We start from the raw sequence: 71105 nt of genomic DNA on the forward strand, positions 1-71105 counted from the left end.
GACATCACAAGGGGGACACTCTGACCCTCCTTTCTGTCTCCCTGAAAACAGGAAATAAATCTCTCATGTGAAAGTTGCCCTCCTTGCATCTGGAGGTAGAAGGACACCCTTATCACCAGAGTTAGGGAATTCAGACTGAGGAGCCTGCATAAATCTTGTTACTTATTTAATTTACCACCCTAAGTCCAAATTCTGTTTAGATATTAATTGAGCACCCAAAACCTAAGTTTCTTTGTCCTGCCAATGCTTCCCAACTTTATTGTTTCTTTGTCTAAAAGGTATAAAAGCTGCCTGCTTTGGCCACTTCTTAGATCCCATTTCTATGAGACCTCCGTGTGCATGACTTAAAATGGTTTTTTGGGCTTCCCTGGTGGCGCAGGGGTTGAGAGTCCGCCTGCTGATGCAGGGGACACGGGTTCGTGCCCCAGTCTGGGAAGATCCCACATGCCACAGAGTGGCTAGGCCCATGAGCCATGGCTGCTGAGCCTGCGCATCAGGAGCCTGTGCTCCGCAACCGGAGAGGCCACAACAGTCGAGAGGCCCACATATCGCAAGGAAAAAAAAAAAAAAAAAAAAAAGTTTTTTTCTCCTGTTAATCTGTCTTGTATCAATTTTATTATTATACCAGCCACAAGAACTCAAGAGGAGCAGAGGGGGAAATTTTCCCCTCCCTGACAGGGGATAACAAGGGTAAACCAGAGGTAGTGTCTGAAGAAAACTGCAACCCAGCCTTAATTAAGTCAGCCCAGGCCCTGACTGGATTAAGGTGATCAATCCTCACTCTGCCTAGTAGGAGAGTGGTGTAGGAGGTTATCACCATCCAGAGCCTCTATAATTTGTCATACACAGTGTCCAACATTCAATCAAAAATTATCAGGTATACCAACAGAATGGACCAAATAACCAGAAACCACAGGGAAAAAAAGACAATAGAAAGAGATACAGAGAAAATCTAAATCATGGAGTTACCAGACAAGAACTTTAAAATAACTGATTCATTAGTTAAAGAAAATCATGGAGAAAACAAAAGGTAAATTCCCCAGAGAATTAGAATCTATTAAAAAAATTGAATAGAACTGAAAAATAGATGAATGAATTAAAAGATTAATAGAAAATATCTAGTCTGAAGCACAAAGGGGAAAAAGAATGGAAGATACAGAAAAGGAGACATAATGAAACACAATGAAAATCCAGATTACTGGGACCCCAGAAAGAGAGAAGAGACAGAAAATGAGACAGAAACAATATTTGAATAATGTCTGAGAAACTTTCAAAACTGATCAAAGCCATCAACCCACAAATTCCAGAAGCTCTGTAAATGCCAGGCCAGAAAATGAGAAACTCACACTAGGTACATAATAGTAAAACTAGTGAAAACCAAAACAAAGAAAAATTTTTTAAATCAGATAGTAGGGGGGGGAGGAAATTACTTTCAAAATAGCAACAAAATGACAACATTGCTGAATTTTCAACAGAAATGGTATAAAGACAGAAAAGAATGGAATTACATCATTAAAGTGGTTTAAAAAGAGAAGAAAACTCCTAGATACATTTAATAGAAATGAATTAGTATATAAAAAGACAGTTGTAAAAATTACCCAAAAACATAGCATAGATATTAAAAATATGAAAGACAGCTTAAGAGAGAAGAATAGTACAATATACTCTAATTTACATTTAACCAGAATTCCAGAAGGAATGCAGAAAACATTGAAAGAGAAAAGGATTGAATAATTATCCCAAACTGATTAAAGGTACTACTGCACAGATTCAAGAAACCCAAAGAATCTCAAACAGGACCAAAAACAAACACACCCACCTAGCTTGCCAGTAATTTTTGTTGTTTCTCAGCTCTAAACTCATCTTTCTATACTCTGCAGTTATACTGTAGTTGCAACTCTCTATATTTCTCAGATTCCCTTACTAGCTGGCTTCCTGTTAGGTTCTGATGGTGCAAGGCACTAGAGGGAGATTGCATGGCAGAAGATAGGTAACAGTTGCCCTAGAGCCAGTGATTTTTTGCATGAGAGAGAGTTTTATACATTAAGCCACTGATATTTAGGGATTATTTTATTACTCTAGCATTAGTCTAGCCTAGCCTAACAAAATATATAAAAAGAATCTTTTTAAGTAGACCCTTGCACCTCATATACAAAAATAAAACCTAGGTGTATTAAAGATATAAATGTAAAAGACATGACTATAATGATTTTAGAAAAGAATATAAGAAATATCTTCATAATCTTGGGATACAGAAGAATGTCTTAAATAAGACATAAAACCATAAATCAAAAAGGAAAAGCTTGATAAATTTGACAAAGAAATTAAGAACTTTTGTTCATCAAAAGACAGAACTAGGAGTGAAAAGACAAACTAGAAAAAAGATATTTGCAAAACATGTAACCAACAAAGAGCTTGTGTCCCTAATATATTAAAAATTCCTGTGAATTAGTAAGAAAAAGACTTTAATAGACAAAGATGAAACCTAAAGACTAATAAACAAAAAAGCATTCAATGTCATTAATAATCATGTTAAAACAGATAACACTATACACATAACAAGCTAGCTAAAATGCAAAAGTATGATAATAACAGATATTGAAGAAGACTGGGATAACAAGAACTCTTATTTACTCCTGGTGACAATGTGCATAACCACTCTGGAATACATTATATGGTAAAGTTGAAGACACACCTACTTAGACTCAGCATTTCCACTTCTAGAAGTATATTCTACAGAAATGTGTTTATTTGCACCAGAAATCACATATAAAAATGCAACAGCAGCCTTATTCATAATATAAAAGACTGAAACCAACTCAAATGTCTATCAACAGCATATCAGCTATAATATGGTGCTATCCTACCAAATACACTAACACAACTGAACTACACGAGTTAACATAAACTACAGCTACACAGTAACAAGAATGAATCCTAGAAACAACTGTCAAATAAATGAAGCCAAACACCCCCCAAAATATACTCTGATTCCACTATAAAAAGTTCAATATAAGGGAAAACAAAATTTTTATTTATTTTTATTACTATTTATTTAGTAATAAAATTTTTATTTTTAAATAAATTTTATCTAAAATAAAACTTGTATTTATTATTTTATATTACTATTTATTTAGGGATATAGACACATATACTAAAAATACAAAGAAAAGCAAAAGCATGACTACCACAAATCACTAGACAATGGTTACCACGGAGGTACTGGGGGAAGGTCAGAAATGTGATCATGGAGGGACTCACAGCAGGTCCTGAGGTGTAAATTTGAAAATAATCTCTTCTCTAACCCAGGCGATGGTGACATGGGTGCTCGTGCTCACCTTCATATTCTTTAAACTGTACATCCATGTATCACAAACAATTGTGTGTATCTCAAAATTTTTAAGTTAGAAATTTCAAATTATAACAGCATCACAATCATGGACATACATGATCTCTTTGTTCTCTGAGATGCAAGGAGGGACTGTCTCCTTTACTTTGCAGAAAGGACACTGAAGCTTAGAGAAAAAATAAGTGTTGAAACCTGGTCTAGAACCTAACATCAGGGTTTGCCACTCAAGTATTCATTACCTAGATTCTGCCTGTACAGAGAAGATGCATAGGAAATGGTGAACTTGGTAAAAGCTCCCCGTCTTAAAAAAATACTCCAAATAAGGCTCTTTAAGGCTTCTGGCAGGGACATTTTATTTTTTGGTTAAAGCCACATTAATAGAAATTCCATAAAAACAAGCATGTAAACAAGGTATCAGAACTTTGGTTCACTGAAACATCTCACACCGAAAGCATCTGAGGTACAAAAAGCACCTTGCTAGGTGCTAGACCACCTGACTCTGCTCCAACCCTACCTACCCTTGTGGCCAGAGATAGCTGACTGGTAAGGCTGGGACCCAAGTCACCCAGGCCCTTCCCCAGGACCTTCTCTGCTCCAAATATTCACGCCTCCAAACACCCGCCTGACAAAGGCTGGAAAGTAGAGGGGGTCTGTCACGTTGAACTTGAAGACAACATGGGCTGTGGGGCCAGGGAGGTGAAGGGCAGAAAAGGATGTCAGTCAACTTCTGTTGATCCACATGGCCTCAAGAACTCCTGTCCTCGTTCATGGAACCACTTATTGGAGACTGTGAACAGATAGAAAGTATGTTACAATCCTGTTGGTTCAGCAGCCAAAATTAATGATCCTTCTTGATGACTCCTACACTGGGCCTGGGAATCAGACATGAGTAAGACTTGGTTTCGGGCATCAAGTTACTTATGAGCTGGTGAGGAAGAGAGATAACTGTACAAAACTCTGTCAGTGACACACGATACATGTGTGTAGGTTGCCGTGGAAACAGAGTCAAAGGGCATCTAACCATGTGGGGGAAGAGGAAACCCCAAGGCTGGGACATAGAGCTGAATAGGAGTTATCCAGGGAAGAAGATGGACAGAACAGGTGGTTCCTATACCAAGGGGGTCTAGGAAGTGGGAACAGGATGAGAAAGACATCAAGGCATGATCCACACTGGTATGTGTTAAGGACTCCAACAAGCTTGATATTACTGGGATGTGGTGGGTGGGAACTCAGAAGTAAGAGACGAGGAAGCCTGATAGGATTGTGGAGGGCCTGGATGTCAACCTCAGGAGCTCTGGGCCAGCAGATCAATCTTGTGTGCTGTGGGTAGCAGAGAAGCAGAGCTGATGCTAGCACTATCACCTAAAGTTGTGTCTTAAATGCTCACAAACCACAATTTCACTTCTCAATATAGACTTTCATAATGAATGAGAAAACAAATTGCTTTTAATGTACTAATGAAGTCATAGTACTTTTAAAATACAATTTATAATAACTAATTTTTGTAAGTAATACATGTACTTAGTTGAAAAACTCAAATTGTTCTACAAGGCTTTTATAATGATAAATAGCAATCTCCTACCTACTCCTTCCCACCACCAATCCCCACTTCCTCAAACATTCAACTCTTGTTTCTTCTGATATTTATCCTCATTTTTCTAAAACATAATATTATTTCTTGACTTCCAACTTTAGATTTTATATGTTGACAGTCTACCATGGAAGATGGAGATTTGGAATTTTTTACACCACTCTTAAAATACATAGATCCCCCTCCCATCCCCCAATATAGTTAAATCACAAGTTCTAATTAACTTAATATTCAGTATTTACATTATTATGTCATGTAAATATTACTCACACTTGAGCTACCGAATAGATGAAACAGCTCACCCTTGAACAACATGTTTGAACTGAACGAGTCCACTTATATGCAGATTTTTTTCATTAGTAAATACTACATTACTACATGATCCGCAGTTAGCTGAATTTGCAAATGCAGAAACTTGGATATACAGGAACCGTGCATATGGAGGGCCAACTATAAATGAGACACGGATTTTCAGCTGTGCAGAGGGTCAGCACCCCTAACCCTGCCTTGTTTTTGTTTTTTTTTTAACATCTTTATTGGAGTATAACTGCTTTACAATGGTGTGTAAGTTTCTGCTTTATAACAAAGTGAATCAGCTATACATATACATATATCCTCCTATCTCTTCCCTCTTGCGTCTCCCTCCCTCCCACCCTCCCTATCCCACCCCGTAGGTTGTCACAAAGCACCGAGCTGATCTCCCTGTGCAATGTGGCTGCTTCCCACCAGCTATCGGTTTTACATTTGGTAGTGTATATATGTCCATGCCACTCTCACTTTGTCCCAGCTTACCATTCCCCCTTCCTGTGGTCTCAAGTCCATTCTCCAGTAGGTCTGCATCTTTATTCCCAACATGCCCCTAGGTTCCTCATGACCATTTTTTTTCTTTTTTAGATTCCATATATATGTGTTAGCATACAGTACTTGTTTTTCTCTTTCCGATTTACTTCACTCTGTATGACAGACTCTAGATCCATCTACCTCACTACAAATAACTCAATTTCGTTTCTTTTTGTGGCAGAGTAATATTCCATTGTATATATGTGCCACATCTTCTTTATCCATTCATCTGTTGATGGACACTTAGGTTGCTTCCATGTCCTGGCTATCGTAAATAGAGCTGCAATGAACATTGTGGTACATGACTCTTTTTGAATTATGGTTTTCTCAGGGTATATGCCCAGTAGTGGGATTGCTGGGTCATATGGTAGTTCTATTTTTAGTTTTTTAAGGAACCTCTACACTGTTCTCCACAGTGGCTGTATCAATTTACATTCCCACCAACAGTGCAAAAGGGTTCCCTTTTCTCTAGCATTTATTGTTTGTAGATTTTTTGATGATGGCCATTCTGACTGGTATGACGTGGTATCTCATTGTAGTTTTGATTTCCATTTCTCTAATGATTAATGATGTTGAGCATGCTTTCATGTGTTTGTTGGCAATCTGTATATCTTCTTTGGAGAAATGTCTATTTAGGTCTTCTGCCCATTTTTGGATTGAGTTGTCCATTTTTTTTGATATTGAGCTGCATGCGCTGCTTGTAAATTTTGGAGATTAATCCTTTGTCAGTTGCTTCATTTGCAAATATTTTCTCCCATGCTGAGGGTTGTGTTTTCATCTTGTTTATGGTTTCCTTTGCTGTGCAAAGGCTTTTAAATTTCATTAGGTCTCATTTATTTTTGTTATTTCCATTTCTCTAGAAGGTGGGTTGAAAAGGATCTTGCTGTGATTTATGTAAAAGAGTGTTCTTCCTATGTTTTCCTCTAAGAGTTTTATAGTGTCTGGCCTTACATTTAGGTCTTTAATCCATTTTGAGTTTATTTTTGTGTATGTTAGGAAGTGTTCTAATTTCATTCTTTTACATGTAGCTGTCCAGTTTTCCCAGCACCACTTATTGAAGAGGCTGTCTTTTCTCCACTGTATACTCTTGCCTCCTTTATCAAAAATAAGGTGACCATATGTGCATGGGTTTATTTCTGGGCTTTCAATCCTGTTCCATTGATCTATATGTCTGTTTTTGTGCCAGTACCATACTGTCTTAATTACTGTAGCTTTGTAGTATAGTCTGAAGTCTGGGAGCGTGATTCCTCCAGCTCCATTTTTCCTCAAGATTGCTTTGGCTATTTGGGGTCTTTTGTGTTTCCATACAAATTGTGAAATTTTTTGTTCTAGTTCTATGAAAAATGCCAGTGGTAATTTGATAGGGATTGCATTGAATCTGCAGATTGCTTTGGGTAATAGAGTCATTTTCACAATGTTGATTCTTCCTTTCCAAGCACATGGTATATAGCTCCATCTATTTGTATCATCTTTAATTACTTTCATCAGTGTCTTATAGTTTTCTGCATACAGGTCTTTTTTCTCCTTAGGTAGGTTTATTCCTAGGTATTTTATTCTTTTTGTTGCAATGGTAAATGGGAGTGTTTCCTTAATTTCACTTTCAGATTTTTCATCATTAGTGTATAGGAATGCAAGAGATTCTGTGCATTTATTTTGTATCCTGCTACTTTACCAAATTCATTAATTACCTCTAGTAGTTTTCTGGTAGCATCTTTAGGACTCTCTATGTATAGTATCATGTCACCTGCAAACAGTGACAGCTTTACTTCTTCTTTTCCGACTTGGATTCCTTTTTTTTTCTCTGATTGCTGTGGCTAAAACTTCCAAAACAATGTTGAATAATACTGGGGAGTGTGGGCAGCCTTGTCTTGTTCCTGATCTTAGTGGAAATGCTTTCAGTTTTTCACCATTGAGGACGGTGTTGGCTGTGGGTTTGTCATATATGGCCTTTATTATGTTGAGGTGAGTTCCCTCTATGCCTAGTTTCTGGAGGGTTTTTATCATAAACAGTTGTTGAATTTTGTCAAAAGCTTTTTCTGCATCTATTGAGATGATCATATGGTTTTTATTCTTCAACTTGTTAATATGGTGTATCCCATTGATTGATTCATGTATACTGAAGAATCCTTGCATTCTTGGGATAAGAATCCTTGCATTCTTGATCATGGTGTATGATCCTTTTAATGTGCTGTTGGATTCTGTTTGCTAGTATTTTGTTGAGGATTTTTACATCTATGTTCATCAGTGATATTGGCCTGTAGTTTTCTTTGTGACGTCTTTGTCTGGTTTTGGTATCAGGGTGATGGTGGCCTCACAGAATGAGTTTGGGAGTGTTCCTCTGCTATATTTTGGAAAAGTTTGAGAAGGATAGGTGTTTGTTCTTCTCTAAATGTTTGAGAGAATTTGCCTGTGAAGCCATCTGGCCCTGGGCTTTTGTTTGTTGGAAGATTTTAAATCACAGTTTCAATTTCAGTGCTTGTGATCGGTCTGTTTATATTTTCTGTTTCTTCCTGGTTCAGTCTCGGAAGGTTGTGCTTTTCTAAGAATGTGTCCATTTCTTCCAGGTTGTCCATTTTATTGGCATAGAGTTGCTTGTAGTAATCTCTCATGATCCTTTGTATTTCTGCAGTGACAGTTGTTACTTCTCCTTTTTCATTTCTAATTCTATTGATTTGAGTCTTCTCCCTTTTTTTCTTGATGAGTCTGGCTAATGGTTTATCAATTTTATTTATCTTCTCAAAGAACCAGCTTTTAGTTTTATTGATCTTTGCTATTGTTTCTTTCATTCCTTTTTCATTTACTTCTGATCTGATCTTTATGATTTCTTTTCTTCTGCTAATTTTGGGAGTTTTTTTGTTCTTCTTTCTCTAATTGCTTTAGGTGTAAGGTTAGGTTGTTTATTTGAGATGTTTCTTGTTTCTTAAGGTAGGATTGTATTACTATAAACTTCCCTCTTAGAACTGCTTTTGCTGCATCCCACAGGTTTGGGGTCATCGTGTTTTCATTGTCATTTGTTTCTAGGTATTTTTTTTATTTCCCCTTCGATTTCTTCAGTGATCTCTTGGTTATTAAGTAGTGTACTGTTCAGTCTCCATGTGTTTGTAATTCTGACAAATTTTTTCCTGTAAATGATGTCTAGTTTCAGAGCATGGTGGTCAGAAAAGATACTTGATATGATTTCAATTTTCTTAAATTTACCTAGGCTTGATTTGTGACCCAAGATATTATCTGTACTGGAGAATGTTCCATGAGCACTTGAGAAGTGTATTTTGTTGTTTTTGGATGGAATGTCCTATAAATATCAATTAAGTCCATCTTGTTTAATGTATCATTTAAATCTTGTGTTTCCTTATTTAGTTTCATTTTGGATGATCTGTTCATTGGTTAAAGTGGGGTGTTAAAGTCCCCTACTATGATTGTGTTACTGTCAATTTCCCCTTTTATGGCTGTTAGTATTTGCCTTATGTATTGAGGTGCTCCTATGTTGGGTGCATAAATATTTATAATTGTTATATCTTCTTCTTGGATTGATCCCTTGATCATTATGTAGTGTCCTTCTTTGTCTCTTTGTTTTAAAGTCTAGTTTGTCTGATATGAGAATTGCTACTCCAAATTTCTTTTGATTTCCATTTGCTTGGAATATCCTTTTCCATCCCCTCACTTTTGGTCTGTATGTGTCCCTAGGTCTGAAGTGGGTCTCTTGTAGACAGCACATATATGGGTCTTGTTTTTGTATCCATTCAGCCAGTCTGTGTCTTTTGGTTGGGGCATTTAACCCATTTACATTTAAGGTAATTATTGATATGTATGTTCCTATTACCATTTTCTTAATTGTTTTGGGCTTGTTATTGTAGGTCTTTTCCTCCTCTTATGTTTCCTGCCTAGAGAAGTTCCTTTAGCATTTGTTGTAAAGCTGGTTTGGTGGTGCTGAATTCTCTTAACTTTCGCTTATCTGTAAAGGTTTTAATTTCTCCATCAAACCTGATGAGATCCTTGCGGGTAGAGTAATCCTGGTTGTAGGTTTTTCCCTTTCATCACTTTAAATATGTCCTGCCACTCCCTTCTGGCTTGCAGAGTTTCTGCTGAAATATCAGCTGTTAACCTTATGGGGATTCCCTCATATGTTATTTGTTGTTTTTCCCTTGCTTTTAATATTTTTTCTTTGTATTTAATTTTTGATAAGTTTGATTAATATGTATCTTGGCATGTTTCTTCTTGGATTTATCCTATATGGGACTCTGTGCTTCCTGGACTTGATTAACTATTTCCTTTCCCATATTAGGGAAGTTTTCAACTATAATCTCTTCAAATATTTTCTCCGTCCCTTTCTTTTTCTCTTCTTCTTCTGGGACCCCTATAATTTGAATGTTGGTGCATTTAATGTTGTCCCAGAGGTCTCTGAGACTGTCCTCAATTCTTTTCATTCTTTGTTTTCATTCTGCTCTGTGGTAGTTATTTCCAATATTTTATCTTCCAGATTACTTATCCATTCTTCTGCCTCAGTTATTCTGCTATTGATTCCTTCTAGAGAGTTTTTAATTTCATTTATTGTGTTGTTCATCATTTGTTTACTCTTTAGTTCTTCTAGGTCCTTGTTAAACGTTTCTTGTATTTTCTCCATTCTACTTCCAAGATTTGGGGTCATCTTTACTATCATTAGTCTGAATTCTTTTTCAGGTAGACTGCCAATTTCCTCTTCATTTGTTTGGTCTGGTGGGTTTTTACCTTGCTCCTTCATCTGCTGTGTGTTTCACTGTCTTCTCATTTTGCTTAACTTACTGTGTTTAGGGTCTCCTTTTTGCAGGCTGCAGGTTTGTAGTTACCATTGTTTTTGGTGTCTGCCGCCAGTGGCTAAGGTTGGTTCAGTGGGTTGTGTAGGCTTCCTGGTGGAGGGGACTAGTGCCTGTGTTCTGGTGGATGAGGGTGGATCTTGTCTTTCTGGTGGGCAGGTCTGCGTCTGGTGGTGTATTTTGCGGTGTCTGTGACCTTATTGTGATTTTAGGCAGAGTCTCTGCTAATGGGTGGGGTTGTGTTCCTGTCTTGCTGGTTGTTTGGCATAGGGTGTCCAGCACTGTAGCTTGCTGGTCGTTGAGTGGAGCTGGGTCTTGGCGTTGAGATGGAGATTTCTGGGAGATTTTCACCGTTTGTTATTACGTGGAGCTGGGAGGTCTCTGGTGGACCAATGTCCTGAACTCAGCTCTCCCACCTCAGAGCCACAGGTCTGATGCCCAGCCGAAGCACGAAGACCCTGTCATCCACACAGCTCAGAATAAAGGGGATAAAAAAAGAAAGAAAAATAATAATAATAAAATAGAATAAAGTTATTAAAATAAAAAATAATTATTAATTTTTTAAAAATTTAAAAAGTAATAAAAAAGAAAGAAAGAGCAACCAAACCAAAAAACAAATCCACCAATGATAACAAGTGCTAAAAACTATACTAAAAAAAAAAAAAAACAACAGACAGAACCCTAGGACAAATGGTAGAAGCAAAGCTATACAGACAAAATCACACACAGAAGCATACACATACACAATCACAAAAAGAGGAAAAGGAAAAATATATATATATCATTGCTCCCAAAGTCCACCGCCTCAGTTTGGGATGATTCGTTCTGTCCATTCAGGTATTCCAGAGACGCAGGGTACATCAAGTTGATTGTGGAGATTTAATCCACCGCTCCTGAGGCTGCTGGGAGAGATTTCCTTTTCTCTTCATTGTTCGCACAGCTCCTGGGGTTCAGCTTTGGATTGGGTGCTGCCTTTGCGTGTAGGTCGCCTGAGGGCATCTGTTCCCCACTCAGACAGGATGGGATTAAAGTATCAGCTGATTAGGGTGCTCTGGCTCACCCAGGCCGGGGGGAGGGAGAGATACGGAATGCGGGGCAAGCCTGCGGTGGCAGAGGCCAGCAGGACGTTGCACCAGTGTCAGGCACACCGTGTGTTTTCCCAGGGAAGTTGTCCTTGGATCATGGGACCCTGGCAGTGGCGGGTTGCACAGGCTCCTGGGAGGGGAGGTGTGGATAGTGACCTGTGCTTGCACACAGGCTTCTTGGTGGCTACAGCAGCAGGCTTAGCATCTCATGCCCATCTCTGGGGTCTGCACTGATAGCTGCAGCTCGCGCCCATCTCTGGAGCTCCTTTAAGCAGTGCTCTTAATCCCCTCTCCTCATGCACCGCAAAACAAAGAGGCAAGAAAAAGTCTCTTGCCTCTTCGGCAGCTCCAGGCGTTTTCCCGGACTCCCTCCCAGCTACCTGTGGTGCGCTAACCCCCTTCAGGCTGTGTTCACACAGCCAACCCCAGTCCTCTCCCTGGGGTCTGACCCCCAAAGCCCAAGCCTCAGCTCCCAGCCCCCACACCCCCACCCCCTGGCGGGTGAGCAGACATGCCTCTCGAGCTGGTGAGTGTTGGCCGGCATCGATCCTCCGTGCGGAAATCTCTCTGCTTTGCCCTCTGCACCCCTGTTGCTGCGCTCTCCTCCGTGCCTCCGAAGCTTCCCCACTCCACCACCCACGAAGGGGCTTCCTACTGTGTGGAAACCTTTCCTCCTTCACAGCTCGCTCCCACTGGTGCAGGTCCCATCCCTCTTCTTTTGTCTCTGTTTTTTCCGTTTTCTTTTGCCCTACCCAGGTACGTGGGGTTTCTTGCCTTTTGGGAGGTCTGAGTTCTGCCAGCATTCAGTAGGTGTTCTATAGGGGTTGTTCCACATGTAGATGTATTTCTGATGTATTTGCGGGAAGAAAGGTGATTTCCACATCTTACTCTTCCGCCATCTTTTTTTTTTTTTAATTTTATTATTGGCTGCGTTGGGTCTGTTACTGCATGCAGGCTTTTCTCTAGTTGTGGCGAGAAGGGGCTACTCTTCGTTGCAGTGTGAGGGTTTCTCATTGCAGTGCCTTCTCTTGTTGCAGAGTACAGGCTCTAAGCGCATGGGCTTCAGTAGTTGTGGCTCACAGGCTCTAAAGCACAGGCTCAGTAGTCATGGCGCACGGGATTAGGTGCTCCGCAGCATGTGGGATCTTCCCGGACCAGGGCCCAAACCCGTGTTCCCTGCATTGGCAGGAGGATTCTTAACCACTGTGCCACCATGGAAGACCTCTTCTGCCATCTTGAAGCTCCTCCCCTGCTTTGTTCAAGGGTCAATTGTACTTATATTTGCTTTCTTGTACAACTTTTTTCTTTTCTCATTTTCTTTTTCATTTGCTTCATTTTCTTTGAACCTATCACTCTTTATTGCCATAACCCTCCAAGAGGGCTATAAACTTATCTCTTTGTGATCACTTCCTGTCACATCCTGCTTCAAGCCTCTCCATGACTCACCACAGCTGCTTCCAGAACAACGCTCAACTTTAGCCTCCACAGTTTGGTCCCAGCCTTGAGCCTCATCTCTTGGCCCCTGTGCCATGGGCCTCCCCTTGCGCAAGAGACAAAGGCAGCCAGCCCCCACACCTATGATGCTGGTTTTAGCCTGTGCCTTGTTCCACTTGGGTTTTGCTTGCCTGGGACACACTCTCCTCTCTGTCTCCAGTTCTCCCCCACTGCAACCTCAGAACCCTTGCCAGAGTCCACTTTTCTGGGAAGCCATCCTGGACCTACGATGCTTATGTAGCTATTCTTCCTTGGGGATTCCTTAGCTCTCTAGGCATCTCTGAGAGTGTTCCCAACCAGCTGTCTTGGCACATAACTAGCTGAGTGGACAGAAACATGGATGGGTGGGACTACCAGTTAGCAAGAAAAAAAAAAAATCGCAAAAAGGGAGACAATCTTGGCTTTGTGAAAATTTAGCAGCAACTGTCTCCTAGCTCAGTCTCAGGCTGACCACTAGAGCCCAGATGCCAACACCACACCTTAAGCCACTCACCCCACTTGCAGCCCACAAGCACGGGGCAGGCAGCATGTCTCGTTCTGTAGTCACCTTCCCCGCTCCGCAGAAGGTTGTACCAGAATACAGCCGTGCCCTGGAAAGAGAAGGCCTGTCATACAACACCCTTAGATATTGGGCTCAAGGATCTAACCCCGAGTACCAAAGAGCCCTCCCTGAGCAGAAACACCCTCACTTTCCCATGTCCAGGGGCACAGGGCTTTGGGACTCCAGTATAGAGAAGCTCCCCAGAAAGCACCTACCCTTCACAGTAGCGTGGATGTTTGGAATCCCACCTGGCCCTGAAGGGACTTCCCTCTCCATCCCATCTCCCCAGATGGAAGCTGAGACCACAGGTCAGGGTTCAGACAGGAAGGGGCTAAGGCCCCTCAAAGTGACAGTCAAGCCGGCCAGAGAATGGGACTAGGAGACATGGATGAGGTCTGAGTCCTGCACTTCAACTTTTGACCCACAAGAACCAGAACTTGGGCTTCCCTGGTGGCGCAGTGGTTCAGAGTCCGCCTGCCGATGCAGGAGACGTGGGTTCGTGCCCTGGTCCGGGAAGATCCCACATGCCGCGGAGCAACTAAGCCAGTGAGCCATGGCCGCTGGGCCTGCGCGTCCAGAGCCTGTGCTCCACAACGGGAGAGGCCACAACAGTGAGGCGTGCATACCGCAAAAAAAAAAAAAAAGAACCAGAACTTACCTTCTTAGGCCAAAGTGCAGCCCCCAGATCAGGAAAGACAGTGGCACCACCAGCTTCCACATCGCTCATCTGGGAATACAAGGCATGGAGCTTGGCCCTTCTACTCAATGCTCTCAGAGCAACTGAGCCACCAAGGACATGACAAAGTATGCGGGTCACCCTCCTCTGAGCATGAGCAACTCCACCACCAGCCCTTTGGCCAAGAAAGGCTCTTCCCACACCCTGCCCCTCCCTAAACCCTGCTTAATCTGTGTGGTTCATCAGGACAGTCTCCATGCCATGGAGAGATGTAGGCCTGCAGGATACCCATATCCTGGCTGTCCTCAAGTGGGAAAAATCTGAGTCTGTTCTGGGAAAATGCCTGACTGACCCCCACCCCCTTTATCCTCATCCAGGCTGGCCTGCCTAAGTCACTGTGCCCTGTGAGCTGCCCTGACCAGGAGCTCCCTGCAGCTTCTAACACCATCTGTGGTCCCAACTCTGGATTCTGTTTCTCTGGCTTGAGTAACGTGCAGCTCTAGTCAGACCCTCACCTTCCCAGAACAGCTACCTTCCCCAGGGCCAGCTAGGGCACTGTGTCTCCAGAGGGCCTGCTTTCTCCCACAGTAAAACCTCAAACTAAATGGAACACAATATCCACAGTAGCAAGGCTGCACTCACGCCCACAGAGCGTGCCTCAGCTCATGCCCAAAGTGCCACTTCTTTCTCATCTGTCTCTTACTTCAAGTGTTTTGCCTGTAATGTAATTAAACGTGGAGCTAAAATATTTCCACAGGACACATACCAGACAGACTGAAAGCCACCCAATAGATGTATGGTAAATGAATAAGATGAAAACCCCTGATGGCTTCCCACCAGAGTGGGGATCAAATCCAGGCTCTTTTCCAGAACCTGAAGGTCCTGGCAGTTTCACCAGCCTCTCCCTCTAGCCACCCCAGATTAATGCACTATCTCTGAGAGCCACAACCCTTTTTCTCTTTTTCCAACATCCCAATCTCCTTCTCTCTTCCAGGTCTCCACACATTCTCTTCTCTACCAGAAATCATGTTCCACCAACTAATTTCCACTCAATCTTCAAGTCTCAACTGACATGTTACTTCCCAAGGTAGGCCTTCTCTGAACCCCAACTCTGCACTACTTCTTCAAAGCACTTATCACTATGGTTAACTAAACAATTACTTCTCCTATGTTAAAAAGTAAGTCTTTCATATTAGGACCGTAAGCCCAAGAGAGACCACAAATGTCCTGCTCACCAGCATGTTCACAGCAGTCCCCAGAACATAACCACATGATAAAAACTTAAACGAGACACCAAAGGGAAAAGTGGACACAGGCTTCTGTCTCTAAGCTACTTGACAGCTTCTATGCCTCTCTAGACCTGGCTCTCCCAGCAGAGGGGAGAGGAAACTGTTCCTTGTGTGAGAGGTAAACCCAACAGCCTGTGGCTGGAGTACAGGCAGCAGGTGGCAGGCAGGCAGGCCACTGAGCTCTGGGGAAACGAAGGTAGCTTCATCTAAGAGCACTTCCAAGCTACCTCCTCACTCTGCTGCCAAGCAGGGAACCCTCCAGGACACACATCCCAAAAGTCCAGACTAGCTCTGGGCCATCAAATAGGAGCCAGGGATGTAAAGGTCACAGGGGTTGGGGGAAGCACACAAATGGGAACAAAGAGCAACTCTCTACTCCAGCCAAGAAGGGTGCTGAGGGCCAGAAGGGCCCAGCCATCGAGCAACAGCTGGTGGTATCAGCTCTGACAGGAGTGGATATAAGAGAGCACTCTGGACCCAGGCTCCCCTTAAGGCCCATACACTGCACACGTCATACTCACGTAGTTTAAGAAGGTGGCCACACGATTCCCCGTCCCTAAACGCTTGAAAGCATCTTGCTCATCCTTCTATAAAATTAAGTGAGAGTAAACAGGGGGCCTGTACCCAATACTTACATAGTTAAGAAACGTCGCTAACCTATTTCCCTCCGTTTTGAGGCCGCTGTCAAAAGGTCGCTGCAATAGACAACAACTTTCACCCGAGTTTGCAACTGACTTCACCCGCCACCCACAGGACTGGGGCCAAAAAGGTCAAGGAAAGGTACTAAGTATGTGTTCCATATATTGGCCTGGACTAGGGGCCAAGGCTGCAAAGGAAACCCTGGCCAGGCATGTGGGAGAGGGGGCAGGAACAGCTTTCACAGAGACCTAGTGAGGTCCTCTTCTTTAGAGTCAGGGCAAAGAATGGCAGGCTTGGGCCAGGGGGACCACTCCTGACCTCACAGGGGAAACAGCGGGCTGCACTTGGCTCTGGACTTGGGCTTCTCCAGCAACAAAGAGGGGGCCCTGGTGAGGCAGGGGGGCCTGATGTGAAGGCTACAGTGCTCCTAAAAGCTCCAGCCTTCTCAAACCAGCTACAGCAGAGCCCTTGAAAGCACCTGTGATTTGGGCCTTACCCTAGAGAAGTCAAAGTGTGGCTCGTACTGTCCTCCCATTCCATAATTAGCAACCTGGTGGGAAATAACAGCATTGGACTTTGTTAGCAGCATGAACCACCCTGAAGCAGCCTATCTCCTTAGGTAACAACCAGATCCCCAGGAGCAGCCTCTCAAAGGTAGGTAACTATCCCCTGCCAGTATGGGCAGAACAAATGCTGCAAACAGGTCTACAGCTGTGTCCAAGAGGAAGGGTGCAGCACAAATGTAGTTTCCCAAAAAGGAAAAGATGGGCAAGCTGCAGATGGCCACTGTGGAGTAGCTCCAGCCCTGCAGGGACACTTGGACAGCGGCAGAGGGAGCCCTCCTTGAGGCAGGCCCTGGCCTGGGCCCTGATTATTTGGAAGATAATGAGATGGTAATACAGAAGAATGCCAACAACAAACTCAGGATTGGGGTTTTTTTAATGCTAGTCTGGAAGCTACTCAGTGCCTGGCAGTGCTCCTGCCACCTCTGTCACCATGCCCCAGTAGTTCTTCTTGGTCAGGCTGAATAGGACAAACAAATCCCACTCCATCTCACAGTGGTACACTGCACAGAGTAATTCTGAATCCAAGTGAAGCAGCAGGGAATGGGTGGCTGGCTGCAGGAGGACCAAAACTGCTGCTCTACCTCAGTGCCCCCCGTGGAAGCCTGGACCTGGAATAGGGCCTGAGCTACCTCAGGTGTCACTAATTAGATTAGAAATCATAAATGCCTTTATGAACAGTTTATCACCATAATATAAGTCCTAAATCACAACGGTTATTTTAGCTTCAGTAGCTAGATGAGAGATGAAGTTCAAGACAAAATACAGAATCTGATATGAAAGCTGATGTACCAAATGGTACCACCAATGTCCATCTGGGAACACTTGGCTACTGTATCTTAATGAAATCATACACACCTTTGGAGTTCAACTGTTAGTCCTCAGAAAATTGATTTTGTATATCTGTTTTGGCGATTCTAACAGGTGAAAGATGCTGCAAAACTGGCAATAATGACGACCCATGGACATGAGAGAGAGAGAGGAAGGGTGAGCTTTACAGGAGAGAAAATCCTCCACTTGGAGTAGAAAACAGTATTTATTGCATGTGATGAAATGTGGATTTTCAGCAGCATGATTTTTCAGTGTCCAAAACAATAAAAATGTTGATATGAAGAGTCAGAATCAGTGAGAAAATATGCTGTCATATACTGCTTTAGACTTCAAGATTCCCACACCAGGGGCTTCCCTGGTGGCGCAGTGGTTAAGAATCCGCCTGCCAATGCAGGGGCCACGGGTTTGAGCCCTGGTCGGGGAAGATCCCACATGTTGTGGAGCAACTAAGCCCATGCACCACAACTACTGAGCCTGCGCACCTAGAGCCCGTGCTCCACAATAAGAGAAGCCACCACAATGAGAAGCCTGCGCACCGCAATGAAGAGCAGTCCCTGCTCGCAGCAACTAGAGAAAAAGCCCATGCCCAGCAAAGAAGACCCAAAGAGGCCAAAAATAAATAAATAAATTTATTTTTTTTTAATTGAAGAAAATTTTAAACATGACTGTGATCAGTTTGCCAGTGCACTCAGGAAAATTCAGTTGCTGCTTATTGCTGGAGCAGCAGGGTATGACTGCATTTTCCAACACTCCCACTTGTTGGATCGAGTGCTTAAACTTTCACTACCTGGGGATAATGAAAGAAGCTGTATTGTTAACAGCTGGCTCATCTTTTAACAGTTTTGGGAATCACATTTGATCATGGTGCTAAAGCTATTGTACCTATACTATTTTAATACTGTCCCCAAATAGTACAAGTGTCACAGGAACTTCCGGATGTGCAGCCATCAGAATCACCATCTGGGAAAACTCCAGGCCACAGACCCATACCTTTAATAACAAGCAACTATACATCAAAACTGATTCCTGGGAGGAGGTATTCATTTGTTAAAAAAGTAGAAGAATCAGTCCTTTGAAAAATGTGGGTATTTATGATACTGAGGTCAGAATGAAGGGGAAAAAATGGTTAGAAATCACTTATTTGGTGAGGCTGAGACATCTAGTCAGAAGTGTCTTCAATCTTCAAGAATTCTGGCAATGTAGCATCTCTTCCACTCTTAGGCCCTCATCCAATTCAAAAGAAAGCTTCTTTTGCCCTTTCTTCCAAATAATCTATAGCAAACACATCAACTACAGATGAAAGTGTCAACAGATAGCATGAAAACCAGTTCCTTTCCAGAAGCCTGTAGGGACCCTGGTGAGAAGGCTATTGCTGGTGCCTAGGCATGTATCACACTACATGGATTGTGGAATGAGCACAGAGAGACAGGTACTGAAACCCAGGTTCCTATCCTCAGACCATGTAGAATCAAAGCTTTCAACAATGCTGGCTGGCAAAGAAAATGCCAAGACAGTTCCTAGAGAATGAAAGCAAACAAAAATGGTGTCTCAACCTCCTGGCAGCTGTGGTCCAGGTATTCCAGAAGAGCCCTGACCATAAAAGCCCCTCCCCACTGGAGTTGTGGCATTCAGATCCCATTCATCAATTGAGTTACAATATGACAAGATGTCAGTTAAGATGAAGCCAGAGTTGTGGCAGAGAAGCCAGTCCAAGCACGAAGCTGTTGTCTTCTGGGGTTGCATGTGAGATAGGGTTCAGAGGGTGCAGCCAGGAGAGCAACAGGGGCACAGGTCCTGTACACTCTTTTCAGCCTCTTGGTCCAGGGTACAGAATCAGCAACCAAGAAGAACATCATCCTCAGTAAGGGCCACAACAGTCCTAACACTGGCTCCGATATGCAGTGATAGATGTCTTAACAACAACAGCAAAGCTGCTCCAGGAAGATATGAATCACAACTACGCCAACAGGGATGCACCCAGGGCATGGAGAGCCCCTATCACTCTTGAAATGGTGGTGTTCTCACACATAAGAGGAAAGTGGGAAATGTGGCAGAAGTCCTCTCTTGATGTGCTTGTCTGCAGAACTTACCTAAAAATTAGGCTTACAAACTCAACACTAAGTTGAGTTGAAATAAAAAAATTATATTAAAATTTCACAGGACGGTAAGGTAATCAGCATGTTTTTAAAAACTCTGGTGGACTTCACATAAATTCATAAGGATGACCTTCAATATTGGTCTTGATTGCTGACACAGCTATGCGGGGAAAAATGAGTGCTGATTTGCTTGGATGTGTCCAGGCAAAAGTTCAGAGAATCTTTTCCAAGTGATCTCAGTTCAGTATTCTACTGAAGAGCCATGGTTGATCAGGTAAAGTGTGATATCCTTAAATACATGGAAACTCTGGCCAAACAGACAGATCCAGGGGGCTCAAGAAAAATGCCAGTGAAATTTCTCTGGCAGTGTCTCAGGTCATCATTTTATAGCAGAACCCAGAAGTTGGGATGTTCAGAAGGGAGTGTAGCCAGTACTGATTTGAACTCAACAGAACAGACAACACATTAGTAGGAGATTTACCCAAAATTTTCAGCGTGGTGCTACCATGTTTCTTCACAATCACCTCTGAAATAAAAAGCAGGAAGCCAGGGTCCCAAGGGGGTACTTAGAAAGGAGTATTCCACCTTCACTGGCCAACCAGTCCAGGCCTCTCAATGCTACCAACGTATTACAGAACACTTTACCTCCAAGTGCATTTGACTATGACTCAGAACCATGACCTATGAAGATATTTATAGCACTTAGAGGTGTCCCTGAAACAACTCAGGATTTCAGCTTCTGTAGTCAAGAAGACATAAATGGGCCTGCCATGCCCACCAATGATCCCTAGCTCCTAGTATGATACTTGGGCACACAAAAGACATTCAGCTGACATTTGTTGAATGCTAATTGTTGAATGCCAGTGGGCATACTTAATTCTGGCTTCCCAACACGAGGTCACTCCATACTCATAGCATCCTGCAGTCCTACAGTTTATTGTGCAAGCCTCCCTATGTCTGGCCCTGAGCACCCTGGAAGACCATCTAGCTAGAAATACTCCCTTCCCAACTCCAGGGTCCCAGGAACCAGCCATACCTGCAACAATTCTGCAGTCTTTACTGTTAGGCCTGTGATGTGCTGCATCCGAAGATTCACCCGAGCCACAACAGGGTCATCCTCCTCCTCCAGCCAGGAGCTAAGCCAAAACAAGAGGGAGAGAAAGGAAGGTGGGGAAGGCAGGTTTAGATGAGGTTCTGCACTCTCTCTCCAGCATCAGGGCCAGCACTAACAGGTAGCACAGGGTGAGTGCTCCATGTAGGGGAGGTGCCTGCAGGGAGGACAAGCCAAACCACCCTCCCTTCAATAGGAACTGGGCCACCCCGCCACCACCATCACCTTTGCTAACCTTTTGGAAACTCTGTAGCTGGCAACAGTGAGAATACCTGTCTTGGGATCACGAACAGTGGCTCGTGTAAGCTGGAAGGCAGGAAGAAAGGGAAGACTTATCATTCTTTGCCTTGAGTATTTTCTTGGAGAGACTGAGACCTGATCTGCCAATCAGGCCAGTGTGAGAAGGAGCTCTGCAGTCAGTGGCTCTAGCCAAGGCCCCATGATCCTGCAAGGCAGGCCAGGGCAGTGGTCTGGGGCCTCCAAATTCCTGCTCTATCAGACCCTGGCCACTACCCTGTTTGGCTGCTGCCTGCCCCTGCTCCCTCCAAGGTCCATGCAGAATTATGCCTACAGAGTCTGCTTTGTCCATCTGCCCATCTGCCTGGACAGCCCCTTTCTCACCAGGCCCACCCACCACACCTTCCTGCACCTGGCTGCTCCTACCACATTCAGACTGTGCTGCCATTCCTGAGCCTCAATCTTGCATGCACCTCTCAACGTGGTCAACTACACTGTCCTTCTGAACCTCAGCGGCCTTCTCTGCCCAGAAACCTACCCAAACACTCTCCTACTTCACCAGCCCACGCTGGCCTCCCACTGCTGCAAGGAACAAAAACAGAATGCACAGTTTTCACTACCTTGGGAGGCCTGCAAGGTCAGATGATAGAATAGGAAAGGAATCTAGGAATCTACAAGGTGCAATAAGTAAACTGCTGCCTGTAAGCCACCTCCACATACTCTCTCTCACTCACACTCACACACACACACACACACACACACACACACACACACACACACACACACACACCACCTCACCTACCTCATATCCCCCCAGTCTCCACAGACTGGTACAGTGATCCTCCCAGGAAGGACCTGTTGCCTGGAGCCAGCCCCCAGTGCTTTGGCTGTGGACTGTCCTAATGAGTGCTTACTAGGTGCCTGGCACTGCTGGGTGACCAAGACATGGCCCCTGCCCTCATACAACTCAGTCTAGTGGGGAAGGCAGAAAACTAGCTGGATAATCACAGCACAGCATGGTAGGTGCTGGGAGAGGGGAAGCTCAGTGTCTGTGGGGTCAATGTCTACAGGGTCAAGAATGGTTTCCTACAGGCGGGACCACCTAGCTGAGATTTGAAGGGTAAGTAGGAGTTTGCCAGGTGGGAGAACATTACAGGAACGGGGAAATAACAGCGATGCAGAGGCCCAGAGGTGAAAATGGATGTGGCACTATGACTGTGGGTTAGAACTGAGAGCAAAGAGATGAGAATAGGCTGAGGAGACAAGTGGGGGTTGGGCTGGATGCAACCTACAACCAATGAGAAGCAGGGAAGGCTTTATGCAGGGGAGGGACACCACAATCTGAATGTAAGAAGGATCACTGTGGAGACATCATGGAGGGTTGGCTAAGGAGGCATCAAAGCAGGAAGAAGGAGGCCAGTGAGGATGTAAGGGAGAGGTCAGGGCAAGAGGTGGTAGAAGGGATGGAGGGGGTGGATGGACTAGAAGACTGGCCAGGAGGTGAGATCAACCAACCTGGACACGAGCTGCTGCAGCGCATTCTGGTAAGACGGCACTGCACCTAGAGCAGAAAGCTTCCCTGAGATCGTATCTACAGTTCTTTCCTGATGACAACTGCAGCTGCAGCTAGACCCCATCCAAACATGTGGGCCACAGCACTGGCCTGACAACCACAGGGAGGCTCTGGGCAGGTGGGGCTCTGCTCCCAGGGATAGACAGGGCTATTTTGAAAGCAGACCAGAGACCCACAGGCAGCTGCCAGGCGTTCCCCACAGGCCAAGTTAAGCTCATGGGCCCTACTTCAAAGCCAGCAGAGCATCTGTCCCTCACAGGCTCCGGAAAGGAGAGGTCAGCTTGTAATAGCCAACATGTTTGGCTCTTCACATGGCTTCTGTTCAAAGACAAGTTTTCCCAACATGCTCCTCCCTGCCCACACTGCCCAGCCACACCCATGTGCACACATGCACCCAACATGAACACACACACACACACACACACACACACACACACACACACACACACACACACACAGATGTTTTAGTACTTTGGTCGGAGAGACAAGGGAGAACTCTCTCAGGAGGTTATGGCACAACAGTGCCTCTCTCACCTGACAGCCAAGAAAGCAGTTTTCTTTCCTGGAGGAATCTGGAGTTGGTCCAGGGAATGGAAGCAGGGGGGTTGGGGGGCGGTCTCTGGTCCCCATTCTCCACACACACTGGCTAGACCCTCCCTCAGTGACATCAATGACACTAAGAACTGACTCTGAGCCATAGATGTCCTAGTATCTCAAGCCAAGGTTGTTCCAAGATACAGTCCAGGGCCTAGGATAGGAACCTATTTTAGATCTCTCCAGGAGTGCTGGGCCTCCTGGCCTCTACAATTCTATTAGGAGCAGAGCAATAGAGGATCTCCAGCTAAATCCTCCCTTCTAATCACCAGTGATAGGAGAAGGATGGGGATATGGCAGAAAGTAGTTCTCTTTGAAAGATGTCAAGAAGGAGAAAATCTTTTATGAACTAGAAATAGAAGAATAATTTTATAACATGATGAATATATACAAAACCAACAGCCAACTGCATACTCAGTAATGAAATACCAAAAGAATTTCTATGAAATTCAGGAACAAGACAAAGATTCCTACTGTAAAAATGTTCTAGAAGCTCTGGGAAGTTCAATAAGACAACAAAAACAAAAGAACTATAACTATTCAGACGGAGAAAACAAAATTTTTCTTATTTGCAGATGCTAATACTATCTGGACAACCCAAGATAATTAGCTAAAAACCAAATGAATAATAAGTGAGTTCAACAAGTAGCTGTGATCTGCACCACGTCTGTTTCCTTGCAGGTAAAATGAAGATGATGACAGAGCCTGCTCAATAGACATAGCAGTTAACATATGTCAAGGACTTAGAACAGGGCCTGCCGGGACTTCCCTCGTGGTGCAGTGGTTAAGAATCCGCCTGCCAATGCAGGGGACACGGGTTTGAGCCCTGGTCCGGGAAGATCCCACATGCCACGGAGCAACTAAGCCCATGCGCCACAACTACTGAGCCTGCGCTCTAGAGCCCGTGAGCCACAACTACTGAGCCCATGTGCCACAACTACTGAGCCCACGTGCCTAGAGCCCATGCTCCGCAGCAAGAGAAGCCACTGCAATGAGAAGACTGTGCACCGCAACAGAGTAGCCCCCGCTCACCACAACTAGAGAAAGCCCGCACACAGCAACGAAGACCCAATGCAGCCAAAAATAAAATAAAATAAATTTATCAAAAAAAAAAAAAACCAGGGGGCTTCCCTTGTGGCGCAGTGGTTGAGAATCCGCCTGCCGATGCAGGGGATACGGGTTCGTGCCCCGGTCTGGGAAGAGCCCACATGCCGCGGAGCGGCTGGGCCCGTGAGCCATGGCCACTGCGCCTGCGCGTCCGGAGCCTGTGCTCCACAGCGGGAGAGGCCACAACAGTGAGAGGCCTGCGTACCACAAAAAAAAAAAAAAAAAAAAAAAAAAAAAAAACCAGGGCCTGCCACACTTCACAACTCAGTAACATTAGCTATTACTATGAAATATATTTTTACAATCAATAGTTTAGTATACAATAGTAAATGAATTTAATAATGTAACCAGTAAAAACATAATGATGAAAGAAACAGTTTTTTGTGAAGTTACAATAACAAAAAAAAAAAACACTGCCTAGGAATAAATTTAACAAGAAAAGTGCAGGGCTTAGGTGAAGAAAAATTTTAAAAATATGAATAAACAGAGAGACACAGAGTGCTCTTGGATGAGAAGATTCAATACTGTAGAGATGTTCGTGCTCCTCCAAGTCAATCACTTCTTTGCAATCCTAATCAGGAGACCCACAGGACCCAGCTTGGCAGTGCCCCAAGGCATTAACTTCCTAAAAAATAGCCCACACACCAGCCCCCAACACGGTGAGGTGACACTTCTCACTGTGGGCTTGCCCTGCTTCCAGTGTGCCCTTCTATCACAGCCCTTGTCTGTCCACATTGGTTCCCTCAATTTTCTTCCCCCACTGGACTATGAACCCTCAAGGTCAAATTGAGTCTGTAGTACCTTAGTACCCGACAGTGGAGTCATGCAAGACATAAGCAAAGGCCAGCCGGATAAGCAACTAAACTGCCCCATGGTACCAGGAGGGAGGGGCCCAAGAAGGAACTGCAGAGACACCTACTTTGGGTTTTGCAATTTCCTTGATCCTCTCGATTTCCTCATCAGACATGACATCGTAGTACCTGACGATGTGTGGACTATCCCACTCATCCTCCTCTTTGAAAGGGGCGATGAGCAGCTGTGGCGTCCCGTTGCCATGGTGGTACCTACAGAAAAGCCTCTTCTGCCTTCGGGGTGTCTGGGGAGCACAGAGTAACAAGCCCTGAACTGAGTGAGTCCTAACCCTCAGTCCCAAGCTAGTTGGCTGCAGACACTGGCCTCATACCCCAAGGCCAGCAGCCACTCCCTCCCGCCTCACCAGAGAAGAAAGCAAAAGCCCCTCAGTTTGACTGGCATGAAATAATACCCCACAAATCATGCAATGTTTCTTCCCTCCCAAGAATACCTCATATTGACAAGTCCTGTAGCAGGGTGTAATCCCTGGCCCCTCTCACAGAGATGTGAGTAGGTCAGGAGGGCTAGGGCCAGGGAGAAGTCTTTCTAGACAGAGGAGCCAATGGGAGCCAAGCAGATATGGGCATGGAGAAGACTGAGAGATTGTCTCACACCTGAGCCTCCTTGAGGAAGCACTAGGGTCCCAGGGCTCTCAAAGGCCAGTGATACCCCATACCAAGCTCTAGCAACTGCCTTGTCTTTGCTAGAGATCATGACTTCCGTGGGGGCCCAAGGCACATCCACACTCATGGCTTTCTTCAGAATAGTGAGTCAAGTAGAAGCTGCCCTGTTGGGGTGGGGAGGGGAGCTCAGTAATAACTCAGAGGATTGAAACTCTGCCTGGAACCTCAGGGAAGACAAGTCTCCTGTCCTATACCTCAGAGCACACCCACATGTCAGCCTCAGCAGATGCTACCAAGAATTGAGAAAACTACCTACAGACAGAGGAACATCTTCCTCAGATCTGCCTGTCCAGAACCAAAGTCTAGGTCCACAGCCTGGGCCCTGACCCATCCATGTGTCTCACCAGTTTGACACCTTCCCCACGACAGAGGCTCTCGTAGATATCCCTCTCAGGCAGGTAGTCCACAGGCCTCTCATATATGCCCTCCTGGGGTGCTAGCTCAGCTTCTGTGTGATTCAATAATATATTTTCTCTTTCTTCCTCCAACAACCGTTCAAAGTAGTGTAGATTCCCTCCAGCTCGTTCATGGCTCGGGTCTAGAAAAAGCAAAGAACAAGAAGGAAAAGGAAACCACAAACATCTGTTAGGTCATTTAGAGAAATTATTCTGTAAGTGGTTTTCTCTCCCAGCAGCTCACTCGCACGCAGCATTCTGCCTTCCACAGCACCTAAGCAGGGTTCGCTGGTTGTAGAGGAAAGGCCAACAGAGGTTCGCCCTACTCTGGTCAGAGATGAGAAAGGAGGAACAAGAGGGGAGGCGTGGGGGACGCTTAGCCACCAATGCGGCTCTCCTCCGGAACTCCCTGGAAGACCCAAGGACACAGGTCCAGAGAAGCAAGCCAGAGTTCTGCCTCCTCCTCCTCATTTGGCTGTGTGCTAGTTACAGCCGTCCCCTAGAGTACATCCACTACTGGTGACCACATCACATGCTGGCCACAGCTAGAAGGCAGGCTGAAACACCGGTGGCAAGAAGGGCCACATGACACTCCCACAGCTTTTTCTGTGGGCCTCACAACAAGAAGGAGCAAGCTTGGCAGGATTACTGTGCTACCCCTCAGATGAGCAAACTGCGGCCCAAAGATGTTAGAGATTAAGGTTAGGTTATTCAGAAGAGGAATCCAGGTGTCCTGCCTCCCTGTACAAGGCTCTTACTAACACGACAGAGTCCAAAAAGCTCTCTTCCCACATCCGTCTTACAGACATTCACACTAGCTGGTCTCAGACCCAAAGCCCATGAAAAGGAGCAGCTAAAGGAAGTCTTTGCTGGTCTGTGAAATCTCAGACTATGACATTCCATATATTAGTAAGAGGTAGAACAAATGGGTTCTTATGACACAGTGCTGGGCTTCCCTGGTGGCACAGTGGTTGAGAGTCCACCTGCCGATGCGGGGGACACGGGTTCGTGCCCCAGTCCGGGGGGATCCCATGTGCCGTGGAGCGGCTGGGCCTGTGAGCCGTGGCCGCTGAGCCTGCGAGTCCGGAGCCTGTGCTCTGCAACGGGAGAGGGCACGGCGGTGAGAGGCCCGCATACAGAAAAAAAAAAAAAAAAAGACACAGTGCTTTTGATCCCCTTCAGTCTAACACCACAGGACAACTGAAATCACCAAAGCCATGGCAAGTCTACCAGTTAGACCTCAGGCTTCTAACAGGTCAGGTCACTGTCACTGCAGCAACCCTGAAATACAGCTTGCCTCTCGAGCTATTTCTGATGCAGTATAGGCTCCATCCTACATAGCAGCAGATGCACTGCAGCACTGGATTCCTATTTAGAAATGGACTAGGAATCCATGTGTAGGGCCACGGGTGCCATAGGCCTGAGTGTATCCATCAGTGATTGGGCAAGGGCTAAGGCCAGAACTACAGTGGGTAAAGAACTAGCTGGCAGCTGGACTGGACCTGAAAGCAGCAAAACATTAGTCAGTGGCTAGGCGGCAGGTCAGACTGGCTCAGTCCCTGGAGAGCAGTCAGGTAGTGGCCAGCAGGGTGACCAGTTCCCCTGATACCTCCCCCTCTGCATCTGACCTTCCCCTAGAACCTCCTTACCAATGGAGAGCAGTCGGCGGGTGAGCTCCAGGGCACGGTGCAGGTCACCCAACTGGAAGACGGCATAGCTCAGATAGTCCAGCACCTGGGCCTTGGATGTGGTGGCCTCCTCCCCTGCATCGAGCTGCTTCAGCACCTGTTCCATCCACAGCACTGTGTGGTAATAGTCTCCTTCATTGTAGGCCGAGCGGCCCATCCCAAAGCAGTCGTCTGCACTCAGCACTGCCTGGTACTTGGTTCCTGCAGCAGGAGAGGCAAATAGTCAGATTCAAAGAGCCTCTGGGTTAGGGAGAAAGATTCCCCCATCGAGGGAGCCTGGGTCCCTGGGTGGGGGGCATCATCCCAGCAGAGTCCCACCAGGATTTCAGACCACACACCTCCAAGGGCCATTAGTACAGAAAGCACAGCCAGGCTGGCCCTGCCTCGGGGTGGGGTGCACAGCCTATCTCCTAACCTCAGACTACCCAAGTGGGAAGGGTCCTTTGTTACGGAAGAGCCAAGGAAGCCCAAGGAGTAGTATTCAGGAGAGTATAAAGGTCCTGTGAGCCACACGGCAGATGTCTATGAGGCAGCTGGCCATTTGAGACTGGAAGTCAGAAAAATAAGTTAAATATAAAAAAACAGGGCTTCCCTGGTGGCGCAGTGGTTGAGAATCCGCCTGCCAATGCAGGGGACACAGGTTCATGTGCCGGTCCAGGAAGATCCCACGTGCCACGGAGCGGCTGGGCCCATGAGCCATGGCCACTGAGCCTGTGCGTCCGGAGCCTGTGCTCTGCAACGGGAGAGGCCACAGCAGTGAGAGGCCCGCATACCAAAAAAAAAAAAAAAAAAAAAAAAAAAAAACAGAACTTATGTGGCAGGTAAAGCCATGGATGAAGATAATCGCTTCCAGAAACAATGTCAGGAAAGAGTAGAGAAGGTGGCTGAGGCCAGGGCCCCAGAGACCACCTATACAGAAAGGACAGAGTGAATAACACTGAGAAAGAAACAGAAAGAGCAGGAGTGATGTGACAGATGCCAAGGGAGACCAAGAGATAAGACTGCAGTGCCAGCTTTGACCACTAGGTGGTGGGGCCCTTGATGAAGATCAATTCAGCAGGTGCTGTGACCACAGGTTATGGGCTGTTGGCTCAGCGCTGGAAAGTGACCATGAAGAGAGTTTCAAGTCAAAAAGGAGATGTGGTGTGTAAGCTATGGGGAGATGCAGGGTTTAGGCTGTGACTCTCCCTGGAAAGCAAGGGAGTTTCCCTACAACCCCGTTAAGAGCAGCCTACGCATGGCTGACATGGAAGAGTTGCCTCAGAGCAGGCTCTTGCTGCCTGATGTCCAAGATGTCCAGGATGAAACCCCTGCTGCAATGTGTTGGCTGCTTCAGAGACCAATGTTGCTCGCCATGATGGCTCAGGAACAGACAATGTGGGACAGAAAAATGGGGAAAGTAAACACAAGACAGAGTTAGTAGGCAGACCACAGATTGGGGTGGGGAGGTCCTTGAGTCCCTGTTTACTCTCCACATACCTCCACAGATCTCTGGCTCTGTAGGCAGAGGAACTGAACACTGATGGAGGCAGTATAACACAGCTGAGTGAGCTCGACAAAACAGGGTCTGTGTGGGCCTAGCTATGGCACCCCACAACTGTGTGACTATGGACAAGTTACGTAGCCCCTCTGATTCTTAATCCCTTATCTCTAAATAGAGATAATACCATCAGTTTTAGAGGACTTGCGCCAAGAATTCAACAAGACGACATATGAAAATGTCTCCTATGATTCCCCAGAGTGGTAATAATCAGTAGCTATTATCAACATGTCTCAAAGATACCAAGAATGTCAAGAATGGCTCCCAGACACTCAGCATCCTTCCCAGGAGCCAACTTGAAAGTCTGCTCCCTAGAGAGTGCTCCCTGGAGAATGCCAGCAGAGCTGAGGGCTGAAGGGCAATCACACGTGATAAAACCCAGCTGAAGGGCGTAAAGGTATTCCTGCAGAGGTTGTGGGATGAACAAAGAAGCTGAGCAGGGGCAAAGCTTAGTACAACAGACAAGGAAGCCAGGGAGATGGTGCCACACAGGACCACAAAGACCACACATTAAGAGGAATTTGGTTTAGCCCTAAAAGTTAAGCATTGTGATCAGGAACTCATGTAAAAAGATATGTGCTTAAGACTACATGGAGGATGATTTTAAGGAGTGACCTGGAGGTATACATTAAGTTAGAATAATATTTCAATAATCCAGTTAAGAAAGAAGTGACCATGAGCCTGGAGTCAGGGCCTCCAAGTACAAAAGACATTGTGGGGAGGTAGAATCAAGAGCAGCCAGTGGATGGAGTGCTTTTTGCTGACGTAAGGACGAAAGACAGTAGATGGTTCAAAAAGGGATGAGGATTTCAGTTTGGGACATGTGAATTTTAAGGAGCCCATGGAACATCCAAGTAGAGATGTCCCACAGCCATTTGCCTGCACTGGTTGAAAGCTCAGGAGACAAGCCTTGACAGGGAACACAGATCTGGATGTCATCCATGTACAGGTGATACCTCAAGTGATGGAAATAGCTGGGCTCACTTGGAGAAGGTGCTTAGGGAGACACCAGGTAGGGATGGCATCCTGGGGAAACAACTCCTGTCCACCCCTCATTTCCCCTCCAGGATATGCATGGGGCTGTTAACTGAAAGTAAAAGGTCAATGCCTGGCTCTCTCTTCCCACCAACCATTCTCACAGCTACAGGGTGAAAAGATCCTGCAGGTGCCCCAAGCCACCTTCTCTCTCTTGCCTCATGGCCTGGCTTGGTCCAAAACCTGACTGAGTGAGGATTAAGGAGAAGACTACACTCCTTCCTGTTGGCTCACTGGACTCCTCAGTATCAAGACTCCAGGCCCTGACCAGCTGGCAACACAGTGTATCCCTCCCCCTCACCGTGATTCCCTCTGCTGTGCCTCCTACAGGGTCCCCACGGGTGAGGTGGCATCCAAGGTCTAATGGAGTCTAACTGAATCCCTGGGTTTATTGGCCTTTAATAGCCACCAAACCCCAACATGTCTTCTTATAAACATACTGAGGCAGAAAACCAAATTGAAAAGGGGCCTATAAAAAAATGAGAGAGGGCTTCCGTGGTGGCGCAGTGGTTGAGAGTCCGCCTGCCGATGCAGGGGATGCAGGTTCGTGCCCCGGTCCGGGAAGATCCCACATGCCGCGGAGCGGCTGGGCCTGTGAGCCATGGCCGCTGAGCCTGCGCATCCGGAGCCTGTGCTCCACAACGGGAGAGGCCACAGCAGTGAGAGGCCCGTGTACAGGAAAAAAAAAGAGAGAGAGAGAGAGAGAGAGAGAGAGAGAGAGAGAGAGAGAGAGAGAGAGAGAGAGAGAAGCCAAAAGAGAAACAGCCAAGATCAGTGCCCCAGAATTCAAAGGAGGGGAGACTATCAGGAAGAATGGAGCAATCAGTGTGCCAAATGCTGCTGAAAAGCTAAAGAACATTCTGCCTGAAACCTGTCTACTGGCTTTACCAGCCAAGTGGCCACTGGTGACCTTGCAGGGGCAGGATTGGCCAATGGGGGGGAAAGACGCCAGACTTTGTGTGTGTTCAGGAGGACATGGGAACCAAGGAAGTAGAGAAAGAGTGTGGATGACTCTGCAGCTGCCTAGCCAGGAGGGAGAAGAGATCAGTCATTAGCAGAGACTCAAAAGGGCCTTGGATCCTGAGGGAGGAGTTTGTTAGATGAGCAAGAACAGAGCATGTGTGTGAGCTCAGGGGGAAGAGTCCAGAGAGGTGGACACAGAATGAACAGGGGCAGAGACTGTAACTGAGGGCACACAGGACATGCGGCAATGAGTCCAGAGATCAGTCTTAGGCAAGATGAAATCGGAGGGTGGGGAATAGAAGTGGGTGTGGATGCAGAGCTGAGTGGTACCCTGGGGACAGAGACCAAGGAGGTCCTGAGCAGCAACCTCGGCATTCTCTGAGCTGAGAGAGGACAGGCCTGGGCTAATACTGGAGGGTGGTGGTGGGGTAGGGGCTGAGGGAAGACAGCTGTCATGGGAATAGAGGACTGACACCAACTGGAAACCCAAGAAAGAACTATAGCCAGAGGTCGTGGTGAGCCTGATCATAGAGACCATGAGTCAGCAGTGGCTCCATCCTTGTCCATACGCCACAGCAGACACACATGCTGGACAGGCTCTGCCTGGAGTGGTGAGTTACCTGGAAGCTCCCCTTTGGAAATTGTGTCTGGGTCCAGTCTGTATGTGTCCTGAAGTCTCATCAAGGCCTTGGCAGCTCCTGTTTCATCTTCATCAGTGGGAAAGAACTGTCGCTGCACTGACAGGTTGGCAATAAAGCCTTCCAAAGGAGAGAGTGAGAACAAAAGGTTACCCTGATCCAGGGATAGAATTCCACCTGGAACCAGACAGACACCCACTGGAGGGCCACTGGCTAGTGCAATCTCCCTGCCCATTCCCTCAAAGGCTGTTTCCCCTTCCTCCAGGAAGCCCTCCTTGATGGCTCCAGTCCAGGGAGATCTCCCCTTTCTCACTCCTCACTGTACCAACTGCCTGTGCTGCTCATTTGGAACTGAAGAGAAAGGCCCCTTCACACTAATTAACACGTGGGAATTTGAGAGTCTTGGCATAGAGACAGAAGGAAAAGAGAACAGTGAGGGTAACTGACAGGGACACAGGAAAGGACTCAGGGAGGACTTGCTGACCACCCAGTGGAAAACCTTAATCTAGGATTATTAGCCTGGCCGGGTAATTACAGACTCCTAGCCGACATCTCAGGTTGAAGAGCCCAAGGGACAGAAGTGGTCAACTCAGAGAGCCCAGCTGGCCACTCATTACTGACCACTGGCCCTTATCATCCAGAAAGGTGATGATGACAGTCCTGGAGGTGTTTGGTGCTGTCCCCACACCAAGATTAGAGACTGGAGAATCATCTGACCAAGGTCAGTATCGAGGTGGGGCTGCACAAGCCCGGCATGGTTCCCCTGAGAGACCACACTGGGCCTTGCTCTGCTTACTAGGGCACTCCTACCATTCAGACCCACGATGAGCTCAGGGCATGAGTTCCCCAATTGTGGTGCTCAAGACCACAGCCTGGAGCCTGGGAGAGCCCCTGAGCACAGAAGCACCCAAGGAAGCTGTTTGGGGACTCTAAGCCCTAGTTGTAAAGCAAGATATACACCTCCTGCAATCTCAGGACTCCAGGTGGAGGCCAGGACCTCCCACGCTCATTCAGAGGCTTCAGTTGTGCTCATAAGCTGAGAATTAGTAGGGGAAGTCCAAGGCCACTTCTTCTCTGGCCTCTTCCCCAGAGCAGCAGGACCCATAGCCACCTACTCTAACGACCTCAGGCTCAAACACCCACTTCTAGCCCTGCCTGGGGACCCAGGGACCAAGATGCTGCAACCCTGTCTTCCTCATGGCTGCATGGTCAGGGACTCTATGAGTTTACAATCCAGGGGAAAAAAATGCTTCCAGAAAAAGCCACATTGTTAGCATGTCTCCCTGCCTCCCCCTCTCCCCATTTTAGGGGAAAGAACTCTGAAAGAAAGAGGTGAAAACAACGCATGGCTGTCTGGGGCTGTCCTGTCTCCCTCCGGATAATTATAAGGTTTTCCAGAGGAACCAGATGTTGACGGTGGGGGATGGGTATGAAGAACAAGACTTGAGAACAGAAAATCATGTGGGCAGGCTTATTCTCCCACACTGCAGGCAGGACAGCCAGTTCTGAGCTACAGGCTCAGGCTGGGAGGCAGGGTCTGGGAAAGGCAGCCGTGGCTTCTGGAGGCAGTGAGCTCACTGGGCACAGCTCCGCCGGCTGAGGTCACCAATCCCTGCCCGGAGGCCACCCTGCTCCCAGCCAAGCCCAGCCCAGTCTGGCCATAAGGGCTAAAACGCCTCAGCCCCTAGAGACAACGATGAGTCTGAAGTTAATCAGCACTTCCAACTCAGGGAGAAGAGACAGTGAGCCCAGCGGGGCTGGGCTCAAGACTGGAATCAGAAGGGCCCACCTCCAGGCCTGCCCCACCATCTCCTGCTAAGAGGAAAATATTAGAGCATAGAAAGTACTACCATAGCAAAAGATTAAGCACAGTTAAAGCTTTAAATAAGTTCATACTCTAACACGCAAATCCCACTTACAGGAATCTATTGTAAGAAAATAATCAGAGATGGGCATAAAGATATGTGTAAGATTGCTGATGATCTGGAAACAACTCCACATCCACTGACTTGACCAGTTTTACACTACACCAGTATGACATATTACTGTCCAGCCATTAAAATCATGTTGCAGAAGAACATTTAAAGGACATATAGAGAAGCTGAAAAATTCAGGAAAACAGTATATGCTTATGTCACAATCTGCCAACAGATGTTTTCTTTCTAAAAGATCTGAATGGGAATGAATTTAGATGAGGCCCGTGCTCCCCAGCTTGCACTGGTCCCACCACTTAGCCCACTTATCTTACTTTTGTTAATTCATTTGGTCCCTCGAAGCAAATAAGTTTGCATTCCACGATATATACGTATTATTCCATTTTTTAAAATTTATATACATGTGTAAAAAGACTGGAATTTTAACAGTGATTATCACTAGGCAATTGGATTAAGAACTGTAATTTTCTTATATGATTGTTTTTGTGTTTTCCAACATTTCTATAAATATGTATTACTACAGCGTAATTAGAAAAAAGTCACTACCAAAAAAAAAAAGGGACCCCAAAACACTAGGAAAAGGCAAGAACTGATTTTTTTTTTGGACCTCGTAGCACAGCATGCAGGATCTTAGTTTGTTTTTTTTTTTTTGGACCACGTAGCACAGCATGCAGGATCTTAGTTCCCGAACAGGGATCAAACCCGTGCTCCCTGCAGTGGAAGCTCGGAGTCCTAACCACTGGACCACTAGGGAATCCCCAAGAACTGATTATTATAACATATTAAAAGCAAGGACAGACAACTGCCAGGTCCCCACAGAGATGAGAGCCACCTGACTGGCAGGCTACATGTTCAGACACTGCACGTGCACACCAACACCCCGACCCAGGACAGGCTCAGACCCACACTCCGCAGGTGCCAGCACACAGACATACTGGCTCACCCAACCATCTGCTCACTGTCCCTCACCTGCAGCTGAGTTCTGCAGGACAAGGTCCTCCAGCGCAGGCCAGTCTGTGTTTAGTCGCTTCACCAGTTTATAGGCATTCACAGGGTGAGACAGGTAGCCTTCAGGGTCAGCAGCTGACTTGCTGGTCAGGGCTTCCATTTTGTTGGCCCAGCTGTGGAACCAGAGAAAAAGGAAGGTTAACACACAGATCTTGACCTATGGTAATTTTCCTGGTGAGATTCAGGGGGTCTCTATTTAAAAAGGAAAAAGCAGCGAGTCCTTAGCCCACATACTTAGCTACTCTGGGGGACTGGCAGGAAGTAACCTCCAGGCCAGCCCCACATTGCCCCCTCAAGCGCTTCCTCTTATGGGCACCCAGGATGGGTTCCAGGGTGGGGGGGTGGCAGGGGAGGAGGGCTGGCTCAGTGTGGGTGTCGGGATTTAGGACATTAGACACCTCTTAATCTTAGAGAGCTTGGCTTCCTCCACCAAGATGTACTCCTTCAGGGACAGCACCAGGTCCTTCTCTGCATAAATCAGGTCTGTCATGTGCCCTGCAAGGGAGAGAAAAAAGGGCCAGTAAGAAATGGATGAGGGACATCTAGCTCCCGAACTGGAGGCACAAAACATCAGCACAGAGGCAAGCCCCCTGGGCCAAGGGCATATCAACTCTCTTGGGATCATGGGGACCTAGAGTTAAAGGAGGTCTAGACATTCGTATGAACCTGGCCCCCAGCTTCAGGAAGAGAGAGGCAGGGGCTCCAAGGGAATGTTAAGTGCACTGAGGACACCTTAAGGAAGAAACCCCAAATCTCACTCTCCCACTGCCACCCAGTTGGGTCATGTTACTGGGACATAGACATCCTGGGGGCTTCTCTGCTCAGAACTACTCTCTAGAAAAGGAGAAAGTTGGTCAGAAATGCCAGGCAGCCCAGGAGCAGCCTGCACTACCCAGGGAGGCGGCTCAGCTGAGACGGCTGGCTCCCAGGAAGGACATCCAGGTCATCAGGGCTCAGAGGGGGAAACAGCAGCTCTCCCCAGATCAGGTCAAAACCAGTGGATGAGGCCATCCCACCCTGAATGAGAAGAGGCCTCAGGCAGTGACATCCCCTGGCACACGAGCCAAGTATTGCTCAGGTAAACAATAGTACTATTGGCACATACCAATAGAAGTAAAGAATTCAGCCTGCACACAGCCCAGGACACCAAACCAGGCCACCAGCAACATAGATGCCCAGAATTTCATGGTCACAGAGGGCAGTGTCTGAAAGGCATTCAATGATAGTAGTCATTAGATCAACAATGGTAAAAAGCAACTTAGGTAAGGATACACATACACATGTGCACATATATACACACATTCAAACATGCCAAAATCCTGACCTAACACACAGAAGCCAGGGAAGATATTCAGGACCACCAGTGGAAAGATGTCAGGGTATAGAATTCTGTCCCCTGCTCTGGGAGGCCAAGTGCCCTTGGGAGAGACTCTGCCTCTCGACTTCTGGTAAACAACTGACAACACGGGAAGGCTGAATGGAGGCAGGGGCTGTGGAAGACAGTCACCTCTGGGTCTAACAGTCTGTCAGTTCAAGATTCTGGCCCAGACCTCTTCTCTGTTTCTGTCTTTCCTTCCAACACAGGTGCAAGGACAGTGCCAGATGCTGAGGACCCAGATGTAACACACAGTCCCTGCCCACAAGATTGAAAGTACAGGAGAGACAATGACAGAAAGAGAACTTCACACAATATGCCCCAGGGGACCCACACCCAAAATAAGGTGTACAGCAGATGGTGAGCCAGAAGAGAAATCAAACTGCTCCCTGCTGGTCTGCACCTGGCCACAGTTAGAGCGGACTGGGCAGACACTGCTCTTCCTGTAGTGAGCTCCTTGGAAGACACTGTCCTCTTGGAAGACACTGTCCTCATGGAGAATCACCATTCACAAATATTTACTAAAGACCCACATATGCCAGGCACTGAGCTACACACTAGGGATACAAAAATGAATCAGCTACACAGGGCCAAAACCTTAGGCCAGGCTGGGTTGCTGACATGAGTAAGAGGCCAGCTGCTGTCTTCTCATCAGCCTAGAAATAGCCAGACCCAGCTCTGAAGGCAGCAGACACACCATGGGGCAAGCCCCACTGGCAGTGGACCCAAGTACACAATGGAGGCTTTGGACATCATCTCCCAGCTCAGCCATGCAGCCTGGAGCACACTGAAGGAACAGCACCCACGTAAGCCCCAGTTCTGTCAGTCCCTCCTCTTCCTGCTCTACTTCAGCCAAGCCCCACTGGAAATTTACTGAGAGAGAACAGGAATATAAAGGAAATACAAATGCTTTCTCTCCAAAATGTAAGCCTTATCTGACAGAATTCTAAGTCTGAGCTGACTTAACGCCAGCTCAGCAGTTTTTTGCCTGCGATGATTAGATGCATAGTCACGTCCACCATTCCTCACCTCACCCTTTCAGAAGAAATTCCAATCCACTGTGGTTCCAGATTAGGCTCAGAGAAGCCCAACCATGACCCCCACCCTCAAACGGGTTCCTATATGTGGAAGAGGAGAGAATAAGTGAGTGTCCCCATTTGCTCGTCCCTTGCAAATGTCTGCAGAGCTGACACCATGCCCATCAATACCCTAGGTGTCAGGGGCCCAGATATACACAGAACAAGATCCTTTAGCCCACAACCTACTGCAGGGTAGGAAGTATGGGCTAAGGGATCCATTATAAAGTTAGGGGAGCAGATGAAAGCAAGTCACCGAGAAGAGGTGCGATGGCCCAGCCTAGCCCCAAGGTAAAGCCCAGATCCCGCTTTTGCCAGACACAAATCTGCTCCCAGGCCTCAGCATACCACATCTCCACCCTGGGATTACAGAAGGCCTCTCTTCTTGCTTACATAAGACCCATTCACAGGGTTAGGGTCTGCTCCTTGTACTTCAAGAGGCTTCATCAGCTCAGCAGAACACCTTTTGTATGTGTGTAGGGAGGGAACAGTAAAAACCCGGAGCCAGGAGGCTGTATCTGTGGACAATGAGGAATCAGCCAACTACCCATCAGGCTGGGGTGATGGGAGAGCACTGCCCAGGCAGGAGACCAGACCAAACACGGTTGGAAGTTGGGGGGCACCAACGTTTGTCCCCTGTTCCATCACCAGTTGCAGTGGCATGCCCATTCAGAGATCAGGTAACAAATTTAAGGGAGCGAGAAGCCTCTCTGTTCCTTTCAAGTCATCCTGGTGATACTGCCCATGGTTCATGCCTTACAGCACTCAGGAAAAAAGCAGCCAAGTTTCTTCATTACATGAATACCAGCTGTCATTTCTCTGGAATGTGCTATCTGGCTTAGACTGAGCCTATCAACAAATCCCAGCCTGGAGGCAGAGCCCAAAGAATCACAGATGGGATTCTGGGCTGACCAAGAGTCTACGAAGTTCTGCTCTGATGGAGGAGGGGGGTGACAACCCTGCTGGTCCAGAGAGCTAGGCGCCCCCACACAGCCCCCAGACCGCCAATCAACACTGCCACCCCAGGCAAAGGTACACTAGAGCCCCAGCCTATTTCTCCTGATCCTGAGCCCCCGAACACTAATTTGTATTAGGTGTACAAAAGGCCATCTAATCAGGGTCAAGCTGGGAGGAGGCAGTCTCCAAGAAAGACTGTGTGCCACAGTATGGGAAAAGCCAACCACCTACATGCCCCCCATCCCATCTCATACCTATACCCAGAGCTTGCTTATGACAGAATAAGTGGGATCATGTATGCCTGCCCAGTGCCCCCACCAGTGTCCAGTGCTGTCAAAAGCCCTCCAGGAACCCTCAGAAATCCATGCTGAATAGGTCTAGAAATGGGCAACATTGAGGCCCCTTTTATGAAAATAAAGTATCACCAAGTCTGAACAGAAAACCAATACTGAGTTTTATCTGAGCTGCATCCCAAGTTTAGAACAAAGTCTGGCCCAACAACAACAGCAAAAAAAAAAGACCCTCACCACAGACTTGTTCATTCCAGGAAACTGTAACAACAGAAGATGTTACATTTCTTCCAAACAGTGGACTGTTATGGATTGTGTAAGAATGGACACTGTGTGCACACTGACATTGAGAGAAGATCAAAGCATCCTGTTAAATGAGAAAAGCAGGCTCCCAAACAATACATACTCTATGATTTCATTTTTGTAAGAAAAATTTTTATATATGTAAATTTACATACCTGCATATATATGCAAGTGAAGAGTCAGAAATCTAGTTGTACCTTGGTGAAATCACTTTATTTTTATGTTTACTTGTATTTCCTAGTCTTTCCACAAGGAGTCTGTGGGAAATTTAAAATATATTTCATATTTAAAATGAAAAGAAAACAAAGCACACCCTCTCAAATGGACTCCAAAGCGGCCCAGCAGCCTGAGTTTGGACCCCCACAGGGAGGTCCTCCAAAGCCTGCCAACACCCCAGTGACAATAAATCACCCACCAGGCGACCGGCACTATTTCTAAGCACAGGACAATTCCAAGACATACAATCACAGGCCTTAGCAAGCCCGCTCTTTGGAAAGGACATTTACAACCTGGCCAAATGACCATGAAAAGATGTTTCCAACTGCAAACCAGCAGCGTCCTTAGCTTCTCCCCTTACCTCATCAGGCAGGAACCTCTGCCAAGCTCCCAGCTGCAACCCAAATGCAACAGCTTGAGTTTTAACAATGTATTTGTCTGGCTTAGCTCTGAACAAGAGGCTGCCTGCCTTCTGTGAAGGGGCAAAATGAGCTTGAACAGGGCTCCCTGCAGCGGCCTTATCTCCCAGTAGCGTGGCCAACTCTGAATGGCAGAGCCAAGAGGACCTGCGTGCTCAACCTAGGAAGAGTTCAACAGAGGCTCCAGGAGGCCCTACCACCTATGTACATGGATGTCCATTTGGGCCCATAAGCTGCTCTCACTGGCACCCCAGGGAAGGATGGGAGGCACCCTACTCTCCCTTCCTGATGTCATGCCTCAATCATCACCCTGATCTGAGCCACCCCTAAGTCCCTCTTGCAGCTATACTGGCCCCTACCTGCACTGGTCTCTCATCTTACGTGGCCTCCCTCCCACCTCTGCTCTACAAAATAGCCATCACAGCTTACTACAGCCCCTCGTTTGGTCTCTTTCTCCCTAAGAACCCTCTGAAGGCTCTCCACTACTCTCAGAACAAAGTCCAAATTACCTAGCCCTAAGGGCCTTTTTGACTCTGCATGACCTGGCCCTACTGCCCTCTCCAGCCCCATCTCATGACTCCACGTTTCATATCTTCAACTATCACATCACATGAAAAACATTCTCCTTCACTGAGAACCTAACAAAGCCTAGATGTTCATGCATACCTATCCTTATGCAGTTGTCCTTCAGCCTCCACAAGGGATTGGTTCCAGGAGGCCCCGCAGATACCAACATCCACAGATGCTCAAGTCCCTTATATAATAGGTGTAGTACAGTCAGTCTTCCATATCCACAGGTTTTGCATCTGCGGATATGGAGGGCTGACTGTAGTTTCTCTATCCAGTACCTGGACATGTTGACTTGTACTTCCCACGTGGGTACCATCAAAACCCCAAAGTCTCCTGCTTCAGTAACTAGGCAATTAAGTAGCAGAAAAGGCTGTACAAACCAACATGCAAAAGCCAGTTGGGTTTTCAATCAGTCTTGGCAAAGACTTGGCAGTCCAGGTAAGACTACCTTATAAGGAACTACAGGAAAGAATAAAATCCACACACCACTATACTGGATGCACCTGACATACCACCTTGTACTCTCTTGGTCTCACCTGCCTCCTGGGCCCTGGGCCACTTGCTGTGCCTCAGACCCAGTGAAGGAGACTGTGCAGGCCCCAAATCTCTGACTCTTCCTACTACTTCCAGACTCCAGCGAAGTGCCATGCTGACCTCCCCAGGGGCTACTTGAGGACCCTGGGAGTGCAACTGAGGAGTGAGCATGGGGGAATTAACTCCTCCTGGGGCAACTGTGACTAATGAAGGACAGAAACAAGAGGACGCCAGCAGACAAATTCCCTCTCCAGGCCTTCACTGAGAAACTGTTCTGCAGCATGGGGCTTCTGAAGAGCTCACCCAGAGATGCCCTGCATGGCTGAGCAACTAGTGTATCTCTGTGCAGACTGGCCAGCTTGCTAAAGCACCACCTTGTATTTGCTTCACCTCCTTCTCGACCTCACTTTTATTTTCCCTTACCCTTGCTACTCTGCAACTGTACCTTCTAACAAAGCATTAAGTACTTAAGCTCTGCCTTGGGCTCTGTTTTCTAGGCTAAGATAACCACTATTCATGTTTCCAAAAATCTTTCATTTCTACCATCTAATCCTCACCAACACCTTGTAAACTAGATAATCATCTCCATTTCAGATATAGATATATAAGATACATAACTGAGACTGAGAATTTCCTGCGCACCTCACATGCTACAGGAAATTAATGGCAGAGCCCAGACCCAAATCCAAAACATACTTTCTACTATATATTGCTGCCTTCAATCCTACTCAGGAACATCTGTTGTCTTATAGCACAAGGACTTCCCCAAAGGAGGAGCCACACTTCGGCCTAGCAGAACAGGCCTACCCAGATCAAGGACTTTATTGTGGTTCACAAAGTAGCCTCATGACGTCTGTGGCTGGATCCCACCAGAAGGCAGACAGCAACATGGACCCAGAAGACAAAAACATGGTGCCTCAAGTCCAAGTGAGCAGTCACTCCTGTCCAGACATCACAGCACTCACAAATGACCGAATGGCCCAGCTCAGGGCAAAACAGTACAATCTAGTAGGCAGGCACACCCACCCTGGGGTCAGAGAGCCCCAGAATTAAAGCTTAGCTCCACAAATCACTTCCAGGATTTGGGACCTTAGACAAGTTACAGGGTCTCTTTGAGCCTCAGTTTTCCCATCTACTTAACAGTGAAAATATTAGAATCTGCATATCATAGGGCTGTTTTCAAGATTGAATAAGATGACAGATGTCAGTGGGCAGCCTAGCACCAGGCACAACTTATACCAGTCAAGAGCACCAAGGGTACTAGAGGAACGGCAATAGACCTGAAGCAGCCAGCTTCCCAGCTGATCCCTGGAGAGAAAGAAGGTCCAGTCTAGGGGACAGTGAAGATGAAAACAAGACAGAAACTGAATTTCTTAACACTCCATGTCCCAGGAGTGTTAAGAGATTCAGCAGAGGGTGGAGTCAGGCGTAACGCAACATACTGACCATCAGGGAATAACTCTGGAAACTGGTCAATCGCTGGCTCTAACTCTCACCAAGGAAGGAAAGTTCTCTGGCAAAAACAGGTGACTGGACCAATACTCTAGAATCTCACGTATTTCTATGTCTCTGACCTGCTCACTCCGAGTTCCTACAAGTACCAGGCCTCAGGATTGCAGCCACACCCTGGGCCCTCAGGAGTGCCAGGTACAGAGCAGGCTATGTTTTAGCAAGCACTTCATGAAAGGTCTAGAGCAGATGCTGGTCTGTGATCAGGCTCACATCCTATCTGAGCTGGGGAACTCACTACCCAAACATTTAATCCTCTGCCCTGCAATGACACCACTTGAACAAACACTCTCTCCTAGGTCTCCTCGGTCTCTAATCCAGACTTTTCATGCTCCTCTGCTCCTTCTGAGAATAAAAACTATATCCCTCATTCCACATCTCCAGCTCAAACCCCAGAGACCACAGGAGCCACCAGCCCTCTCTGCTCAAGAACAGACCGATGTCCCATCCTGGTGCACTTCAAAAGTTCAAATTGCTAGATTCGAGCAATGTTTTCAAAGCTTAACTCTCACTCTAGCACCCTGTCTGGGCTTGCACGTGCCTGCATCACAGCATCTCCTGCCAACTTCCATCTGCATAGAATTAAACTCTTGAGATATCCCAGGAGCCAGGGACACACCGGCCAGCCCAATGTACACTACAGCCAGCGTGGCCACACGGTGGCCAAGGTCTTCCATCCAGTCTCAGACCCTCCCAAGGATGTGGGAGGGCAGAGTCAAAAAGGGATGTTCTCTCAGGAAATGAGCAGACCCCAGATTCTCTCACCCCACTCATTCCTCAGGGCTGCACCCATGCGGTCTCTCCTTCTCACGAGCACTCACACTCTGAGCTCCTCCCTGGCACACGACCACCTGCCAGCGTGAAGCAGCAATCTCAGAGAGACTGTGAGCCACCCATGGGCAAGGACAGTGCCACCGCCACTGCCTCCTTTCCCTCCTCCCTCATTCCAGCCCCAGGTACACTTTAAGCAGAAGCCCAGCACACAGGAGGTACTCCAGGAATGAACAGAGACTGGCTGTGGCCAAGCTAAACCAGTGACAAAGGAGGCACTCTCCTGGGCACACCCATTTCAGAGCATTGGACAGGGTAGAAGGGCCTATCGCAAGCCGCAGACAATGCTCAGTCGTCACCATGTCTGCCTGCTGACCTCTCAGAGAGCTAGGGTGGCCCAGTATGACAGCATCTCTGGGATGAGGCCCCCAGCCAACACACTCCAACTCTGCTACGTGGCTTCCTTGGCTGTGCCACACAGTGCGTGGGCTTGGCCATCTACAAATGAGACTCAAGGATAAAAGGATTCAAAGCCCAAACATTTTATGAAGGGAGAGCTGAACAGAGAGGCTGGCCCTTGAGGCCCAGAATAAAATGAGAGACTGCACCCTGGAAGCGTCAGGGGCTGTTTAAGCACAAGCCAAAGGAAACCATGGTTCATTTAATGGAGAACTAAATCATGGAACCTGCTATCCCAGATGTGATACGGGCAGCAGCTTGCAAAAACATTCTATAAATTCTTAGGTGGACAGTGGATCTCTGCAAAATCAGGGACATTTGAGAATGCCCTAAGCTACAAAGCAATGTTCCCCAACTCCTGCTCTCAAGGCCAGTATCTCTTGCAAAAGCACTGAGATTGCTAAGCTTCAGATGGTTTACATCAAGCAGCACAAGCCTTAGGTGTCACTCTACAGCAGAAGACACCAGTCTCAGCCTTGGGAGGGGCTCTGATGTTCTTCTACACCATCTTAAAGGTGTCAGATTAGAAAACAGAGGCCAGGGACCTCTGCCCTGAAGAAGGAGGGTTTATGCTGATCCATGTTTATGCTGCAAGGGTTCACTGAGCATCCTCCACATACAGGGCACAATACCAGGCACTGTCCTCTCACCTGAAGCTCTTTGGACAGGGTCCATGGGCAGCTATTCCCAAAAGTGTCCCTTCCCCCATCACCTTGCTTCCACTAGAGTGCCCAGATCTGCTTCCACTCACACACGCTGTTTCTCTGTCCGGCTTACCCTTTCTTCTGCCTTCATCTGACCACTCCAGCTCATGCGTCACCTCCTCCATGAAGCCCTCTGGCTTGAAGCATCCTGTCCTCTACCAAGTACCCACAGTCCGGTGCTCCCTCCCAGCACAGCACTCACCACACTGCCAGGGGCCTGGCCTTTCCTGGTCTTCCAGTCCGCCTGCCCCACTGGGCTAGCAACTCCTTGCAGTTTCTGATACGCAGAAGGGTCCGTTTGTTGAATTAATTAACTAGTTACAAGTCTCGGCGCCTGCTGAGGCAAAACCATGCAGGTTAGAAAAGGATGTCTGGAGGGGGAAAAAAGAAAAACAAAAACAAAACTTTCTCATCCAACAGCCTGTCTCAATGGGCAGCAAGCGGGGCCAAGGCCGCAGACTCCCAGCCCTTTGGAGGCAGGATGGTGGACCTCCCTAACACTAAGCGGCCCCTCAGGGCCTGCCCGGCGCCCCTGCCTCCGCCTCCAACCTCGGGCCAGGCCGCCCCTTCCCGGGAGCCTGACAGGCGGGGCGGCCACGCTGCCCGCCAGGTCCGGCCGCCCCGAGGGGACCGGCAGGAAGGGCGCGGCTGACCTCACCACCCTGAGCTCGGGGAAGGGACGCGGCGGCGGGGCAAGAACCCACACGGGTGTAGAAAGAGAGGAGGTCGCGGGGCTGCGGCCCAGACGGCGCGACCCCCGGTCCCTAGCTCCCAGCCCAGCGCGGGTAGAAGGCTCGAACCGGCGACCCCGGCCCGCGCCCGAGCTCCACGGCGGACCCGGGGGACGGGCGCGCGGGACGCTCACCCGGACACGCGCCGCTCCCGGCTTTTCCAGAACCTCCCGCGGCGGCGCCCAGCCCGCTCGGGCCCTCCTCCCTCGGCGGCTCCACCTCCCGCCGTCGCCGGGCTCCGCCCGCTTGAGCGGCAGCCACGTCCCCACCTCCCGCCCCGCCCCCGCTCCCCCGCCCCCGGCCCCTGGGTCCGCACCCAGGCAGCCTCGGCCAGGGGTCACCACCACAGCCAGCGACCTCCGGGAAAGCCGAGGCCGCCCGGCCGCGCGGGAGCCGGGAGCGGGCCTGGGGCCGGCCGCCCGCGCCCTTCATGCCGCCCGCCGCTCGCCGCACGTACGCGGCGCCCGCCTCTCCTTGGCGCTCGCACCTGTGGAACTCGGCCCGCCCTCCTCCCAGACCCGTGGGCGGCTGGAGAGGGGCCCACGACCCGATCCTGAAGCCGGTGCTGTCCGGGGGAGCATCCCTAGATGCTGGCCAGCTACCCTGGCCCCAACTCATGCCCATTTCCTCGGTGGTCCTGCTGTATACACGGGTCCTACTGCCGCCTCCCCATCATCGCCACCATCAGGTTACAGGGGGTGGGGTCACCCGGCCCAGGAGCTGGATTATCAGGGATGGAGACAGTGGAGAAGGACCTGAAGAAGACTGGAGACATGGCATCCACCCCGAGGGCCAAGCTCCCAAAGGGATTCAGACTGTCCCCAGCTCCTGGATCCGACACTTCTCCTGGCGGGGAGGTGGGCACCGGGGCACCCTGGAGCCAACCTTTGTTTTCCCCAAGCCCTTACATACAACATGGGCCAAAAACAGTGGACACTTCCTTCAGCCAATCCAGGCTGGGAGGGAGTGAAGGCAGGGATGCTGCAAATCTCAGCCTGGGCTAGAGGAGGCCCTGGCGGCCAAGCAGGTTCCCACGCCTGCACTGTGAACCTTCCTAGTCATGAATGAGGGGAAACAGTGTCTGAGAATCTCATCAGAGAGCTAGGCCAGAGTGGGAGGTGCTCAACCTCCTCCCAGTCCAGTGTGGAGATATTCCCTGTGGCACACCATCCAGGCTGGTAGCCAGACCTGGGGAAGGCATGAACACACAGAAAAATACACACAAGACACATAAAACACGGAATGAGCCACTGTTCTGCCCTTCCTCAGCCACCAGCTGACCTCCCCACAGCTCGACTGAAACCAAACAGAAATCTTCCTGCCTCTGCTACATCCTGTTATGCCGCAGAAGTCTCTCTCTGTCTGCCCAGGTCCTCCCATCCTCTCCCCCTTCTCAGGAGCTTGCCATGTGGATCATCCCTTCTCTCACTTGAATGTTCAACCTCCTCTCCTCAAATGGATACATCCCTTGACCTGTAAATATTTTCAGGTCTCTAGTATGGAGACAAAACTCTCATTAGACCCCACCAACTATTGCAGTGTCTCTCTCCTTCTCAACCACAGCAAAACTTCCCGAAAGAGCAGTCTGTCCTCACTTTGCTCCCACCCCTCAGAACCCTGCAGTGGGCCTTCTGGCCTCCCGACAAGACCAAACCAGATCTCAACAAACTCTCTATAACCTCCAAGTCTAAATTCAACAGCCACTCTTCAGTCCTCATCTGCCAAAGCCCCCAGCAGCACCTGACACCCCAGCAGTGTTTGGCCACTGTCTCCCTTGAACACTTATTTCCCTCGGTTGCCACCATCCTCTCTGGCCACCTCTGCCCAGGCATCTTCGCCCCCAGCTCACCCTCCTTTCCCTCTCTCCCCATTAGTCGGTAAAGGTTGGGGGTTCCTCAGGGTTCAGGCCTAGGCACTCTACTTTCCTCTCCTCTTTCTATAATTTCTTCCTGTACACAGATGACACAAATTTCTCTCTCTACCCTTGCCCTGACTCCTGAGCTCCAGGCGAGTATGACTGGCTGCTGAGTCTACATCTCCGCTGAGTGTCCACAGGCACCTCAATCACAACGTGCCCGGCACTGAGTTCAAGCTCTCTCCCCTTCCCCCACCCCCATACCTCTCATATTCCCTGCTTCACTGAGGGAGCCACCTGGCCCCCTGTACCACCACCAGTTACCTAACCAGAAGCCTGGGAATCACCCTCAGCACTTCCCTCTGCCCTGCCCCCAAACCCTGTCCTTCCGTATCCCACGTCCGTTCAATTTTACCACCTAAATCCCTCTCTAATTCATTCATTTCTCTCCATCCTCTTTCACTTGAATGATTGCAACAGTTTCCCGGCTGACTGTCCCCCTCTGTTCTTACTTCCTCTCATCTCTCTTCCACAGTGACCTCCTCAGAATGCAGATCTGAACCCATCACTCTCAGCTTAGTAAATTGCATTGTTCTTAGGAAAAGTCGTGAAAGTGGCCTATAAGCCCCGGCATGGTTTGGTCCCTGCTCACTCCTTTAGCCACACTGACCTTCCCCTCCAGTCCCTCTAACTGGCCATTCTCCCTCCCCATTCCACTCCCAGGCCTTTTCACATGCTGTTCCTTCTGTCTAGGAAAATGTCCCTCCTCCCCAATTAAATCCTTCAGATCCTCCCAGAGGGAATTTCCTCGCTTCCCTGGCCAGGTCAAAATCTCCTATAACAGCCTCTCATGTCCTACATGCTTCCTAACCCTTGCTACAGTTGATACAGTTGAATGTTAGTTTGATTCATGTCTTCCCCCCTCCCCCCCACACACACCACTGGCCTGGGAGTACATAAACAATGTGTGTTTTGTACATCATGACATCCTCAGCAACTACCACAGAACTGGACTCAATAAATATTTCATGATTATATGAAGGGATGGGTGTCTCCTTAATGCCTTGCTCCACATAACCATAGCCAAAGTTCTGACTAAAGCCTCCACAGGGCCTCAGAGTCCTGGACCACACTCATTCCTCAGTGTCTGTTTCTATTCCTCTTCTGTCTCTTATAAGGATACTTATTGGACTGAGGACTCACCTGTGTAATCAGGATGATCTCACCTCATGATCCTTAAATTACATCTGCAAAATTCCTCTTTCTAAATAAGGTCACATCCACAGTGTCCAGGTATTAGGACATGGACATATCTTTTCAGGGCCACAATTCAACCTACTACACTTGACATGCCCTCATGCCCTCATGCCCTCCAGGGGCTCCTGGACCCCTTATAAATCCTTGGTTCTCTGTTCTGAATCTCCAGCCCAGGCCCAGTCCAGACCCACAAAGCATTTTCTTTGAGGCCACTTGATGGGTGAACTCATTATCTCCCCACACTCTACCTCACACCACCCACACTTCCTTCCACCCCAGCATTTCCCATATCTCACGAAGCAGAATCAACATCTCCTGGTCATTTCCATTTTCTTCCCCACCACATTCCCCCATTGTAGATCTTACCTGGTAGATCACTCAATCCATTTACTGCTCTCCATTCCTGTAGCCACAGCTCAAATTCAGGACACCACCATCTCTTACCTGGATGGTCCATCCTGGCCCACAGCTTCCACTCAGCTCCTTCCATCCTTATTTCACGCCACAGGCAGAGTGATATTTTAACAGTGTGATTCTGATCATGTTATTTCCATACATAGAACCTCCCAAAGGTGTCCCTGCCACAAGGATAGACACAGATCTCACCAAGGCTGCCAATCCCCTTTATATAGCCCTGATGGCCTCTTTTATCATGTGTAGCCTCAAACTTGATGCTCCAGCACCTGAGGCATTTTTCAGTTCCCTGACCTTTGACTGTGTCATTCTTCCTGTCTGGAACACTCCAAAGGTTTTCCCTTTGGACCAAGCCTGAGTCAGGTCCCTGCATAGACCCCATAGCTCCTCGTGGATGAATTTCATGCAAGCTATCTGACTCTCATATCTACTTCCTTCACCACTTTGCCTTCCCAGAAATGGGGGCTGCTTCTGTCCTGTTTACCACTATGTCTCCAGCCCTAGCATAGGGCCTGGAATCCAGGACCTAGAGAGGGAGTGGGGAAGAAAAATGCATGAATAAATGAATGAATAAATGAATGAATGAACATCCCCCACTAATGTGGCCTCCAGCAGGCCTCACTAAGCATACCCATTTTGGGTCACTTAATAAATCAACAGCCATCTTGAGCAGTCATGTCACACTCCTTTCCCCCAAATCTACTGTGTAAATAAAGTCACACCTTCCTTCTGGTAATGGCTCTATCCTATTCATTCATGCATTCATTCCACAAACATTTGCTGGGCACCAGTTGAGGCCCTGGCTGGGATTCAGGGACCATGAAGATCAAAGGGGCTCTCTGTCTAGTGGGGAAAACTGGCAGCTGAACAGAGGCCCACAAAGCAAATTTATCCAAGGAGGGAAACGCCCAGCCATTTCCAACTGGTGACAGAAGGTGCTGCCTGCCTAGTCCCAGTCTTAGAGACACTTTCCAGGTTCAAGATCATGTATGCACTGCCACCACTGACCCCAGCCTGGCCAGGGGCATTGCCAAATGAAGCCCTAGCCCCACGCTGTCCCTGACAGCCCTGGCCAATGGCTCCTCAAAGCAGGCTAGACTTGTCTGCCCACCACCCTCATCCCAGGAGAAGAACCTGGTATCTCTCCAGAAAAGGATGGCAAAAATATCTGTGCTGGATGGACAGGTAACTGGATGAATGGGAGAGCAGGTGTGGTGCAGGCTTTCCCTCTAAACAGAGGCATCCTCAGCTTGCCCTGCTCCTGCCTTCCCCCACTCACCTGTGATCCCTGCCCTGGAGAAGAGGAAGGGACAGCTTCCACTGCCTAACACTGAGGCCTCCCTGACTGCTGATGGCACTTTCAGGGCCTGGCAACTACCACAGCATCTAGAAGCCTGGCCAGGGTTTATGAGCACCTGGTGCCTCCATGGGATTCCCCAGAGCTGGGCTCCCAGGATTAACGAATGCCGCAGAGGGTATTACACATACACATCTGTACCTTTCAGCACCGTCAGCATAGAGCTGTCCACTGGACTTTGGGACCAACCCTTCCCTCCAGGTTCCTCCTTTAGGGACCAAGAAAAGACTGGATGTGTCCCAATTGACCAGCACTTTTTTTTTTTTAAAGAAGATGTTGGGGGTAGGAGTTTATTAATTAATTAATTAATTTTTGCTGTGTCGAGTCTTCGTTTCTGGGCTTCATTTCAAGGGCTTTCTCTAGTTGTGGCAAGCGGGGGGCCACTCTTCATTGGGGTGCGTGGGCCTCTCACTATCGTGGCCTCTTGTTGCGGAGCACAGGCTCCAAACGCGCAGGCTCAGTAGTGTGGCTCACGGGCCTCGCGGCATGTGGGATCCTCCCAGCCCAGGCCTCGTACCAGTGTCCCTTGCATTAGCAGGCAGATTCTCAACCACTGTGCCACCAGGGAAGCCCACACCAGCACTTTTGACCAGTGAGAGAGGGTGCAGCTTGAGTGGGGCCACCTAGTGGTGGACTTACTGCTTCAGAAATAGGGCCTTGCCAGGTAGTCTGGTCTTACAGCCTGGTGTAGGACCCTGGGGTAGAGACAGAGAATCTGGCAGAAACCCCAGGAGCCTGCAATGCCAGCCCTGGACAGGGCCGAGTGGGTCCCCACAGAGTGCCCACCTGGTGCATGCAAATGATGAGGCAGGCCTGATAGAATGCCAACAAGTCCCCTCCCAGCTGCCTCCCCCACAGACCCCTGCAGCCCAAGCATAGCCAGCACAAGCTGGGCTGTCATTACAGGGTGGAGAGAGGCATCCATGGCCTCTGGGAGCCATAATTATGCAGCAGGTCCAGGACAGGCCCTCAGGGTCGAGTCAGTCGGCTTTGACTTTGGTTTCCCTCCTCACCACACTCTCCCCACTTCCATCTTGAGCAAGGAGCTTCTGGGCTGGTGCAAATATCCAGAGGGCCAGGAGTTAGCTAGGTATGGTGCTTACAAATCTTGATATTTTAATGCATACAGTGTAAATATGTTTTTTAAAATTATTATTATTACAACACAGAAACTCATCCCACCCCCACTCCCATCCCTGTCCCTCCTCTCCCAGCCTTGGGCTGGGTAGGGATTAGGGATGGGTGAGGATGAAGTGAGAGTGGGGATAGTTATTGTACATCTGACTTAGCTACTGTTTAAAAGGCCGAAGATTCAGTGGTTTTACTATTTTTTTCAGGCCTTGTCAAAATGTCAGGAAGCCAGTATAGCAGAGGGTAGAGGAGAAGCGAGGGGTGAGGCTGCAGAGGTCCCAGGGCAGATCATCCTTCGTGGGCCCCCCAAAACTGGATTTGGATGTCATGCTGAGGGCAGGGAGCAGCCACCCCAGAGTAAAAGCTAGGGAGGAGCAGGATCCCATTTGGGATCTAGGAAGAGCACCTTGTCTGCCTACCATCAGGGAAGGGGGAGAAGGAGGAGCAGAGCCTGGAAGCGACTGGGGATGGGGCTGGTGCAAAGTCTGCATGACAGCTGATGGTGATCTGAAGTAGGGATGGCAATGCATAGAGAATGAAGGGGGCAGATTTAAGAATTAATAAGGAGGTAAAACAGGAAGGCTACTTATTTATTCATTCATTTATTCAACAAATATTTATTGAATGCTCTGCTCCCCATCCTGTGCTCCCTCTTCGGGATGAGGCCCTACTTCACATCCAGAATGACGTCTTTTCACCCTTGGTTCCCTCAGCCCTGCTGTCGCAAAGCAGGCCCTGCTAAAGGAAATCAGTGGCAGCCCTCAGAAAACACAAGAATGGGGAGCAAGTTGGTTACCCCCAGAGAACACACCAGCACCCTTTGGAGTTGTAGACTGACATGGAATCCTAATCACAGCGTCTGGTTTCACAGCCTCAGTCATGAGGCTCCTTCTACAACAAGGTAACCACCCAGTTAATGATGGTCTTGGCACTAACTTACTAACGTCACCCTTCCTCTTCCTGTGCTTCATTTCCCCCTCCTATTTTTAATTAATTATTATTTTCTTTTTTTGTAAATTCATTTATTTATTTTTGGCTGCATTGGGTCTTCGTTGCTGTGCATGGGCTTTTTCTAGTTGCAGCGAGCAGGGGCCACTCTTCACTGCGGTGCGTGGGCTTCTCATTGCAGTCACTTCTCTTGTTGTGGAGCACAGGCTCTAGGCGTGCCGGCTTCAGTAGTTGTGGCACGCAGGCTCAGTAGTTGTGGTGCACGGGCTCAGATGCTCTGCGGCATGTGGGATCTTCCCGGAACAGGGCTCAAACCCGTGTCCCCTGCATTGGCAGGTGGATTTCCAACCACTGCACCCCTAGGGAAGACCCCCCCTCTTATTTGTAAATGAATGTACTTCGCTCTAGTGCTACATGTTTCTAAGGCACCTTATATCCTTTCTGGAATGAGATGGATATCCATCCATGAGTGACCCTAGCCCAGTCAAGTTGTGCAAATTCTGTGCTGCACAAGCCTGGGGCTCCATTCACATCACAGACATTGTAGATTTGATTACTTATTACAACTTACCAGTAGATGGAAATAAAGTGAACTGCAAATGGGGTATTCTTTGCTGATTTGTAAAAAATCGCCATATGATTTGGTACATCTACCTCCACGTAATCGTAGGATCCTGAGTCACCCTTTTGGATAAGGCCTTAAGGACCCCAACTCCTGTAGGCTCTCTCCTGTCCTCAACTATCCTGCCTGTATCAGCTCTGGTTGTGGCTCTGACTCTCCCCCAGCCCTTTGAGTAGACACAGTCATCTGAACTTACTGGTGAGCCCTGTCTTCTGCCCAAGGGACACTGCCCAGGACTCTGACCCACCACAGGGAGGCCAAGGCACTCATTCTTCTGGAGGCCTTGACTACCCCACACCACATCAAACACTCTCCAGTACACCCACATCTCCTATAAGTACAGTTTATACTTCCCCAGTAAGAACATGGCTGAGTCACAGTTAACTAGTTTCCATGACATAATGTTATATTTGCTAACATTTAGTATTTACATTTTCTTTTTTGTAGTTTTCTACATTTTTTCCTGTCTCCATCATTTGCATGAACCTGTGAGAAGTTTGATGATTCCTGTGCCTCTAGTGCTGAAATACAGAATGACTTGGTCACAGCCTTTGGTAGGAGAATCTTTACCCACTGGACACACAGGCGCACACACACGTGCACACATGCACAAAGGGATGTGCAGGCATGCACAAGCCTGTGGAACTTGGCTTCTCACATGAGGAGGAAGAGGTTCTGTGATCTGCTCTCTGGCTCTGCCCTTAACCTTGACTCTGTCTCACAACTTAATATTAACTTTGAAACAAAATCTGACCTTATCCCTGACCTTGAACCAGTCAGCTGAAGCTTGGAAACAGAAAGATGTCCACTTCCATCATCTGCAGAAATCACACCCCCAAGGGGATCAGGGATGACTTGGACAGGGTATCTCCCTGGCTGAAGAGTGAGTGATCCAAATGGTGAAGGTGGAGACATGGCTTTCCCACAGTGTCTAGCCATCAAACACTATCATGCGTCAACAGTCTTGGAAGCAAGCATTATTCTCTCATCCCAACAGTCACCCAACATCTCTAGGCCAGGCTGACCCCCTGCCTTCATCAAAACCTGGGGTTTTATCTTTACTCCATCCCAGGACAATAGCAGTTATCTGTGTCCCTGGGCTAAGATGCTTGGGGCCTCAAAACCCTTTGGGAGAATTTTGCTGCTCTGGTCCTGCCCAGAGAGCTGCATCTGCAAAAATGAGGATGGCCAGCAGAGGGCGCATGGAGCCCTCCATGGGCCACCCAGTTAAAGGAGAAGTCCCAGCCTTGCTCAAAAAGCTACTCAGTTCTCGATCCCATGCTCTACTCCTCCAAGCTGCCAAGGTTTAACTGGGACCTTTGCCTAGAACTGCATAATCATGAGCAACTGGGGCAGATAGAGATATTTACCAAGCCATAAGGAATGCCTCTAATGCTGGGACCTCTAGTGGTGGGAAAGGCAAGGAGGATGTTGGGAGGGTCCCAAACCCCTTATTCAGCCATGGGTGACCAAGGCCCTTCACATCCAGTTAAGTTGACTTGTAGCCTTGGGGGAGACTCAGGCCACAGGAGCCAATAGGCCTAAAGAAAAACCAAGGGCCAGTAGTGCAGTGAAGTTAGGTAAGGAGATGGGGGAGGTCACTGACAGGACTCTGAACGTACCTAGAATATCATGGCTCCCGTTGAGATAATTCCTTTAAAGAGAGGGGCCAGAGGAGAAGGAATGGGCAGTCCTCATCTGGGTTCCCCTGATGCTCCAAATGCTTCTGGAATAGGGCAGCTAATGGAGGGAGCGTTCTCCCTGTACCAAGTGTAACCTAACACTTCGCAGACATCATCTGTGTTAGGTGGCTTCTGCTTGCTCCTTCAGATCCCTCTCTCTCTCCCGTCCCTTGCTCTGTGCTCCTGGCTGCTTACCCATATGGATGACATCAACAGGTGCTCCTGCCGTGTGACTTTTGATTGGATTCAACCAATGGGGAGTACCAAGAAATGGTCAGCCAGAGGGAGGAAATGGACTTTGGGGAAGTTGCCTGCAGCCTACACTTGAGGGCCTGGCTCAGTGACCTACTTAGCCTCAGGACTGTCTTTGAGCTTCCCTGGCTATACTGAAGGGCAGCCAGGCCCATCTGCTCTAGAAGGGCATTCACACTGGATCACTCAGCCCGAGGACTCAGAAGCCTTCTATACCCTCACTTACCCATGTCAATAAATATTTGCTGACACCTTCTCTCTGCCCAGTCCTAGGTGCCAGGGACATAGATACAGAGATGAGTCTGACAAAAGCATCTGACAGAGCTAAAGGGTTGTGGTTTTTTTTTTTTTTTTTTTGAGGGGGGCCAAGGACACAGACAGGAAACTGACAATGAATCCTAGGGGTTGAGGGAAACTGCAAAAGGGGCATCTCACCTGCTGAGTGGTCAGGTAAGGGAGTGGGGTTTGGGTCTCCCTGAGTAGTCAGCCAGGGGGAGTATTGGAGGTCTGGGAGACAGAAGGAACAAAGGCTGGGGTGGGGGTGGTGAGGGAATTCCCTGGCAGTCCAGTGGTTAGGACTCTGTATTCTCACTGCCGAAGGCCCGGGTCAATCCCTGGTCAGGGAACTAAGATCCCACAAGCCATGTGGTATGGCCAAAAATAAAAAAATAAAAAGGCTGGTCGGGGGATGACTAATTCACATGGAAGCCTGTGGTGGCCAGGCAGAGCCTCATTCCACCCACTGGAAAGCTAGTATCTCCTGCTTGAACTTCACAGACCCCTACTAGCAGGGGTGGGATGACATGGGCAGCCAGTGCCATTTTAAACTTTTGTTTAAAAACTTCTTATTAAGATATAATTAACATACAGAAAACATATCTTAATATATAGCTCAATGTGTTTTGAATATATATAAATTCATATAAGCATCACCTAGATCAAGATATAGACTATTTCTGCAATATCAAAAGGTTCCCTTGTACCCCGTGATCATCAATAAAATCTCCCAAAGTTGACTACTATTCTTTCTTCTTTCTCTTTTGATTATTTTTGACAGATTTTGAATTTTATAAAAGTGAACATATACATTATATACTTTCATGTGTGCTTCTTAAACTCAACCTATGGTTGTAATAGCAATCCACCTTGCTGTTTTTGGTAGTACATCATTCTATTTCATTGCTCTGTGGTATTCCAGAGTTTGAATATATCACAATTTACCTATTCTATTGTAGGTGAACATTTGGATTGTTTTTAAATAAAGCAATAAAGCTTTTAAATAAAGCTGCTTTGTATATGTTTGCACATGTATATTCTTAGCATACGTTCTTATTTCTTAGTGGAAATAAACATTCATTTATGCAGAATATAAACCCAGGAGTGGAATTGCTAGGTCATAGGATATGCATATATTTAGCTATAGTAGTTACTTCCAATCATTTTTCTAGGTGGTTGCACAAAATTACTCTCCCAGCAGCAATGTATGAGAGTTCCCACTGTTCCATGCAACAATGTGGGAAATGCCCCCAGAAAAAGCCAGGGTAAGTGTGGAACTCACTATACATTATTCCCTTCCTCAAGGATCATAATCCTTCAATTCTTACCTGTATTGGTTGTTCTCCAATGCCCTCATATAGTTGTTCTTTATATTTTGTCCAATTTTCATAAATGTTTTTGACAAGAGTATTAGTCTGATACAACCTACCACCATGGCCAGAACTGGAAGTTTTATTTAGTCCAATTCTGATGCCAGATTAGAAAATACTGGAAAGGGATAGGCCCCACTGGCCCAGCTGCTTTCAGCTCCGGCTTATATTCTTAGACACCTGTGGTATCAGATCCACATTCTGAATTAGGGCTCCCTATTTTCCTTTCTCTTCCTTTCTTCTTTTAAAATTTTATTGGATCCCAACCATGGGTGAGTAATTGGTAATAGACTTACTTCTCCACCTAAACAACTATAAAGCTAGATAAAACATTTATAGCAACTGATTACAGGCACTGGACATCAAATAGACTTCATCCTTGAGAGAAAGGAAAAGCATGAGGTGAATTCCACATTCACTAAAGTTCTTTCCCTAGGGCATTTTCCAAACTATGGCAGAGGGAAGTGGAACCCAACAGAGCAATGGTCTCCCTGAGTAAAGGAAACAGAGATCAGAGATAGAGGATACTGAGGTGGCTGAACTTTGGGGGCAGGGTATTAAAGAGGAGGAAGCTGCATGGAGAAGGAGCTCTAGAAATCTGCATAGATGCACTCTTGAGGCTTTGTCTAAGTTGTACATGTGCAAGGAAAGAATCTTTGAGGCCTGATGGATAAAAACTCTGAGTCTGTGAACTAAATGAGGATTCCAGAGTTAACACAGTGCTGAGACCTGTTCTGGTCAGAGTGGAAAGACCTTGCTGAACACCCTGAGCATTTAATTAAAATCTTAGAAAGTCCGTACCTTAGGAATAGGGCTACTCTAGCCATACAAAATGCATTAATTTTACACCTGCTCCAACAAAGCCTCAACAGGATCAAATTAAGCCTCTAGTAGATTTACTGCCTAGTGGAACACACTCAACACTCTATAAAGAAGAGCATAATCCAGACTCTCAACAATGTATTGTCCACAATTCCCAACATACAATCAAATATTACCAGACATATGAAGAAGCGGGAAAATATGATCTATAACCAAGAGAAACAATAATGAATAGAAACAGATTCAGAGATAACACAGATATTGGAATTAGCAGATAAGGACTTTAAAACACCTATTATAAATATGTTCAAGAATTTTGAGTAGTTAGAGGGACATAATAAATGAACAGATGAACCATCTCAGCAGAGAAATGGAAATTGTAAAAAAGAACTAAACGGAAATTCTAGAACTGAAAAATATAATACATAAAATGAAAAATTTACCAGGTGGTCTTAAGAGCAGACTGGACACTGCAGAAGAAAAGTTCAGTAAACTTGAAGTTAAGTCAATAGAGACCACATAATGGGAACATAGAAAGAAAAAGGACTGAAAAAATGTGAATAGAGCCTCGGTGAAGTGACCTGGAAACAATATCAAGCAGACTAGTATACATAGAACTGAAGTCCCAAAAAGAACGGAGAGAAAGAGATTGCAGCAAAACTTCAAAAGAATAGTAACTGAAATTCTAAATTTGATTTTAAAAATTATTAACTCATCATCCCCCAAAGCTTAGGATAATAAAACCCCAGGCGAGATAAACACAAAAGAAACAACATCCAGGCACATCATAATCAAATATCTTAAAACCAGAGAGAACATCTTAAAAACAGTGAAAGAGCACAAACACGTTACATTAAGAGGAGTAATGATAAGAATGAACATTTATGAGTCATCAGAAGTAATGTAAGCCAGAAAACATGGGAACGTAAGACGATATATTGCATATTAAATATGCTATTAAAAGCAACCTAGAATTCTATGTCCAGAGAAATTATCTTTAAAAAAGAAATGAGAAATAAAAATATTTTCAGATTAAAAAGAAAAAAGCTGAGCAAATTCATCACCAGTGGATCTGCACTATCAAAAATGTTAAAGGAGGGGACTTCCCTGGTGGCGCAGTGGATAGGGCTCCATGCCCCCAATGTAGGGTGCCCAGGTTCCATCCCTGATCAGGGAACTAGATCCCACATGCATGCTGCAAATAAGGAGCCCACCTGCAGCAACTAAAACCCTGCGCAACCAAATAAATAAATAAAAATTTTTTTTGAATAAAGAAACGTTAAAGGAAGTTCTTAAGGCTGAGGGGAAATGATACCTGATGGAAATTTGGCTCTAATCAAGGGAACAGACTTGTAATAAGTAAATATAAAATATGTTTTCTTGTTTCCTAAATTATTTAAGAGACAACTGACTGTTTAAAGCAAAAATAACAACTCTTCATTATGGAGTTTATGACATTTGTAGAAGTAAATGTACAACAACATAGTAAAAAGGAAAGGAGGGGTAAATGGAAGTATATTATTGTAAGGTTTTTACATTGTTTAAGAAGCAAAATTTATCCTTTTCTTCTTTATTTTTCATTTTATCATCTTCATCTTTCTAGTTATAAATACAAATTTATTTATATAAAATTAAAACACTGTAGAAATACATAACCTGGAAAATGTAAATGTCAGAAAATACTATAACCAGCAGTAACTATCAATAGTTTGCAGTATATTGCTTTGACTTTTTTAATCTATATATAAGAGAACACCATATTTAAAGTATTTATCTTGATGAAAAAGATATTATAAAATATTTATCTATAATTTCTACCAGCCCTTTTTTGTGTTTAAGTATATGAATAGTTTATAAGAACACTCAGATCAGAAAAACTGAAACATAATTTGTGAATCAGTTTGGAAGTCATTTTATAGTATGGAGAAGTATACAGTATACAGGATTATAACCATACTTTTTTGTATAGATAATAAATGACTCCAACATGATTTATTGAATAAACTACTATTTATCCTCTGAATTAAGATGTATCCTTTACTACATGCCATGAGCTGTCTTGTTCCATTGATACATCTGTCTTTTCCTATGCTGCACCACACACAATTACTTCAGCTTTATCACATATTTTAATGCCTATTATAGGGCAAATCTCTGGGTTTTGTCCATATTTACCCTTCCAGTTGATCTTAGAATCATCTTGCCAATTCCCCCCACCCAAATAAATTTTGATTAGAATTACTTTGAATTTATCAATTAACTAGATGTAACATATTGAGTCTTCCAGGAACATGACATATGCCTCTATTTATTTTGTCTTCTTTTCTATTTATCCTAGAGCAAAACTTATATGCCTTCCATGTGCCCTAAGTCAGTTTCTAGGTATTTCTCACGTGTCACTGTTATTGTGAATGGTAAATTGTTTACATCATATTTTTTAATTAGTTGTGACTTAATACTTTTAAAAGCTATTAAAACCTGTATACATATACGAATATACCTTATTCTGCTCCATCTGGCTAGATCCCTCTACTAGTCGTAGTAGTTTTTCAATTGATTCTCCTGGATTTTATGAAGGCACAACCATAATAACATCTGCCAGTGATGACCCTTTTGTCTCTTTCCGTTACTTATTTTTTTTACTTATCCATTATTTCTTTTTTTCCACCATATCGTCCTAGTAAGGACCTCCAAAACAACACCGCACAGTAGTAGCAAAAGGGACATTGTTTGGATCCTGACATTAATGGGAATTTTAGAGTCTTAAGTCCAATATTGCCTTTTGGTTTCTAGTGTATGTTATTTAAAGTGTTAACATTTCCTTCTCTTCATGATTTTCTAACTGTTTACTGTGAATGGCTGGTGAATTTTATCAAATGCCTTTTGAGATGATCACAGTGTTCCTATTTTCTCTTTAATCTATTGATCAATGGATTTTATCCTGTTAAGTCAAGCTTGCAATCCTAGAAAAAAATCCCCAAGTTGATAACTATTTTATCATACTACGGAAGCCACTTTGTTATATTCACAAATTAGATGGATCTGGCATTTTCTCTGCAGGGGGCTGCCTTGGCGTTAGGATAATAAATAGATCTTAACAATAATTGTGGAAGCTCTCCATCTTGTGCTGGCTCTGGAGCACCACCGTTCTCAGAGGGAGAATGCTTGTGTTCCTTATCTGGGCCAACAATGCTTCATGCTTGAATGCCCAACGTCACAGCTCTTTGTGGTCACTTGTTTTGTTTTTGTTTTTTTGCGGTATGCGGGCCTCTCACTGTTGTGGCCTCTCCCGTTGCGGAGCACAGGCTCCGGACGCCCAGGCTCAGCGGCCATGGCTCACGGGCCCAGCCGCTCCGCGGCATGTGGGATCCTCCCGGAACAGGGCACAAACCCGTGTCCCCTGCATCGGCAGGCGGACTCTCAACCACTGCGCCACCAGGGAAGCTCTGTGGTCACTTGTTTTAATGCTAGACACAGCTACCTCTCAGGGCCTGCTGGTTCCAGAGTTCTGGACAGGGCCCATTTCAACACTCAGTACATGTCTAGTCCGGACCTGCCATTTTCACTTCGTCTTCCCTGAGATGAGATGGTTCTTGCTTAACTCTCAGCACACAGAATGCTTATTGTACATTCTCTGCAAGCAATCCTGGCTTCTTGTGTGGGAGAGGCAGCCCTCTACACACCCCAGCCCCACCTCGCCTGTTCTTTGGCAAGCCTATCTTCCTGGAAATACAATGATCTCACAGGCAGCAAACAATCTGATCCGGTGTCCTCTCAGCAGAGGCTCACATCACATATACACTCTTTCCACTGTGGGTGGGTATAAGAAATGCGGGGTGTGAGGAGCTCAGCCCCCAACACTGAGGGTTCTGCCCACTTCCCACTGCTGAGCCTGGGTCTGCACAGCTATGGACCTAGCCTTGGGAGGGAAAGTAAGTGGGAAAGGATTTTTTTGAAGATTCTTGGGAGGCAAAAAAATAGCCACCCAGGACCTGAGGCTCACTCATGGGTCCTGCTCCAGTCCATTCACCCCATGGGCCTGGAGAAGCCTCAACCCAGCTTCACCCTTCCAGGCCTGTATCTGGCTCTTTCTGCTCTAATCCCCGTGGCCCCCCACACCTGGTTTCCCACACCCTGGGGCCAGCTGGTGACTGCTCCACTCTGTGGGCACAGCTCTGCCCCACTCTCCCAGCAACCGGGGTGGTCAGGCTCACACCAGGTGGCCACAGCTGGGGTGTCCCATCGCCAGGCCCGGAGGTGAAGTCAGCCTGAACAGTCCCTGCCAGCCTGTGACTCAGCCGCTAGAGGCACCACAGGCACGACTTGGCAGAGCTGCGCTCCACGGGGCAGGGTATTTCACCAAGACCAGCCAGTGCCTAAAGTTGCTGGTGCTATAGTGGGGTGGGTGGTCCTTAGACATAGAAAGGAGGCAGCTGGGAAGACAGGCTGGCAACAGGGCCATGCTTGCCGGACTCCTGAGGAAGGCTGTGTGGCCTCCACCAATCTCACTGTGGTCCCCAAGACTCTTGGGTAGCCGGGGACAGAGGCCAGATCTATACCGGTAAGAAAATTATGAGGGGTAGGGGCTGTTAAGGTTCATCTCGAGGAGAAGGACTAGGAAGACTGGAATTAAAGTTTTTGAAGTTATCTCCAAATGAGGCTATACATTTTTATGTGTGTTACAGACATTCAATTGTTTGATACTCAGGCTTAAAACAATGCCTGACCTATAGGAGGCTCTCAAAAATATTTGTTGAATAAATGACCAAAGCATAAATAACATATGTCATGATTCTTAAAACACTATTTTCACATTTTTTCCATGTTTATTTCACTAAGAGCTTAGAAATATGGAAGTGGCCAGGACCTCTCCTGCTCTCCCTGAGTGGCCTGGGTGTCAGCTCTAATGGTCAGGAAGAGGAGGAAGGTCCTCAGCCAGGAGAACAGAGTATCCTGGCCAGGTCACTGCCGAATGTGAGTGTCTGTCGATGTGTGGACTGGGGTAGAGCTAAGCTGTGCCAGGAGTCCAGGCCCAGGGAGCAAATCCCAAGCTGACAGACGAGTAGAGGTGTGTGTCTCAGGAGCCCCAGTGATTAGATTCCTGGGCTGCTTCCCATGTTTGTTTCCTCTCTGTCATGCCTGCACCTTCCATAGAGCCCTACCTGCACCTGACAGCCATGCCTCTCCCCTCGAGCTGCAGAGGGAATAGCCCTGCTTATGCTGGAGCATGGTGATGATCGGGCCAGGGCCAAGAGCGTCCAGGGAACAAAATGAACAGTCCAGTTGCTCCCTCATCCCTCTGCTGTTCTGCCTGGAGAAGCTGATTTGTAAAAGAAGGTACTTTCTCTGCACAGGGACCAGTGTGGCTGGCTGATAGACGCCTTCAACTCTCAGGGGAAGCTGGAAACTTGAAAACCCCTGCCCTGGACTTCTCTTTTGGGGCTACAGGTAGAACTGAGGCATTTGGTGCTAGGAGAGGCTGGGTGACCTAGGACAGGCTGCCTGCACCCTCTGGCCTGAATGAGAAGTAGGAGGGAGGGTAACACAGGGATGTCCTTGAGGCAGGGGCTGAGACCAAGGGGGCTTTGTAAGCTGCTTTCCTGAGGTCCCAGTAGCACGGCACTCAATTACATGGGCCTCACCGCCACCTCCAACAGCCTGTTCTGTCACTTCCCTGCCTGGGCTGGGCTGAGCTGCCCCTGGCTCTCCCACCTGTCTGCTGCTTCCCTCCACTCTTCCCAACACCCTCCACTCCCAGGCCTCAGGGCCAGGGCCTCCCTGGGCCCAGCTGGGTAAACCTGCCCCTCCCTGCTGTGTGGCAGTCCCTTTGTTGGGTCCCAGAGCAGATGGGTTTTCTCTGTAAAGACAGAGACAAAGCAGGTCTGACAGGGGTGCTATTGGGGATTGCAGGTATGACTGAGACATATCTAGTCCCTGGTGCAAGGGGCATGGCAATGCCGCCAATGCAGGGTCTAAACCCCTGATCAACTGCTTAGAAGCTATGTGAGCTTGGGTTGGACACTCACCCTTTCCAAGGCTTGGTTTCCTGATGAGAATTGGTTCTGCTTTCGTGTCCACCCTGGAATCTGGCTCTGGGCCAGTAACTAGGCTCCAATTGTCAGAATTGGCTTTGTCCCTGTTTGGACCTTCAGAGACTGGTTCTCTCTAGAGCCTCTAGCCTCTCAGCCCCCAGAGGAGGTGCGGCAGAGTGGGGAGTCCCCATCACACCTCCAAGTCTAGCTAATCAGGTCTAGGCTAGACACACAGCAGGCACTCAATAAGAGTTTGTTGAGGGATCAAATGGCACAAAACTAGAGCTGGGAAACTCCCTTTGTCACAGGCATGCATGCCCTCCCCTGTGTTCTGCTGCACCAAACACAGCTCGAAGGCCAGCTTTGTTGCCTCCTTGACTAGCCTTGTCATCCCAGGATATGTGGGGCATCAGATCCTCAGCCAGCCCAAAAGCTACACCACCCCAGACCTTCCTTTTGGATGTCGCCTGGTGCCCATGGCCCTGGCTGCCTTCACCCCTTTCAGAGCCCCTCAGACCTTGCCTAGGCCTGCCTTGCTCCGTACCACTGCGGCGCCAAGCCCTGGCCCTGCAGAAGGCCCACATAGCCGGCCCCTTCCCCATCCAGCCCTGCCACAGACTGCTGTCCTCTCCACCCTACAGACTCACAGGTTCCTAGCCTTGACCAGCAGGCCTCTTAGAGAGCAGAACCCAAGGAGGCCAGAGGCCATGGGACCTGGAGTAGGGCCACATTAGACCACATTGAAATGGGGGCTTCTCAGGTTCTTCTTTGGCGACCCTCTGGGCCCTGGAGTGGCCAGTACTGAGGAGTGGGCATCCCATGAAGAGGAAATGCCCCATCAAGATTCAGATCCCCTTGGAATCCAGGCTACTGACTGAAGAGAGAGAACTCGGCCTTGAAGGAAGGATGTACTGGCCTGAATGGAGCGGATTCTACCCAGAGACCTGTGGTCACGGGGCCAGGACAGGGCAGGTTAGGGTCTGAGCTCTCTGGCCAGCCCCTGACACCTCACAGGAAGGTATCCTAAAGGGCTGCTCCATCAGCTGCAATACACACTCCACCCAGGGCTGCTTCCAACTCTGGATGGTCCCCGGGGTTGGCCTCAACCTCAGCCTGAGGTTGTTCTTATTCTGCCCCTTCCCTCCTGCTCACCCTGGGCTCAGTCCCAAGGGCATCTCCGAAGGGCATCTGTTCCTGCTGGAGCCTGCCAGTCCATTGGGGAAAAAGCATTGTAGTTTCTCCTGACCTTGGACAGACCTGGCCATACACAGCAGACCTGGGCATAGTGCCCTGAGCTACTTGGGGCTCCCTTGAAAGACAGGGCCACTGAGTGTACCTCCAAGACAGCAGGAGCAGAAGTCTTCCCCCTCCTGGGCCCCCTCATGCACTCCCTGCCTCTCTTTGGGCTGTGGCCTGGGGGTGAGCTGTGATAATAATTCCCATAACGGTAATAATATTGTTACTAACAAATGTTTTTGAACACCCTCTGTGTGCCAGGGTCTCTGCGGGTGCTGGTGAAACATAAATAAATAAGATAGACACAGTCCTTGTCCCCATGGATGTCTCTACCACAGCCCTGGGCAGGCATAGGCCATGGCATATGGAAAGCACTCAATACGTTTTTGTTGAATGAATAAAGAATGCATGAAATGAGCAGTCTGGTTATACTCAGCAGCACAGATGCCTGGTGGGGTGTGCAGTGAACAAGTGAAGGCCACTGGGGCAGAGGTGAGGGGTGACTCAGCCACCACCATCCCCACCTTGGAGAAGGCTCTCAGACCCTGTAAATTGTCCCATGACCTGGTGCTCCAGTATGATAGAGATTCAGCAATACAGCAATCCCCCAGGAACAAGGGCATTAAGCGTGAAAAGGAAATTCTGAGAGTTTCCTGGAGGGAGTATTGGGGATGCATTGGTAGCACCTTGTCTAACCTGCTGTCCAGAATGCAGCATATCTCAGGAGTGAGTCTACAGTATGGCCCCTAAGAAAGGCTGCTTCCAGTCTCCAGGAGCACAGCCTTGTCCAGGCCTGTGTCCTGTGGGAGGGTGCTGTCAGAAGTGGGCCTCTGATGTCCTCTCAAGACAGGGATGCCATCAAGGACCCACTGTGGGGGATGACTGGCATGGACCTTGGAACTACCCCAGAAACTGCTCAATGAAATGGGGAAAGTTTATTCACCTGATTCTAGAAGACCCACTCCCTACCACACCCCTGTCTTCAACCCTCTGCGCGAAGCCTTCAGAGATGGATTACACAGCCCAGATGCTGAAGGACTAGGAAAGTCATACTCAGGAGGACCACTTCTGCAAGGGGGTGATACGCTCCCCCCCCCAAATGGAAGTAAACAGGAAGGTAATGAAGGGATTTCATGATGGTGGGTAGCGGGGTTGGCAGTCCCTGGGGGTGTGTAAATTGGGAGGAGAAAGCAACGTCTAAGGAAGTTTCAGGAATCCACTATGGGGTGCCTTGGGCAGGGTCTTCCACAGACTCCTGAGGTCCCCCTCCCCACAGCAAAGGTCTGCACCATTTTCATTCACCATGGCTCTTGGAGTCCCGATGAGGTTTCCGACCACCCAGCCATGCTGTTCACTTAATCCTCGGACAGTCAGTGATAGTGATAGTTGCCCCCAATCTCCACATAATTCAGTGGGGCCCAAGTCCTGGGGAGCCTCTGGCCTAAGGGTCCCCAAGGGACCATCCAGCAGCCAACTCTCTTACTGGCCCTTCCACTTGGTCTCCATTGAGCCTAAGTCTGTACAGAGCTGAAGAGAAACCTTCTCCCTCACAGTATTGAGAGCCCAATGTCTGGCACTCCCTGGATATGTATACATAGACACATACACACACACACACACACACACACACACACACACACACCCATATACATCCTCCCACACACATACCACTGCCACATACACCACTCATGTTTCTCTGCCAGCTGAACAGACAGCAGCACCCCGTCTCTCAGAGAGGCATCCATATTCCACCCTGAAGGGCACCCGCACTTCCTTGGACTACCCTAAGTTTGTGCCTCTCAACCGTCCTCCTTCTTGAGGTGTTACAGATCCCACAGACACATCTTACCCCATAAACTGTTAGCATCCCAAGGGCAGCATCCTTAAAAGAACTTGGACAAGAGGGCACACAGGGTTATCAAGAATAGCTAAATTAGTGGCCCCTCAGGGTCTGGAACGACAGATAGTGCCGCCCTGATGTAGCCAGACCAAAGTGTCCAGGAGGGTCTGAGAGTGGTAAGTGGGACCCCGGCTAGGCCATGGCACCTGCAAAGGCTGTCCCTGAAGGACAGTGGTTGAGAGTGGAGAGAAGACTAGGGAGCGTCCCAAGAGAAGGGCTGCCCCAAATTCCACTCCCCTCAGTACTTCACACCCCTCCAACGTGGCACAGCCAAGACCCCAGCTACCATAGCTGCTCCTTTTCTAGGTAGCCTGGGGAAAAAAAGCTCCTTGCAAGGGAGGAGGGAAGGGGGTCATGCACGCAGGGATAAGGCCTCGAAGGACAGGGCAGCTGGAGAAGGCCTGAGTGTCCTGGGGAAGCAATGACACCTGGAAGGACAAGGCAGTGTACCTTGCTTCTAAACTCAAGTCAGCGATCGCCTCTTTCAGAGAGCCTTCCTGACCTCTCCAAATGAGGTTGGGTACTTTTTTGTTCCTGCTTCCATACTTGGCATTGCCCGGTGTCATCCTGGGTCTGTGACACTGGCCCAGGCCTGCTCAGGCCCAGGGCTCCCCATCAGGGCCCGCTCGCTGTTCAGAGGACTCCTCGCACTGAGGGTTGGGGTCGCAGGTTTGCCTGCCAGGACCTTGAGGAGTTTTCGGAGCAAGGCACGGCCCCATCCCCCATCTGGGCTGCCCCTGCCCCCCATCCTTCCCCGGGCTGGGGCGCCGCCCCGCAGAAGCGACTTCAAAGGGCCAGGCTTGAGCTTCCACAGCCGGGCTCCGGTCCGCGGCCCGCAGAGCGGAGGCCGGGGCAGGATCTCGAACGTCGGGGCCGTTCCAGTCCGGGTCTCTTGAGAACCTGGCAGGGGTGCCGTGCTGCAGGCGGCCGGGGCTGAGGGGCGGGTCCTCTGAGCCCCCCGAAGTGGGAGGGTCGGGTCGGCCGCGGGGCCAATCCCGGCGCGCGGGGAGCAGGGGCGGGAGCCGGGCGAAGGGGGGTACGGGGGCGGGCGGGCCAGGGGCGGGGCGCGGCGTCCAGGCGGCGGCGGAGGCGGCGGCGACGGCGGCGGCTCCTCAGTGTCCGGCTCAAGCTCCGGCCACAGCTCCGGCTCGCGATGCCCCACTCCGTGATCCTGCGCGGCCCTTCGCCCTGGGGCTTCCGCCTGGTGGGCGGCCGGGACTTCAACGTACCCCTCACCATCTCGCGGGTGAGTCCAGCGGCCACAGGGCGGCGGGGAGGTCCTGAATCTGAGATCCAGTACTTACAGTCTACCCGGGACCCGGATCCCCGACGTCCTGGAGGCTTGAAAGCCAAGGGTTGGCCTCGGTGACCCACAGGCTGTAGAGGAGGCTTCCAGGCTGGGCAGCGTCGCCACAGCCCCCTCCCCCTCCCGCTGGGCCTACCTGCCCTTATCCCTTGAAGGATTCCCCCCCTCCCCCAGAGTTCACAAACCAGCCTCCCTGCTGGCCTCATTCTGGGGGACTCACTGCAGGCCAAAGTCATGGGCCAGAGATCTGGACTGATCTCCAGAGGCCCAGGGATGCTGCTTCGACTGAACCCAGCCTGAAAATTTCGAGCAAAATGACTTTAGAGACTCCTTTGCTTATCAAGGGTCCCTGCCAGTAGAGCTGAGTGATCCCAAGGAGGTCTGGGGTCCTCTCTGAAACTGAAGAAAGAAAGATCCATCCAGTTTCCCACTCTGGTTTTGGTCAGTCTCTCATCCATGACCTCACTTGTCCTAAGGGGAAGTGACCAGGAGGAATTTTTGGCTTCAGGGGAAAGGGAGACTTGACTATGCAGTTGTGAGACCTCCTCGCCACAAGACACACAAGGCCAGGGGCCAGGATTACCTCTGCCCAGTTCCTCAAGTTTCTATGGCCATGCACTGCCCCAGGTTTAGGCAGAGGAGGAGGAGGAGGGGGCACCACCCCAGGCCATGGCTAATCTGAGGACAGAGGAACAGAGGACATGACTCGGGCCCTGTCAGAGGGGGTGCCCAAACTGGGAAAGACAGGATCCTGGCCCAGCCTTGGGGTCCCATATTTGAAGGGCCAGAAGAGGGGACTCAGATGCTGCCCCTGGGAGTCCAGCCTAGAGGACAGAAGAGGAGAGAACCCAGGCCCTGCCCTTGGGGGCTCCCAGTCTGAAGGGAAGAGAGAAGGGGACCTGGGGCCCTCCCTTGACCCCATACAGACTGCTCTGGTCTTCGGGGCCCTGTACCGGGGGAACTGAGAGCACCTTCCCCCCACCCTTCCGCCACCTCTAGCCATGGGGGCTGGACCAAGCTGGCTGGGCTTTCAGAGTCTTCTTTCCAGTTTAGGGGAAGGGGTGGGCACCTGGTGGAGTATGGAATCATGGAATCCTGTTTCTGGGGGCCAGGGTGACAGGCAGGCCCAGCTGTCCTGGGAGGATTCCCACATCTGCCCTCACCCCATGGCCACCAGGTCCCGGGGGCTGAGTGAGGTGGGCCTTCAACACATCTGGGAGCCTTTCATCTCCCACTTCCATGAGAGAGCCCTGCTGGGGGCCTGTGTGTGTGTGAAAGAGAGAGAGAGAGAGCGCGCGTGCACATCTGTGTCTGCCAGTGAGTATCATGCTGTGAGTCCAGCAAGGCAGGCTGTTGGGGGTGCTAGGCCAGCCGGCGGGCCAGGCACCCTGAGCATGAGGCCGCTGACAGGCTAAGTGGCAGCGGCTGACGGCCGCAGGCAGCAGGGAGCAGAGACATCTGTTGCCCACGCGGCTGCCTGCCCGCCGAGGAGAGGCCTCCACACGTCACAGCGGCAGCAACAGCGGCAGCCTTGTTTGGAGCTAATCGGGATGCAGGCCGCTGGCAGGCAGGCAGGCTGGAAAGGGTTTACCAGGAAGAACACCCCCGCCTTGTCCCCCCAAAGTCACAGAGCAGCAGCTAAGGCCTGAGGAGCCAGGATGGCTGAGCCTGGGTTTGGGTGGGATCTGGGGAGATTTACGGGGCTGAGGAGACACAGGCCACAGCTTGCCCAGCAGGTACCTCAAGGGCAGGTCTACAGACACTGATGATATGTAGGAGTGTCCTCACCGAGGGGGTTCAAGACCCGACCCCTCCCATGCTTACGGGACTTCCTCCAATGGAGACAGCCACACTCAGACAGAGAGGAGGCTGGATGCCTGGCAGAGCTGGGACTATGCAACCTCAGCCCACAAAGCCTCTGGGAGCCCCTGCAAACATTGCCCAGGGCTCCTTCCTCACAAACTATAGTGACTACTGGTCTTGGAATCCTAATGGGTTGTTGCTATCAAGTCCCGAGAAACTACTGCCTGGAATGAACACCAGCAACTGTATGCCCAGCTCCCTGTAGGGGCTTTTTGCATCTAGGCCAGGTGGAGTGACACAGGGGCTTTAAATGTAGCTGCTATAGGTGAAGGGGCTGCTTCACGCCCCAGCCTCCCAGCTGACTTCACCACTCCCCTCTCTCTTCCTTCTGTCTGTTTATCCCGCACTCAGCAGCCAGAAGGATCAGCCTGAAATCATCTCTGTCCTGCGATTTCCCTGTTTAGAATCCTCTCGCCTGGGCCTACAAGGCCTGTAGGTCTGGTCCCTGCTTTTTCCTCTGATTTAATCTCTTCCAATCTCTCCTCACCGATATTTTGGTGATATTTTTGCCACAGGAGCCTGCTTTTACTTTCACTCCCAGATGAGCCATTACACATGCTGATCCTTCTACTCAGGACACTCTCTCTCCCCTCACTCCCTTTTGCAGAAAAGCACACTGGTTAAGAGCTTAGAATTTGGAATCGGTTGGTCTGGACTAAAAATCCTAACTCTGCCGTTTATCAGTTGAGTGTCCTGTACTTCTCTGGACCTTGGTTTCCTCATCTAGGAAATAGGCTTGCCTTGAGGACTAATGAAACAATGCATGTAAAGGCAGTTGGAAGAGTCACGGTTTCCTGGCCTCACGCCCTCTCTGACCAGAACTCCCAAGCTAGCGGAGCTGGCAGTGTCCCAGCCACCCCTGCTTTCGAGAACTTCCTCCACCCACAGGGGCCTGAATGCACCCCTTGTGCTGGCTGAGTCATCCTGCAGCTAGCCACCCCTTTGAGGAAGAAGACTCCTCTCCAGCATGGGGACTGGGGCAAAGCGCCCCATCCCCAAAGCCTCTCTTTCTTCATCTGAAAATAGGGATGAGAACAGCCTCTGTCTCATCAGGTGGTTGAGAGGTTGCCATGAGCTAGTTATGGCTAAAGCACTGAGTCCAGGCCATGTCACAGAGCAGGTATCCGTGTAGGAGAGGGGGCTTAGAGCAGGGCCTTGTGGGGACGGTGGGATGGTGCCAAGTGGGTGCCTTCCCTGGGAAGACAGGCCTGTGTAGGTGCCCATGCCCTACAAGGGAACATTAATGGTGGGCTGGTTGGCTGAGGGTAGCATGCTCCAGAAGAACATTCCTTGGGGCAGCCTATTTCAGGGCAGGTTGCTTGGCAGTACCCACACCAGGACTCCAGCCAAGGAGCTGCCAGCACCTCAGCTTTGTTCACTTACTACAGAGAACTGGCTAAGCTGAGCCTGGCCAGGCCTCCAGGAGCTCCCACCCCAACAGGGACAGTGCCACTGACAGCTCTTGAGCCACAGCTTGAGAGGCTGGGAGGAATGAGGGTCCCTAGAGTCTCTTTCCAAAGGCTGTGCTGGGACCAGGGACAGGGTAAAGGATGTCCTGTTGCCTGAATTCCCCCTTGGGGCTGCTTACTTAGGCCTCCTGTGAGCCTATTCCCAACCTCATGTGGCACATGTCAAGGGACCAGCATTGTAGGAGGCTCCAGATGTGGACACTGCTTGACCCTCTGGGGTCAACAGTGGCACTGGGGTGGCCTGAGTGCCTGTCCTC

The 71105-nt window shown here is 48.3% G+C and overlaps 2 protein-coding genes across 37 annotated transcripts in view; one reads left to right on the forward strand and one right to left on the reverse strand.

The window, feature by feature from the left end:
• Positions 1–3677: 3677 nt before the first annotated feature.
• Positions 3678–45304, reverse strand: P4HA2 (prolyl 4-hydroxylase subunit alpha 2). Of its 35 annotated transcripts, none has more exons than XM_067031568.1 (18): positions 45191–45281; positions 44528–44659; positions 39299–39400; positions 37552–37635; positions 36248–36347; positions 35541–35637; positions 35104–35255; positions 32183–32320; positions 27986–28225; positions 26286–26479; positions 25326–25502; positions 21131–21201; positions 20821–20920; positions 16791–16844; positions 16177–16242; positions 14349–14417; positions 13643–13739; positions 3678–4136 (listed from the first exon to the last, which is right to left on the reverse strand). In XM_067031568.1, exons 5-18 carry the CDS (start codon positions 36327–36329, stop codon positions 4066–4068), a joined length of 1608 nt encoding a protein of 535 aa, XP_066887669.1. In that variant the 5' UTR covers positions 36330–36347; positions 37552–37635; positions 39299–39400; positions 44528–44659; positions 45191–45281; the 3' UTR covers positions 3678–4065. The 35 variants fall into 35 exon arrangements, with proteins under 35 accessions (XP_066887669.1, XP_066887676.1, XP_066887663.1 ...); XM_067031575.1 differs by lacking the exon at positions 16177–16242 and adding an exon at positions 16291–16350; XM_067031562.1 differs by having other exon boundaries at positions 37547–37635.
• A 21967-nt stretch (positions 45305–67271) lies between these two features.
• The window catches only part of PDLIM4 (PDZ and LIM domain 4), a 16076-nt gene continuing 12242 nt past the window's right edge, over positions 67272–71105 (forward strand). Inside the window, exon 1 of one of the 2 annotated variants that reach the window (XM_059061833.2) lies at positions 67272–67456. In XM_059061833.2, the coding sequence (XP_058917816.1) occupies positions 67364–67456 (93 nt within the window). In that variant the 5' untranslated portion in view covers positions 67272–67363. The remainder of the gene's footprint in view (positions 67457–71105) is intronic. The other variant, XM_059061834.2, reaches the window with a different exon arrangement.

The sequence above is a fragment of the Kogia breviceps genome, chromosome 4 (assembly GCF_026419965.1).
Source record: "Kogia breviceps isolate mKogBre1 chromosome 4, mKogBre1 haplotype 1, whole genome shotgun sequence".
Lineage (NCBI taxonomy): Eukaryota > Metazoa > Chordata > Mammalia > Artiodactyla > Physeteridae > Kogia > Kogia breviceps.

What these genes read in the sequence shown, in the direction of transcription:
- P4HA2 (XM_059061830.2), bottom strand. Translation starts at nt 44,434, where the DNA reads ATGAGCTGGAGTGGTCAGATGAAGGCAGAAGAAAGG. An exon ending in AGATGAAGGCAGAAGAAAGG is followed by an intron (nt 36,348 to 44,398) that starts GTAAGCCGGACA and finishes AATGCCTTTCAG; the next exon opens with ACACTGCCCTCTGTGACCAT. An exon ending in CACACTTTGACTTCTCTAGG is followed by an intron (nt 16,351 to 16,790) that starts GTAAGGCCCAAA and finishes TGTCTATTGCAG; the next exon opens with CGACCTTTTGACAGCGGCCT.